This window comes from Mytilus edulis, chromosome 11 (genome assembly GCF_963676685.1).
Source record: "Mytilus edulis chromosome 11, xbMytEdul2.2, whole genome shotgun sequence".
NCBI lineage: Eukaryota > Metazoa > Mollusca > Bivalvia > Mytilida > Mytilidae > Mytilus > Mytilus edulis.
In genome coordinates, this window is record NC_092354.1 from 31,094,056 (window position 1) to 31,166,144 (window position 72,089).

Consider the following 72,089-nt stretch of genomic DNA (forward strand, 5'->3'; position numbering starts at 1 on the left):
GTGAGACAGTTAGTGATCTCATTCTCATACCTGAGACGTTCTCTAAAGTGGTTCATAATTACACAGTTCCGTTCTTCTAGAGCTCTTAATATTTGGCCATCATCGGCAGACAGTGGAACATCTTTCACTCTAAATCGGACAGTGTCTATGTTCTCATGTGTGGTTACCCTAGGGTTTCTTGAGTAAATATTGATTTGTTTACCCCGAATTTCAACTCCCTTACAGATAAGGTGGTCTCTAGCGGACTCACAATCGAGGTATATACGCCAGAGTCCTCTTATTCGTTGAAGTCCTATGATGGAACGTGCCTCAACTGAATAACCTAGGGTTTGGTACATTTCAACATTTGTAAGGTACAATGTTTTTGTTGTGACTCGATCTGTGAGTGAACCAAATACATCTATTTCTTGAACGAAGACTGGTTTGACTCCAGTCATTGTCGAAGAGCTTGTTGTCTTTGGATCAGTTTTGGTTGCGTCGGCATACGACGCCATTTTTTCTTCACCTTGGCTCTCCTCGTTAGATTTTGCCATTTTCCAAGAGTTTAAGAATATCTGGTATATTAAGATCGTGCAAATTGTCAAAAGAAATGATTTTGATACACCTTACACATCAATATGTTGCAGTTAATCTGTAGTCTGCTTCGAATTTTACAATTTTTCTCTTGTCTGATTACAACCCGCTACCTTAGTCAAGGGCCGTAACTCAATCAGCATTTAGATTTTTGATAATTGGGCCCGGTTATCAAATTGGTACACATTAAGGTCTCAAGGGTCCAAAATTGAACTTTACTTGATTTCATCAAAAATTAAATTCTTGTTTTTTTTTTTGATAGGTTGAATCTAACCATTATTTAGATTTTGGATATTGGACCATAATAGGTAAATGTCCAATTTTATTTTAAGTTTAAGTTCTTAGACCACATTCATTCTGTGTCAGAAACCTATGCTGTGTCAACTATTTAATGTAGTTTGATACGCTTTTTCACAACTTTATCATTTCCCATACATTTCATTTTATTTGAACAATAGTGTTAAAACTATTGCTTGCTTCACATGTCTACTTACATTTGCAACATGTTCTGCAACATCTGCCATTATATTTCCATCCTGACCCAAACGTCTTATCACATGTAAACCTTTTCTTCCGCATGTAACGTTTAAAGCCAGAATTTTTCCAGAAGGAACTGAAAAGTACAGTACTCCAATGCAATTTTTGTCGGGACTAAAGCAGCAGGGCAGTTATAACCCAATAGAAGTCAGATGTCACACAATGTAATGGCGGAATTTCATGAGCTGGAGGTAGGATGCAGGTTGTATCGCTTCTGAGTGTCTAGTAATGCATATGTAAGAATCTCTGTAGAAGACTTATCTTTGTGAGACATCCACACAGGAACGATCATGGATGTACTCTGGACGTTATTCTGACTAACCCTTAAAGAGCTTGCTGGTTTCAACTCTATATTGTTCACAGCATTTGAATCTGGCCACCCCAAGGGTGACTGGGGTATAGAAATATGGTCACTTGGTCTTCTCCCGACCGGCAGTAAAACGCTTGCCGAAGTGGGGCGTCCGTTTGGTTGTGCGGGAAGTATCAAGTTCGCAGTCACGTCCGGTCAGATTGGGGACGTTAAATCCGATGCCTCGTGTAAAGAGAGTGCCACGCTCTTTGAGGGGTCCGTAGGTGGCCTGTTGCAAGGCAAAATTTCTGTCCCTATCCAATATACCCTCATTTTCCAGTGGCAGTCCAAATTTCCCCGACCATCATCCGAGATGACCTCTCTTGTGACAAGACCTACCTATAGTATTTATTGTGAACTTGTTCTCGTCCTGAATATGCATGAAATATTTGCCACTGGACGTTAAGCAACCATCAATCAATCAGTCAATTGTCTAACAGGAGGGCGTTCTTCATGCAAGCATGATGGATGCTCTCCCTTACAAGTATTACAGGTACGTTTCAGTTGTTACGGTTTTGTATAGAACGTCAACGATTGAATACAATTTATACAAACTTAAACACGTCTTCGAACTTGAATTGATTGAAAGCATAAATAGCTACACTTTCTATTTTGAATTTTCCTCGAAGTTCAGTATTATTGTAATCACTCTTGCTTCTTTTGTACTACTTTACACGTCAACAGTGGTACCTCTGAAGTCGCTTCGAAATTCACATGACTATTCTCGTTGAACCTCTTTTAGGTTATTATATCTAAGCGAATTTGCTGTATCAATAACGGCGTCAACTGTACTTCTTTATCTGTCGTGTATGCCAATCTCTTTGGTTTCTTGTAATGGTCTTGTCAAAGTGCTTGATTAGGGAGCATCATTTGATTTTTAAGGGAGTGGGGGTCAACACTTTTTTGTTATAATCTCGGACTTGCATTTTTAACCGTATTTTTGTGACAAAAATGTAGGTTATTGATTTGTGGATGTACGGCTTGGAAATCAAATGTTGTCCGTGCATTAACTCATGAACCGTTCAACCAAAGCTTTTAAAATTTTAATATGTTGTTACTGACAACTAAATGAAGGTCAAGTTCAATAATGGCGATTTTGACTTTTACCGTTCAGGAGTTATGGTTCTTGAAAGATTGAAAAATGGTGTTAATTTGTAAAGAGTGAAACCCTGATATTATGGAAAATACTGTACATCATGATGTATAACCTTGGATTCACTAGAGCAGGTAAAAAATCAATGCTATATTCCCATGCATAAGGTCTAACACGATGATCAGTTGAAGAAAGTTCCTGTAAAAATAATACGGGATTGATCAGTTATTTTGGACAATCTATTTTAAAATGATTAATATCTCCACACTTGAAACATCCAGTGTAATTTGATGGGGTTTCCTCTGTCCTTTTTCCGGCATCCTACGAGGATTCTGGGCAAACCTTTGGGTCATAAATGGGGTACTCGGCCTAGGGTTTTAGGGTTTAATACAGACTGCATACATTGCATCATTGTTGCAAATTGTTGAAACTGATTCTCATTTCCAAAGTTTTTTGTTTCAACCTCGTCTTTTTGTTGTTTTGTGCTTAAAAGTTCATTTCCATGTATCTTTAAAAATGTCTGTTCTTTTTCAAATAATTAAGTCTCAGCAGGTGATGACAAAAGCGAAGTGACTAAAAATCCCACTCTTTCATTATTGTTATGGCACAGAAATCTCTGTAACACCATTGAATAAAGTTCTCTATCTTGATGACCAACCCTTCTAGCTACCTCGTCCAGGTGCATAAATTTTAATTGTAAAGTATCAACATTAATTTCTCTTGACCTAGCTGCATATTCTTTTACCTCCCTCAGAGCTTGTTCTATTACATCTACATTTATCCCTTTTTTCAGAAGTTCAATTTCTGCTTTTAACTGGGTTGTCTACAATGTGATCAAATAAACTAATTAATCAGTTACCTTTTTAAAATGTTCAAAATTATTGTAGCGTTGGTATTTCCCAGTTAAGTGAGAAATTTCAGAATCACTCAGTTTTGACAAAGACCTTGTAGACACTGATTTGTCATTGATTTCATTAGTTACTGTATAATGTTTTAGCATTTTGTCCGATTTCCAGCCTACATGTGATTTTATGCACTCAGAATTTAAACCTAGCCATGTTAATGTCAAGGCACACCCACTTCTTGTACTATGTGGCGTTTCGCCTTCCCATATATTCAAATCTGTTAGATGAGATTTTAAACGAGCATTAGCAGCAGCAGATGTGAAAGGTACATCAGAAAGTGCCATACAAGATGGTGCCAATGGTCGAAATAAAAAACCACCTACAATCTCCAATTTACTCACTTTGCAGGACAGAATTCTGTATTAACAGAATTATAAATGATAACTACCCTGGGGTCACTTATATCTATTGTTTTACCCTTCATCATGGAAATTATAACCCCTTCTTCTCCAGGTAACCAACGAACTTTATCAATCAACAATGAACCGAGATCTCCTGCTCTATCACCAGTAAAAGACAGTATGTTAAAAAAGGTCTTATCGCGAATAAGTATATACTTTTGAAATATTTCTAATTTTTTGTTTGACATCTTATATGAAATATATCTTGAAACAAGTATTAATTCATTTGAAAAAAGTGGCACTGCATGTTTTGGTGATGCGGCTGCCATTGATTGTTCTAACTTTATAGCTGATAAGTACTTTTTGTCGAGCCTGCAACTTTTGTTGCAGAAAGCTCGACATAGGTATAGTGATCCGGCGGCGGCGGCGTTAGCTAACTTCTTAAAAGCTTTATATTTTAGAAGGTGTAAGACCTGGATGCTTCATATTACGAAGTTTCCATCAGTCACATGTCCAATGTCCTTGACCTCATTTTCATGGTTCAATGACCACTTGAAAAAAAAGTTAAGATTTTTTATAATGTTGAATTCTCTCTTATTATAAGTAATAGGATAACTATATTTGATATGTGCGTACCTTGCAAGGTCCTCATGTCTGTCAGACAGTTTTCACTTGACCTCGACCTCATTTCATGGATCAGTGAACAAGGTTAAGTTTTGGTGGTCAAGTCCATATCTCAGATACTTTAAGCAGTAGGGCTAGTATATTCGGTGTATGGAAGGACTGTAAGGTGTACATGTCCAACTGGCAGTTGTCATTTGACCTTGACCTCATTTTCATGGTTCAGTGGTTATAGTTTTTTTTTGTGTTTTGGTCGGTTTTTCTCATACTATATGCAATAGGTCTATATTTGTTGTATGGAATGATTGTAAGGTGTACCTGTCTAGCGGGCAGATGTTATGTGACCTTGACCTCATTTTCAAGGTTCAGTGGTTATAGTTAAATTTTTGTGTTTTGGTCGGTTTTTCTCATACTATATGCAATAGGTCTATATTTGTTGTATGGAATGATTGTAAGGTGTACCTGTCTAGCGGGCAGATGTTATGTGACCTTGACCTCATTTTCAAGGTTCAGTGGTCAAAGTTAAGTTTTTGTGTTTTGGTCTTTTTATCTAATACTATATGCCATAGGTCATCTATATTTGGTGTATGGAAATATTTTATGATCTTTATGTCTGTCGCGCAGGTTTTATTTGACCATGACCTCATTTTCACGGTTCATTGCACAGTGTTAAGTTTTTGTGTTTTGGTCTATTTTTCTTAAACTATAAGTAATAGGTCAACTATATATGTTGTATAGAAGCATTGTTAGCTGTACATGTCTGCCTGGCATGGTTCATCTGACCTTGACCTCATTTTCAAGGTTCATTGGTCTTTGTTTAGTTATCTTGGTTAATGTTAAGTTTATGTGACAGTTGTATTAAAGCTTAGCTTTATACTTAGGACTATCAACATAATATCATTGATTAGTATAGAAGGCGAGACATTTCAGTGTGTGCACTCTTGTTTATAACCGAAGATGCTGCTGGATTATCTAATCCTCATATGTCATTCCAATCTGTGCCACGACCGTGATCACGAAAAATTGCCCTTAGTTGACCAATCAAACTATCAACCGATCCAGCTGAAAGTCGAAGGGGACATCCACATTGAAATTTTCCTTCGACTCCCCTATTTTTACATTGTGCTTTATGAATTAAATTTCCTAATGTCAGATAGTAGGGCGTCATTTAATGATTTTTGAGGATTTAAATCACTTAGAAATGATACAATACTTTTTTGTAATACTAGTTTCTGTTTGGAATATTTTGTACTCTGAAGTAAAGAGTCTAATTCAAGTATCCTGTCATTTAACTCTTCTTCTCTAAAAGACATCTCTCCTGACGCACAATTTTTACTATTGAACTAAAATTAACATGAAAGAAATATGTGTACACAGTATTTAATTAAAGACTTATACCTGTTCACTTTGATGACTTTTATGTGGCACTGTTACTTTAATAAAGTACCAGATACAATTTACAGTAAAATAAAATATCTATCATGTCTATTTGTCGTAAAAATCTTAACTTAGACCGTCTCAATAAGTTACTTAAGCTATTTCACTGAAATACACATGCCTTCATCTTCATACCGATGTAAAATTCATAAAAACTGTTATTTCCTTAAAATGACTCCTGAATTTTTACAATTTTATTTTAATTGTACCTTAAACTTTAATATGTATATAATTTTTTAACATCTCACTGACATGAGATCTAAACTACCACAGTTCTTATTCCTTATTTATATGCCCACTGTGAACTGAAGTTTTTCTTCGCACACCATTTTTTTTTTTTTTTTTTTTTTTTTTTTAATTCTCTATACTATACAAGTATGCCTGCTCCCAGAATTTTTTTAAAATTTTTTGACCATTTCATTGAAATGAGGTCTAAACTACCACAGTTCCCGTTCTAATATGCATGCCCACTGTGGATTTGATCTAAAACCTGCATTACAACTCATTTACTTTTCGAAGGTATTCTGCATTTTCGAATTAACAGATTCACAGACACACCTGCTCAGTAGTAACCTCTACTTTTACATATACAATGTAACTTCATATGGCAACTTGTAATGCATTTAACCACGGAGCATGAAAATAAAATTACTTCACCAATAATTGCATAATTTTAACTTACTGTAGGTTCTCCAGATATCTTTTTACTTGGTGAGCTATCATCACTTCCCGATTTCTCTTTTCCTCTTGTCTCCTACTATCACTAGATTTGGCATTTGCCAATTCTATGCCAATATGGCAAAGTCTTATTAAGTCACTACATTCTAGTTCCTTCTTCAACATCTTTTCCACTTTGGCAATGGACACGGACAAACTTTTTTCTAACCGGTTTTTTAATTTTAAAACACTTAAAGTCCTTAAATCCTCCTCCTCTTTAAAACTATTTAGTTCATCATAATGAATTTCATTATTATACATCATAATAAGTTCTAAATACATTTCAGCACTAAACTCTGATATTTCTTTGTCCAGCAGCATGATTAGAAATATATATATATAGCAAGTAATTAATCTAAAGATAAACGATGCTGACTGACCAAAGCCTGTGATCAAACTGACACCAGTCCTGGGAAGTTCTTATCTACATAGGAACATGTGTTAATCATTTAGAATAGTGTTCAAAGTATGATTAAATGGATTTTTTCCAAATATTAGCCCGATCTGTTTTAAAAGACACATTGTTCGTCTTCCCATCGCATTGATCATGGATAAGGGGAGTCTCATCACGAAACTCGTGTTGTTTTTCATCATCAGTAAAGCAATCGCTTAGTTTAGAGGGTGGTTTAACTTGTCTAGACATTTTGTTATCACATTGTGATAATCATTTTTATGATTTAATGCTTCCCAACATCTGTGTATGGTTATTTTATAGGAACACTTAAAAATGTATTGGCGCCGCCATGTTACCGGAAGTTTGATCATCAAATATATGTCAATATATATATGCTAATACCAAATAAACACTAAAGTTACAGAATGTATTAAAGGTTCTTTTAATGAATTCAGTATTAACTGTATTAACCGAATTCCGATATTTCCAGAATGATGGACAGACAAAAGGAAGAGAGTATTTAAAGGCATTGGAGAAAATTCTGATTGAAAAGGATATTGCAAAAAAAAATTAAAAAAATAAAATAATATGGAACATGGACGCAACGGGTAATTCATTTGATCATGATCCAGTTAAATTGATTGATTGTTGTTTGCTTTATGCAGCAGGATATTTATCGGCGAGAGCCAATTCAAATATTTTACAATTGAGAGCATTTCTTAAAATTAAACAAAATGTTATTTTCAAGTTCTATACATTTTCTGATAGATTGTATTATATTACATTCATATATATGAACTAACTGTTTGATAACTGTACTGTTGTATATTATTTATGTTGGATAAAAAAAATGCATATTTCTGGCTCTTTGCAGTTGGTTTAGGTGTCAAGTACATTCTAAGGCTCTTTGCAAAGAGAACTGTCCTTCCGTTTACCTTTTAGACACCTTTCTCTATATAGTATGATTAATTGTCCTGTCCATCTGTGCACTATCTTGTCCCCACATCTATTGATTCGATCACCAGGTAGAAATGGTTTCTAGTGGTTCTGTCATGCTACTCTTTCTGCTTAGTCTTGAGTTTTTTTATTCTTCTTTGGTGTCTTTCTGGGTCTTAATCAGATGGACAAATGACGTAATTCTATCGTTCAGTTCTACTTCATTTGATTTGTCTTAAGGCATGGCTGTAGGGTATGTCTAGCTCTATTGGTAAGGTAGGTTTTCTGCCATATACTAGGAAAAAATGAGTTTGCTTTGTTGACTTCTGGACACATGTTCTCTCAGCAAAGGCAACTTGTTAGATATTGGTCCCAGTCATTTTCATACTTCCCGAGTGAGTTGCACAGGGTCTGGTTAAACCTTTCTGTGAGCCCATTGGTTTGAGGATTGATTGATTGATTGTTTGTTGCTTAACGTCCAGTGGCAAATATTTCATGCATATTCAGGACGAGAACAAGTTAACAGTAAATACAATAGGTAGGTTGTTATAATAGAGGATGATGGTCGGGGAAATTTGGACTGCCACTGGAAAATGAGGGTATATTGGATAGACAGATATTTTGCCTTGCAAAAGGCCACCCACGGACCCCTCAAAGAGTTGTTGCAAGGGTTCTTAACGTGCAAAGAGCGTGGCACTCTCTTTACACGAGGCATCGGATTTAACGTCCCCCTTCTGACCGGACGTGACTGCGAACTTGATACATCCCGCACAGCCAAACGGACGCCCCACTTCGACAAGCGTTTTACTGCCGGTCGGGAGAAGACCAAATAACCATATTTCTATACCCCAGTCACCCTTGGTGTTTTGGTTTGAGGATGGTAAGGAGATGACCCTTTGTGGTCTATATTCAGCTTTGTACATAAGATTGAGTTGACCTTGTTACAAAATTATCTGCCTCTATCAGTAATGACTTCAGATGGTGTACCGTGTCGGCAAATCATTTCAATGATAAACTCAGCAATATGGTGTGAATGCTTGGATGGAATTGCCTTAACCTCTGGCTATTTCGTGAAATAGTCTGTAAGGACTGCAATGAATCTGTTGTTGTTATCTTTGGTGTGAAGTGGACCCACAAGATCATGTGTTTATAAATGACTTTCTGGGGAAATCTTTTCTAATTCAGTAATTCAGAATTAGTAAGCTGTGCAGAATATAAATGTAAAGTTATAACGATTGGCTGATCCAGAAATGTTTATACGAGGGCAGAGGGTTGCCCATCCCAGTGATTTTCTATATAGCCAAACAAAATTTCCCCACATAAGCTCCCCCATTCTGCCTAAGATTATTATAAGAGTATTCATTGCTATAAATAAAAAATAAAACATAATTTCAAATGTTCGAGTTGTTTTTCAACTTAGAGGCAGTAGCTACGGTTTTCCAAAAAATTTCAAGAATATGATGTATTTGTATATAAAATACGATCGGACGATATTTTTTATGCCAAATATAATGTTACCGTTGTGAAAAATCATTTGTTATATGCAGTATCCATTTTTTATAATCAACATTTTTTTCTTGGAGTTACGCTCATTAGAACTTATTTGCTCCAATGTATTTCTGCAACAGTTTGTAATTGCAACTCATCGGAAACCACACAACAGAATTTCATGAAACTTTGTAGATATAAGGACATACTATGTATATGTGGATATTGATAGGAAATTATGATTCAATTTTTTTTTCTTACACTTATTTAATTCCTCCAATGACAATGTGGGGACGTGGGATATGTGAGCGCGCTCACTAAGGTTCTTTAATTTACTAACATATTCCTTCTAAACAATGTCATACAAAAGTATCCCCTCTTCAAATCTATTATTTTTGGGGTTTTTTCTCACAATTAGATTTCATATTGATAATAATGTATTACAGTCATTTTGAATTTTAACGTAATATCTTTGTTTTCCAACAATGATATTGCATACTGATATTTTGTTACAATTTTTAAAAAACACATAAAAAATGTCATTTAAAAGTTTAACGAAAAACAGTTGTCGATTACAAAATCGCTCAATATTTTATCAAATACAACCGCTATGTTCCGATAACCAGACATGACTCTAGAAATGACACACAAACTAAATGACCCAGGGTGCCAAAACAAGGTTCCTCATGCAGATAATGATTCTACTATGATTGACTAATGTGATTTATATTTCTAATTATCATCAGTCAGTATGAGCTTCAGTCATGTGTTTACATCCTTCATCTTGCAGTTCTTTTAATGTTTGCAAACAAAAGTACTACTCTGAAACCCTTCACCAGAATATTTTGAATATTTTCATTTATGATCTTCTGCATATTCTTCAAAACTAAAACACATTTTGTAACATTTGAATGAACAAAATGATTTTAAAATATAAATTATAAGGGTAAAACGATGGACAAAACCTGACCAAGGGACACTTTCTAGATTATATACAAAGAAAATTTATGTAAATGTAATTGATTTTGGAGCTATTGCTCTTTAGCATTTTTTTTTTATAATTTATCTGTTATTTTTTTTTTTAATTCAAATGCTACTTTTTTAAACGACTAGATCAAAATGTTATTTCCCCCCGAATGATATATGCTTTTCAGGTTTCCAATATTATTTATTATTTTACCAACAATGAACCTTCTTCATATCTTTACGAAACAGACATGCATGTCTCTTGGTGTATTATAGGTAAAGAAGCCTGTCGGGTGAAAATTGCTTGTCAAATGATGCCTGAATTGAGGGAATTGGTCCAACAATACAACCGAAAAGCAGACAGTGTACAAAATATAGGATCTACACAAGCCAATGAAAATTTCAACCAAATTGTTGGAAGCAAATGCATAAAAGCAAGGTAAGAAATTGATTCCCCTCCCCCTAAAAAAAATCAACATACAACCATATTTTGTTTGATCTTTGGTTGGTTAATTGGTGGCTTCCAAATGTTTCTGTTATCTCCTTGCAAATTTCTTTTCGTCTGCTGTGGTGCTTTTTGTATGGTTGTTGTCTGTGACGTCATAACTCATAAATCTAAATTAATTTTTTTTTAGCTCAACTGGCCCTTCGGTTCAAGTGAACTTTTATCATCGCTTGTCGTCCGTCGTTCACTTTTTACATTTTGAACTTCTTCTAGAGAACCACTGAATGGAATGAATGACCTTTATGAGGTGTTGACCAAGTGTTTTTACTTTGTAGTCGATTCATCATCCAAGATAGCAGCCAGCGGGGGACTAAGTTTAACATAGGACCTTATGGGAAATGCATAGAATGGAATGAAACTAAATATAGCAGGAATGTTCCTTATGAGGTGCTGACCAAGTGTTGTTACTTTGTAGCCAAATTTCGCGTTTTTGGGAATTCACCTTCCCTAGCTGTAGCTAATTATGGTTTACGCAAAGCTGTTTGCGATCACACAGATTTAGACACATGTGATGATATATGTCATTATGTAAACAAGAATTTTTATGTAGATATTGGTTTGGTGTCGGGCGATAGTCCTGAAGAAATTGCAAGTCTCATCAAAAGGACTCAAGACAGATTAATAACAAGAGGTAAAATTAGACTGCATATGATAGTTTGAAATAATAGTGAGGTAGTAAAGAGTTTTGAAACAAAGGATTTAGCTGAAAGCATTACCGATATTGACTTTAATTCAGAGTCTACATGTCTACAGAGAAGTTAGGGTTTGTGTTGGAATGTCGTAAAAGACAGTTTCGCCTATCAGTTAACTAAAGAGGAGAAACCCTTTACAAAAAGCGGGCTGCTTTCAGTAGTTAACGGAATATTTGATCCGCCGTTAGGGTTCATAGCTCCTGTAATCATAGGCGTAGGGTTAATTATGAGAGCAGTACAAACAATTCATTAGATTGGGATGATCCGTTGCCCGATAATTTACACTCGAACTGGCAGGGATCTTGAAACATAAGAGATAGGGAGGCCTTTCACTAGTCAACCATTGAACGACAGTACTGAATGTGAATTACACATCTTCTCGGACGCATCAAAGAAGGCGATTTCGCCTGTTGCGTTATCCGTACATTTGACAGAGATGGAGATTCACAACTAGGTTTCTTAGTAGGAAAGTTCAAATTGGCTCCGTGTCATGGACATACCATACCGAGGCTGGAATTATGTGGAGCTGTTCTGTCAATTTTATACATAGTATGCAATTAGAATACATACTTTTGATTGTATTATAACAATGAATACCTATTCCAATTTGACTAAGTTTATAAAACAGTCCTGTATGATTAACCGCATTGAGAGCTCTTCTTAAGTCAACAAAACATGTGTATAATGGTTTCGAGCCTCTTTGTGTGCGTTTATCTATTAGAGTTTTTAAGAAAAAAAGATGATGATACCTTTAGAGAAACCAATTTGTTCTAGGGATATAATGCCTTGCTTTATAAATATTTTGTTAGTCTTATTTTATTTTTTAGTAAACAACTTTCCAATATAACTAATAATTGCAATTCATCTGTATTACTAGGTTCTGGAGTGTCACCTGACTTATGTATGCGAGTAAGAAAACTTTCACACTAAATTTTAGGAAAAATTCCACAGGTTAGGACATTATTAAATATTTTCAAAAGGGGTTGAGAAAAATGTAAAAACCCATATTTTAACATTCCGTTTGATATTTGGCTTTTTATTTTTTAAAGATTTAAGTGCATCAAGAACTTCTTTTTCAGAAATTTCAAAATCTAGCTCATTAAATTGCTAACATTTCTCTGCTTCAGCTATAAATTTATTTAGATCCTGGTTTTTATATTTTTCCAACCATATTTCTCGCAGAATCTTGTACAAACTAGTGCTAATTCTACAGATTCCCTTCTTTATGATGCCATGACGGACATTACTAGATGTATGCACAGAAACGACTTTCTTCTTTCGAGATTTATAAACTCTGACGATAAACCAGAATCGTTTGAATCATGGAGAGCATCGTTCCAAAGCGTTACCCGTGAGCTTAGCGTAACACCCTACGAGGAAATGGATTTATTGTTCGTTTTTGTTGCGTTTCCCTCAGTTTTAGTTTGTAACCCGGATTTGTTTTTTTCTATTTATTTATGAATTTCGAACAGCAGTATATACACTGTTGCCTCTATTTATAAATTTTTGGTTTTAGTGTGTCGCTCACCTGTTTTTCAGAGAAGTATTTCTCATATGAGAGGTTTAATCATACATTGACAGAATCCATATCCAACAACCGAAAAGCTTCGATCTTGATGTCGTTGTTGTATTTAATTTATTGTTTCAATAACACATGGTTTAAATTGTATTAGTTTAGTTACTTAACCAATCAAGCGTTGTATGCCTCCCCCCCTTATTTTAAGTCAATTTCAACAAAAGATTGTAGAAAAATTATTTTCAAAGGATCAAATGACTTCAGCTGCAGAACAGTGCCTCTGATCGAGATGTTTAATAGTATAAATGTAGCAAACCATCTTAAAGTTTCTTACTTATATTAAAAACTCTTAAATGCTTATCTAGTTTAACTGCAAGGAGGTCCACAAAAAATCAAAACAAGCTTATGTAGACAATTTGAATTATCAGTGCTTTAAACATAAAGAGTTTTAGAGGTTGAGATCAGTGAGGTCAAAGGATTTCCTCACATGCTGCTGAAAGTTCCAATTTGCTTTGTCGATTGCTCTCACAACTGACCAGTTCTTCTCGGCAAGTGATGGTAACGATGGATAATGAGTCTGACAGACTAAGCGAATAGCATTGATCTTCTAAGTTGATATCTGTCCTTTTATAGAAGCTTTCCCTTGAAACACTTTCCTTTTTACATTTGTGTTCATTACATCTTCTATGGAGCAAATATTCCTGAAGAGGTTGACGGCAAATCGTCTACTAGAATCACCTGCAGATATTTTGGTTGTCAGGGATCTGGTTGTATGGTGATATCGTAGGTGCTGGTTGAAACAAGTGCAAATTGGTTTTAACAGAAGAAGTTTTGTTTTGTAAAATTGTTGTCAAACTCAAAGATAAAAACTGTGGGTAAATCACTGGTGTTCTGATGTTGAGAGAAATTGGCGCAATAGGTTCTTTATCTGGAATGTTGCTCTGGCAGTTCATCTAAGATGTCTCTGGCTGATGATGTTAACAATATGTTGCTACTGTTAAATGTTGTTAGTTTATTTTGAAGATTAAGAAGAGTCATGCTGTTGTATTCTTCATCAGATGTTATATAAAGTACCCCAGCATTGTTTTTATTTTCAGCCTGAATTATGTCCTGGAGAGGTATTTTTCTGCCATATATGTGTTTGTTTATTTCTGTTAATTGGCCTTCCTTGTTAATGGTGCTGAATTTGAACATTTTAGGTGCGACATGTATTCCAATATTTGTAATGCCTTTGCCTTTTTGGCTCCTAAAAATACCTTTTAATTGTTTTGATGGTCTTGGGGTTGCTAAAGAAATTCTGGACTTCAACAATCTTATTTAGCTCTCCGAACTCTTCTCAGGTAGTCTCTACCACTGATTCTACTTTGTTTGTTGAAATTGTGAACATTGATCCCATTGTCTTTTGAAAAAGTCATCGCAATTTGACATTGCTCCCGTCGTTTATTGATTTCATTTAGACAAGTTTGTCAGGTCCCCTGAAGAAACAACGCATTGAATGTATGGAAAAATATTCTTCAGTATTTTATATATATATAATTGAGTTAATAAATCTTGAATAGTGTTACATTTATAATTTCAGTGTCTTTAATAACAGACTTTGCAGTATAGGCTTTGCTCATTGTTTCAGGCCGTAGGGTGACCTATGGTTGATACTTCCTGTGTAATTTTGTATTCTGTGGAGAGATGTCTCATTGGCAATCATACCACTTTTTCTATTTTGATAGATATATGTATTTTAAAGTCAGCTTTAAAAGAGGTCCAGAAGTAGATTCAAATATAAAGTCAAATTTATTATAATATATAGTATTACCTCATCTGCAGAAATTTCCTTTTCCAGTTGTTGAGCATTCTTACGTGATTCCTCAGCAGCAGACACACAGATTTTTTCCAATTTTCTTCTCATGTATTTGGAAGCAAGATTTACTCATGACTGGCAAGTTACATTCTGTCAGAAAGTTTCCTATTTGGGCATATCCTACGCCAGCATGTATCATTCCTACATAAAAGAAAACATTTTATGAAACAAAAATTACATTTAGGTTGGTTTTAGCTTCCTGACATGAGTAATTTCATAACATAAATAGAAGGAAATTCATTTTGATTTAATAGTACCTGATTACATATAACTCTTTGTTTTGTACAAAATGTAAAATTGAGAAAGGAAGTTGGGAATGTGTTAAAGCTACAACCCCACCATAGAGCAGACAAAAGCCGAAGGCCACTAATGATTCTTCAATGTAGTGAGAAACTCCTGTACCCGAAGGCGTCCTTCAGCTGGCCCCTAAGCAAATATGTACATGTATACTAGTTCAGTAATTGACTTAAGTTTGAATTCATATATTTTACAATTGTTATTTCTTGACATTTTAGAACAATAAAACTGTTAACGACAAATTTATTTTCCATTATACCCCCTTCACATACACGAATGTTTCTTACGAATGCTAACGAATCACCAAAATTTACAAGATTCGTTAAACTTTAACTTTAACGAATCTTTTGCGAATAAACCACTTTTACGAGTGATTTGCGAGTGCTTTACGATTGGTTACGATTTACTAAGAATGAATGCGATGCTTTTACGATAACAGTAGACGATTCATTGCGAATAGATACGAGCAATTAACGAATGCATACGAGTGTTTTGCGAGCACAATACGAATGGTAACGATCTGATCCAAGTTTTTACGATTGGTTAACGAATAGTTTACGATAGCCCACGAACATTTGCGATTGAGTTACGAGTGTTTTACGAATGTTTATTGTTTTTTTGCAATGGGAAATGCATGCACTCATATAGATAGTAGGCCATACAGTCTCATTTATTATCCATGTAAACATTCGGAGTAACAAGACATGTCTTACGAGAGAAATAAATTATTACTCTTCCATAACTTCCTTCGACTTCTTCTTCCACTGGCACAGAGGGCAGAGGAAGAAAATCAACAACTGTTTCCTCTTTGTTTTAGGAGGAGGAGGAGGCGGACTCAACGTAGATTTTGGTGCAGGCCATGGCTCATCAGAAGAACTTTGTTTGGACAATATGACCAACTCCTGCATGAGCTTAACCGGGAAGATGCGTCTGGTTACAGAAACTTTTTAAGAGTTGATGCCGACTTGTTTGGGGAGATACTTGACAGAATTACCCCTGCAATCAGAAAAAGCTCTACCTCTTTCAGGTAAGTACTTCAATTTTCAAGCAAAATAAAACAGAAATGTACATTAAGAATAATAGTTAGTTTTATTTTGTATGCTGACTATATCATATGAATATCCGACGGTGCCGAAGGACGAGGCTTGGATTTTCCGTATGATATAGTCAGTTTAGAAAACCATACTAACTGTTTTTTCAGAAATTCATATCTAAGTAAAAAGGTCAGCAAAACAATCTTTTAAAAAATTTTCCTTAAGCACTTTGCTTCTAAATAATTCAATTTAATACAAAGTGAACAAAGTACGTGTTAGTAACGCCCCAAATAACGTTCGTATTCATATGGAAGTGGGTATATTAAACTGTCTTGTCTTTTGTTATTCTAATGTATGACACATTTCCAGTTTACCTTTTATGCGACAAAAAATATTCTTTTAATTGCATTGTAAGTTTAGATAAATATTTCTCGTTACAGGGAACCACTTGAACCAGGACTGAAGTTAGCCGTTACACTCAGACATTTGGCTACCGGTTCCACGTATGCTGATCTTATGTATGCCTTTCGTGTTGCCCGGAACTCCATATCACTCTTTGTGCCTAAAGTCTGCGAAGCAATTTACTTAGCATACAAAGATGAAGTCATGCCGGATGAGATTACGACGGAAGATTGGATGCGTATAGCATCTGACTTTGAAAGAATATGGAACCTCCCACACGCTTGTGGTGCTTTGGATGGGAAGCACATTAGAATAAGAAAACCGCCTAACTCGGGGTCGTTATTTTTTAACTACAAACATTTCTTCTCTACAGTGATGATGGCTCTAGTTGATGCAGATTATAAGTTTATTTGGCTGAGTGTGGGCTCATACGGAAGTGCATCTGATAGCCAGATATTTAGGGACTCGGAACTACGACCAATGTTAGAAGATGGAACTTTGGATCTTCCGCCTCCCTCCCCTCTTCCAAATGGTGAAACAGATATTCCTTATTTTCTTATTGGCGATGACGCATTTCCTCTCCGATCATGGATGATGAAACCCTATTCAAGAAAACGTTTAGACCACGATGAGCGCATCTTTAACTATAGGTTGTCCCGTGCACGTAGAATTGTGGAGAATGCTTTTGGCATTCTTGCCATGAGATTTCAGATTTTGATTGGAACTATGCAACAACTGCCAGAAACAGTAGATTTAATCGTACTGTCTTGTACTACTCTTCATAACTTACTTCGGATAAGGAAACGTGCTGATCTACAACTGTTTGCTGACGAAGAAGACAACAATCATAATTTAATAGAGGGACAATGGCGACAAGGTGCGCAACTTACCGACGGAGACCCAGGGTATCAGAGAAATTTTGGTAACGCTGCTGGAATTGATCAAAGGAACTATCTTAAAAATTACTTCAACTCGGAAGCAGGCGCCGTAGATTGGCAAGAGAACATGATTTGACTGGTTCAGAAACATTGATTGTTTTGAATGCATCAGTATTGTGTTAATTGATGTAATGTTTAAAAATAAAAATTTAGATATAGATAGGACTATAAAAAATCTCAGAATGAGGTTCTATCATAATGAATAATTCACTCCAACTTTGTTTGACATACACTTTATAATACAAATTTGTTGCAATACTAGTACTTGGAATGGTATTTAAGGGATAGAATATGAGTGAAGACGGGGAATGTGTCAAAGAGGCAACGACCCAACACGCGCAAAAAAGAATAGGTTGAGTTTAAACACAAACTTTGATAAGCATCAATAAATGATGTCACACTTGAAGCAGGAGCTGCTAACCCTTCCAGGGTACTTGAGTTCACCACATTTTGTTTTTGTTTGGGGTCCATGTTGCTTTGTTTTTAGTTTTTGTTATGTTGTTATTTGTGTTGCCTGTTGTGTATTTGCCATGGCATTGTCTTCTTTGTGGTTTATGATTATTGATTGCTCCTTAGTGTGTTCGAATTTGATTTACAACTAAATGTACATTGAAAAGGGCACAGGCGCCAAGTAATGGCAAAAGATTCCGTTTGCATATTACACTTTTCAGCGATGTCATTTTTTATTGGTTTTGTTTAAAAATTTTGGTTCCTAATATAAACAACATAAACAAATGTGGATTAACCTATTTCTTTTCATTCTCAAAAAAAGCTACAAATTTTCTACAATCTACAAATAGTTATACATTTAAAGGTTCTCTATTCAAGATTTTCCTAAATCTTTTCTAAATGAAAATAAACAGTCATTCACGTCGAAGATCTATATGAAAGGTGTTTCTGGGTTTATTGTCTCATAAGCATCCGTCAGTACTGATGTTGTATCTGTCGCAGTTGATATAATAGCACTTGGTGTCTAACTTGTAGTGTGAGTTGAGTATACTGTCTGTTGCTGTTGACCCATTAAGATAGGTTGCAAGTTAGTCGGTTGCAGTTCTGCCCATTGGTATCGACCATATTGTTGAAGGACGTCAGCTGGCGGATTCGAAGCTGCTAAGTTGCGTGCAATGATATAGTCGCGATCAGTAGACATTTGTTGCGGCTGACGATGCTGAACGACATGGATGATGTTGTCGATCTAATTGAAGGCCTGTTATTTCCTACTGCAGTTTGCTGTTGAGGTTGTAATTGGGTAAATTGAGGTAATGTTTGGCGATTTACTTGCTGGGAAGGGTCTGTGAATGTAGATGAAAGCTGGGATGGCTGTATACAATCATCCCTTGGCGGTTGTTGTGTTTGACGCTGTTCCTGTTTAGACTGTTTAACATACTCCATTGCCTTGAAGATAGTTTCATTCGTAAAATCCTCCAGACAGGAAGGGATCATCTTTGCCATTAGCGTACTAAGGAAATCGCAGGTCTTCTCTATGTCACTCTTTGGGACTGCTAACTGCTGAGAAACTTTTTCTAGGCAGTCAGATATCTTTGTTGTAGTTGACGATGTTGTCACTGACTGTGGTGTACTTTCCATGGTCGTTATTGATGGAACTGATGACTCACTGCAGTCTGAGTACCGGTCAGGTTTCTTGATCTGTGACCCCTTGGTTCCTCTTGCCTGACAGACAAAGGGTTTTACAAACTCGAATTTCTCCAACAACCAGCTAGTTCTAGATGTTAGCAAACCATCTCCGACACCGGCTCCGGATCGTGTGGTGTTTTCTCTTTTCTTTACTTCTTTCACATACGTGGTTCTTTAGGACGTATACCATCTTTGAAGATCACCGGGATTCAACTTCATCCTCTGTTCCATTTCATGCCATGTTCGCTCTTTTTTATCGCGATTTTTGAAATCAATACTTGTCTTGTCGTATAGAAAACGATTTGACTTTAACCACTCAATTACTTCGTCTTCCTCTTCGATCGTCAGTATTCTCGCACTTTTAGTTTTGGGTTTATTCTTCTTGCGAGTCTGAAAATACACAATGTCCATTTTCGTGATAACTATCAACGACTTTACTATAAAATACACTCATAAATATTTTTATAATGACCGGTCTTTCAAGAAGTTCATATGCTGATTGCAATTGTTTGAAAAGTATCATAAACATTGTTATCTTTTTTAATTACATTTTTGCCAATACGTTCAACAACAGTTATACACTGGCCTCTGGATATAGATTACGTGTTATAATTATTTTAACTTTAATCTTATTATATTGCTATTCTGTCCAACTAATCTGATTTAAATAATGCAGATTTTCTTTGCATGTATCGTATTTTGATGATTTATTTGAATAAAATGCAGTTCCTCAATTGCCAATTTCACTAAATATCTGTCTATGAAACTCATACATTTTGTATGTGCTTTATAAAGGTGATTTTCAAAGACATTGAATAAGCAAATCTCACTTACTGCTGCACTGGTTGTGGCAGTGGCTATCAAATCGTCCTCATCTGAGGCAAAGTTTGAGCCGGCTGTATCAACATTGTCAGTATCTGAAAGTTGCTGCTCAGGATATTCGATACCAACGGTTGGTGGGTTTGCCTCTGGTGGTGGTAATTCGGCGGGGTTTGGTGTTTCGGGCGATGGTGGTGGTGGTGTAGGGGATCTAGGTGAAGCAGGCTTTGTCTTCCTTTTCCTTGCAGCAGGTCTTCTCTTTGGAGCCATGATTCAATAGTAAAATGCGACTTCCTTCTTCCACGATTTTATAACAACTGAAACGAACTATTAGAATAATATTTATTACAATATTGTAGATTTGACAGTATGTAAGCAAATAACTTTGTAATTTGTAAGAACAGTATCAAGTTTTAAGACGATCAGTGTTGATTTGAAATAGTTATGGAAATTTTTAAAGGTGACCATCTGTATTTAATCCGAACTGAAAATTATAGCTTTTTTTTACCTATTTCTTAAAACATTATAGGTTTGACAGCAATAAACCAAATTCCAAATAACTTTGTAATTTGTAAGAACAGTATATAATATAGAAAAAAGGCAAGTTTTATGACAATTAAAGTTGATTTGACAAAGTTGTGGATATTTTTAAAGGTGACCATCTGTATTTAATCCGAACTGAAAATTGAAGTTTTTTTTACTATTTCTTAAAACATGATAATAGATTTGACAGCAATAAACCAAATACCAAATTACTTTGACAGTATATAATTGGGATTATAGCTGTCAAGTTAAATGGAATTCCAAACTGATTTGAAAAAGTTATAAAATTAAAAAAAAATTACTATCTGAATTTTGTGCAAACTGAAAATTCAACCAGACAGGAATTTTATTGGGAGAGTTTTCATGATTATCATTTCCTTGCAAAGAAATATGTGGAACTATCCTTAACCTTGTGGCTGTGCAGTCGATTATACATAGTTTAGTCAGAACTTTTTTTAATTTGATTTAATAAAAGAAAAGTCAATGTCCCATGCAGATCTTAGATGAAAAAAATCTTGGTCCCATTGAAATTTTGCTTTTAAAAAGTCCATGTCCCATGCTAATTTGCACCGGTCCCATGCCTTGAGAAATTTGACCGGTCTCTTTAAACTACATATTATTATTTCTCAAAAACATTGTTTTGTGTCCAATATCTAGAATTTAACAATAAAATATTGAGCGGACATTTTCAATGTTGCCTCTGCATATTGGGCATTTCCTGCCATGTTCTTGTATCTGTAGTCCACATACCAGACACAGGCTGTGGAAACATGGCTGTATGACGGCATCAATTTCCCGATCAGCACATATGATACATTTTCTCGCCGTATTAGGTAGTTGCATGGTTACCTGTTAAAATAAGATTAAAAATGATGTTAAGTGCCAGTCTATGAAGAATCAGGCAAATAATTCAAAAATTGAAACATGATGAAAAAAAAGTATACTATTTTATAGTAAATAACCTCCTGAGTTAGAAATGTTAAGTCTTTTGTTTGGAAGTGTCTGGTAATAATAATTAAATAAGTTATAAAATTGGTTAGAAGGACAGCAAATAAGTTGAAATTACAGAGTTATTTCCCCTTATCTGTTCATTTCTAATGCATTCAACCAAAATGTATCTTCTATTACCAAAACAGAATACAGAAACACATGTTATTTTTGTGTATAACTACATATGATAAGGTAAATAAAATAAACAGCTGTGCCTACAGTGCATGATACACCTGTATTGCGCATATAGAAATTGGAAAAGACAGCATTAATAATTTCCTTTAATTCACATTGTTTAAGTCCTGTAACTCCAGAACAACAAATAAATAATAAAAAATCAAAAGGGAGCTTCATTTTATCAATCCCAACAGTAATGTAAAGTTTCAAGGAAATCAGGAAATTTAGAAACACTACAGAAAGTGTGAAAAATGGGGAAAATTGCCTGAATTCAAATTGTTAAAAATTCTAATTACTCTGAAACAACACGGCAATTGCTTTTTCTAAATCAAAAGGGAGCTTTCTTCTGTAATTCCTAATGTTGTGTTATTATAATGTGAGGAAATATAAGGTTAAAAGGAATTTGAGCTATAGTCCGATAAAGTCCCATTAATCCAAAACACATAATATGAAATTAAATGATGAACAACGGTATACCATAATATGTTCCGTCTAAGACAGGCCTATAAAAACACCAAGCAACATGCAATGATGCAGAACATACAAACATTGAATTTATTCTTGTGATTGTAACAAATACTTACTGTTGGTGTACCTGCATGAACAAGAATATTAGAGCTTGTCTGAGAAATAGGTGTGGATGTTGCAGGTGAGGTTACATGTGCTGTGAACTGTGGTGCAGAATTCGAAGGAGTGGAACATGTTACTGTAGGCAGGGTAGATGAAAGTAGGTTTTCTGTAAACTGGGAACCAAGATCTGGCAATGATTCCTCAGAATCAGAAGTAATAGAAAAATCTAGACTTGTTATGTGCTGAGCCTATGGGAAAAGTGAAAGATACACAAATAAGTCGCTCCTTTATAAACATTTAAAAAAAAAAAATGTTTGAAAACAAATATTCTTGATTTTTCTCTCAACAAATTATTTGTTTACCAAAAAATTTAATTTCCTGTAACTTATAAAAAAAAATGTAATTCAGTGGTTACTTGTTTTATGAAAGAAACATAGCCTTTTCACTCTTATTGTCATGATCATGATTCATTTGTTATATCTGTATACTTATAGCTTAGTTTACAGTCATAAAAATTGAGAGTTTTACACATATTTAGGATAATCATGCAGCACATCTTCTCTCAGATAGGAAAATCCAGTATAGCAGGAGTGATTGTGGATTAATTTGGTTTCATATTGTTTTCCATGGTTTCAGGGAAGATACTTGATAAAAAGTAGATAACAATATGCATTAACTTTCTTCTATATGTTTGTTATAAATTTCTTGAAATGAATTGAATGTGTTTATTGCTGTGCAGAAATTACTTTGAAACAGATTTTTTAAAAAACATGGTTTTATATATGAAAAAGATAGTGAAAATTGAAAATGATGACTACTTTTGGCCACACTAGTTATTTTTTGACAAATAGGAAGTTATATTCATCTTATTTACAGCAAACATTGCTTGCATAAAGTATACAAATGCCTATTGATTAAATGATTTTTTTTTCAATACCACTAGTTCAATTATTTAGATTGAGAAAAATGCAGCTGATTCATCAATATTTAAGCATAACTGCACAAGTTATGTAATTTTCTTGACAAGTTTAACATCATTTTGTAACTGGAATATCTGAGCATACATTTCATTGATAAATTTATGGATATGTTCATGGATAGGATGTTTAGAATGTTATGATCAATGCAATATATTTTGTGTATCTCAAAAGTAGTGACAAGCCTTGAAATATTTAGATATCAAGTCAGTCCCTAATAAGATTTCTTAAATAAAAAGAAATCTGACATTTAAATCACTTTGTAAATCATGATTAGCTTAACAATTTGCAATGAAAATTATGGCTCTTACTCTACCAGATGTCATGATATTCCCAAAATCATTTCGAAAATTTGGGAAATTGTTATAAGAGTGCACACGCTGAAATGTCTTGCCTTCTTTACTACTAATTGATATTATGTTGATAGTCCTAAATATATACTATCACATTAACTAAATATGATCCACGAAATTGAGGTCAAGGTCAGATAAACCAAATTTGAAATACATATACACCCTACAATCATAGTCCATACACCAAATATGCTTGAAATATAGTTGAACTTTTTCACATCCAAGAAACAATTTTAACTTTACCAGGAAAACTTATCTTTGATCAATAAACCATGAAAATGAGGCCAAGGTCAGATGAACCCTGCAAGGCAGACATGTGCACCTTACAACACTTTACATGCTATAAATATAATTAACCTTTTGCATTTAGTATCTTAGAAACTAACATAACCAGAAAAATTTAAGATTGACCAAGGAACCATGAAATGAAGTCATGGTGAGATGATAATTGCCAGACACACATATAAACCTTACAATCATTCCATACACCAAATATAGTTGACCTATTGCCTATAGTATTAAAAAAACAGACACAAAAAAAAACAACTTAACATTGAGCAATGAACAATAAAATGAGGTCAAGGTCACATAAAATATGCCAGACTGACATGTACATTGTAAAATATTATTACACTACAAATAGTTGACATATTGCATACAGTATTTGAAAAAAATAACCAAAACACAAAAAATTAACTTTAACCACTGAACCATGAAATCAGGTCAAGGTCAGATGACAGTTGGTGGTAATCAATTTACCAAAATTAGTATACACCAACCTAAAGATGATGTGTATTGAGTTTGAAAGCAATCTCTTAAGTGGTTTCAGAAAAGACCTTTAAAGTAAAGTTTACAACGGACAGAATCTGAAAGCAAATGATCATGCAACAGCTCACCCTGATCTTTATTCAGGTGAGCTACAAATAGATGTTTTTGGAATCAAGAAGTGAGCTCATAATAATTAAATTTTGTATTTACAATAACTAGTGTAGTAATCACATTGTCATAAATTTTCTGAAATGTGTCTATGACAATATTCTGCAGCAAATTAAAATTACAAATACTGCTATAAAACTGAACACTCGTTGATTATGGTTAAGTGATAATTCAATGTTGTATTCCTGTTAAAAAGATGGACAATTATATATTTTTTACCTTGATTTTTGTCAATAAGTAGATTCGTTTCTTTTGTGTCTGACAACTTTCAAAATATTGTTTTGCAGTGAACCCATCCCTACTGATTTCTCTCCCTGCACTATTACCAATCCTCAACTCCATTTCACTAATTCTGCCTTTAAAGTTTCTGCCATTTTTGAAAAAAATGTCTTGTAAACATTGAAGAGTTTCTTCGTAGTCTTTATTATATGCCAGGTTGATATCATGTGATGGAATCTGCTTATTTCGGGAGCTTCTTACTTGGTGATAAGATGAAGTGTTATAGGAATAATGCTGCCAACCGATACCTAGTTTAACTATATCTGGTTTTGGCAGTTTCTTTGCAGATGTTCCTGGTAAATTGGTCTGAAACAATATAGATAATACAACAGTTTGAAAAGTTAAATTATGAACATTGCACAGTTCGTACTGGTACCTACCGTCAACTTTTCCACCCAGAGCAACTGGTTACAGGAAAAGAAGATGCCGCCAATAATTACGCTACAGGACATTACACCATCAGGAAACAAAATTGTAGATTTAGTACAAGCAATCTGGCATACCATGAATTTAGCTTTATCAAATTTTAATCTCATACCAAAACAAACAGAGTAAAACTAGTCCATCTTATTCATACTGACAAAAGGTGCAGATGCTTAGTTCAGATAAATACTAACTGACACTATTAAGAGATTTTTTACCTGCTTATGATGTGACATTACTACATATGGGATATAGGTTTTACATCTACTGGGGGGTAATCCGAAGTAAATTTGCTCTTATGTCACCTTTTAAGATAAACTGAACATTATTTTCAGGGCTGTTCAGGGCCATTCACTGTTAAATTCCAATTTGGCAGGTAGAAAAATTTTGTCCAACTTATCATTTTTGTTTTAATATCCAATCTTTCATCTGCTATGGATTTGGCGATAAAAGCCAAAAACCTAAACGAAAATGTCATTTCAAGAGGCACAACTCCTGAAGGGGTTGACAGATTGTTCTATTATAAAGCAGGGAAATAAATTTTTCCTTCAGATAATTTTGTGTTGATCATACATTTCATGTATCTTCCATAGATTTGGACATAAAAGCCAAAAGCCTCAAATAATGTGATTTCAAGAGCAATAACTCTTAAATGGGTTGTCTGATTTGTAGGAAAGATAGTGGGTTGATAGATTGTATCCTTCTGGTCATTTTTGCATTTCATAGCTTTCATCTATCTTCTATGGTTTTCCAGATAATAGAAAAACACTTCAAACATTTGTCAAAATTTAAATTTTTAAAAGGGACAATAACTCAAACATTTAGTATACGATTTTTCTGAAAATTTCAAAGTAGACCGATCTTCAATTTCCAATCATTTTTACCTATGCCAGATTTACTATATCTGATTCAGTTTTATTGAGCTATAAGCAAAAAACTTAATTTTACCTCAATGTTCTACTTTTAGCCCTTGTGACCAATTGTTTTTTTTTTTACAGAATTGAAATTAGGAAATTTTGCAAAGGATATGAAAAAGATCATCACTTTAAAGTTTCAAAACATTTGGCTCAGTGGTTATAGAGAATACTATTTTTTTTCTAATCTAAATGATGGCAAAAGCTCACACTGGCTTTTAGTCAAGTGAGCTAAAAAGCAGAAGAGTTAACAATATACTGTCCATTCTTACCTTACTCAGTATAAATGGAAAATATATCAGTCTAACAGAATTTTAGTACTTAAGCTTTGTTTTGTGTAAAGTAATGGTAAATGTTTATCTGGCAAATTTATACTTAACAAGAGCTATCAGAATGACAGCTAAACCAGATTTTTTACATGTATTTGTGTCCGGGCAATTATCAATATCACAAGGACCAAAACTCCTAAATGGTAAAAGTTACAATCACCAATATCAAACTTGACCTCAATTTAGTCATCAGTAACAACATATTAAAATTAGATAAACATTGGTTGAACAGTTCAAGAGTTAATGCACACACACACAACAGGAAACGCCATATTTTCAATATTTCAAGAACTGTAACTCGATCCTTAACGGTAAAAGCAAAATCGTCATAATTGAACTTTACCTCCATTATGTCAGTAACAACATATTAAAATTCAAAAGACTTGGTTGAACAGTTTATGAGTAAATGCACGGACAACATTTCACTGCAACCAGCCTTACCACATGCCTTACATCCCAAAATCAATAACGTTATTTTCCTCAAAAATCCGGATAAAAATGTGTATTAACATTTATGAAACATTCAATCAACAATCATGTAAAAAGAAGAAAGATTTTTTACAAAGGCATTATATTATTTATAATTTAAAGCAAGCCTACATTGTAACTGGAAAAACAAAATCTCACAAGAATCCTAAGTACTAAGCCTCACAACTCTACAAAAGTCAACTGATAAAATTTTTCTGGATACGCACATTAACATATCATGTCCGCATTAACTTCAAAGTTTCATGAAATTCTGTTATGTGGTTTCAGAGGAGTTGCACTTACAAATTGTTGCAGTTGTATATTTAGGCCAAAACTCTAAGTTCAAAGGGTCATAACTCATAGAAAAACAAGAGTGGACACAGATGAGTGTGGAAAGTATTATGCATTATGAGAGTACCCGGGTATTGCATAAAACTGTTAGTCAACTCACTAAGGATACTCCCCATGCCATTATTGCATATTTACTACACTATATTCAAGCTTGATACAGCTCTGAATTTGGATTGAGATTAAATAATTAATACATCATTGATTTCTGACACACAATGAATGTGTCACTACTATTAATGACTTTAAATAAAGGGAATATGCATACATTTACATATAGCTATATTAAACTGACAGAACATTTAAAATTAATAATGATTAGAGTAATCTATCTTTGCATATTTTAAGTAGTGTGTGGAAATAAATATAACTACATCTATATAAAGTAAGTTCAATTATCTCCCTTTAAATACTTCAGACAAAGAAAATCTTCCTTTATGCATATTCTCTGGTCATGTATTCAACTGTGTAAAGTGTCATTAATATTGCTACAGCTATTTAGGAGGAGTTGTGCTTACAAGACCTATTGCCAAATACTGTGAAATTTAAACTAAGAAATCGCAATTATCTCCCTTGTAAACATCTGACAAGAAATATCTTCTTTCATGCACATCTTCAGGTTGTATACAACAACAGTGTAAAGTTATTTCAATATTGATAGATCTGTTAAGGAGTAGTTGCGCTTAAAAGACCTGTTGCCATTTATGGCTATATAAAAACAAAGTTAATTTAATTATCACCCTTAAAACAATTTCGACCAGAAATTTTTTACTTTAAGCACATTGTTACATTGTGTACTACAACTGTGTAAAGTTTCATCAATATTGGTCCATCCGTTTAGGAAATATAGACAGACAGACAGACAGACAGACAGATAGACAGGCAGATAGACAGACGGACAGGCAGAAGGGAGGACGGTTGTACAGAATTATTTCTATATACTCCACAAAACTTTGTTTTTTCTGTCGATATGTACACCTACATAGTATGTCCTTATTATATACAAAATTTCATAAAATTCGGTTGTGTGGTTTCATGAAAAGTTGCCATGACAAACTGTTGCTAGTATATTGAAGCCAATAAGTTCAAAGGGGCATAATCATAAAAAAAATGAATCATAATTTCCTGTCGATATGCACATCTACATAGTAAGTCCTTATTATTATCTACAAAGGTTCATGAAATTCTGTATTGTAGTTTCAGAAGAGTTACGATGACAATTACAGGACTGACAGACTGTAGTATATTGAGGTAAAAGGTTCAATGGGGCATAACTCAATGATCATAATTTGCTGTCAATATGCACATCTACATAGTATGTCCTTATTACAAGAACAGGACTGACAGACGGAAGTATATAGTAGAACTTACACATTTTCTTTTTGAAGCTCTTTGCACGTTAAGAACCCTTGCAACAACTCTTTGAGGGGTCCGTAGGTGGCCTGTTGCAAGGCAAAATGTCTGTCCCTATCCAATATACCCTCATTTTCCAGTAGCAGTCCAAATTTCCCCGACCAACATCCCAGATGGCCTCTATTGTATCAACCTACCTATTGTATTTATTGTGAACTTGTTCTCGTCCTGAATATGCATGAAATATTTGCCACTGGACGTTAAGCAACCAACAATCAATCAATCGTGTAAAGAGAGTGCCACGCTCTTTGCACGTTAAGAACCCTTGCAACAACTCTTTGAGGGGTCCGTAGGTGGCCTGTTGCAAGGCAAAATTTCTGTCCCTATCCAATATACCCTCATTTTCCAGTGGCAGTCCAAATTTCCCCGACCATCATCCAAGATGGCCTCCATTACAACAACCTACCTATTGTATTTATTGTGAACTTGTTCTCGTCCTGAATATGCATGAAATATTTCCCACTGGACGTTAAGCAACAAACAATCAATCGATCAATCTTTGCACGTTAAGAACCCTTGCAGCAACTCCTTGAGGGGTCCGTAGGTGGCCTGTTGCAAGGCAAAAATTTTGTTCCTATCCCACACCCGCATTTTCCAGTGGCAGTCCAAAATTCCCCGACCATTGGCCTCTTTTATGACAAAACCTACCTATTGTATTTATTGTGAACTTGTTCTCGTCCTGAATATGCATGAAATATTTGCCACTGGACGTTCAGCAACCAACAATCAGTCAATCCAAATCCCCGACCATCATCCTAGATGGCCTCTATTACAACAACCTACCTATTGTATTTATTGTTAACTATTCTCGTCCTGAATATGCATGAAATATTTGCCACTGGACGTTAAGCAACCAACAATCAATCAATCAATCACAATCCTCAACTTGTCCTTCTCCGTTTCATTTGGCAAAGGGAAGCGAAAAATAAATGGAGTAAAAAGATGATAATAAATTGCATGAAATTAAACCTAATTTAGGCAAACCTTTTAATAATATTATGTGCAGAAAAGATCAGTGTGTTATTACTAGATGTCGTATTGGTCATACTAGAATAACACACGAGTTTCTTTTAAAAAAAGATGAACCACAATGTTTTCCTTGCAACTGCAAGTATACTATTATACATGTTTTAATTAATTGTATTGACTTGGCTGATATTCGTAAGAAGCATTTCAATGTCAATAATATGTATGATTTATTCAACAATGTTCCATTTACCAATATTGTTGCATTTTTAAAAAAAAATTGGAATTTATTATAGAATATAAATCTGTTATTATATTTAAATCGTTTTAAATTTTTATCACGTTATTTTACTGTTGATTTTTATTTGTATATAATCAATTTGCTTTAGTCAAGAATTTTAGCATATTGAAGGATGTTTTGTCTTATTTTTAAAATATGCTTTAAATTGTTAAACTATTCGAATTAGCTCTCGCCGCGATATAGCCTTTTTGTGCTAATGCGGCGTAAAGCAACCAACAATCAATCAATCAATATAAAAAATGCCTTTGCCGTATCTTGCATAATCCTGTATATGGATCATTTATGTTTGATGTCCGAAAGCTTTGACCAAACTTGGATGATTCCGGACAAAGCTACTTAATGAAAAGTTCGCTTTCCTTTATTCCAGTCAGTTCAAATTCCTTTGTAATAGCTTTAACTCCTGATTTCCAAAGTGAATACGATTCTGGACGGTCATTGAAACGGTTTAATCTTGACATCAAAAGATCTTTCTTAAATAGAAAACGTGAAAATTCGCTCACACTTGGGTTGAGAAAGAGACATAGGGATGTTGTCCAGTGCATAATTTCTTTTCGGCCGCATAAGAGAAAAGTCATTCGTATCGTGAGGTTCAACAGGCTCATTTACAGGTATTTGATCCTAGTAAAATAAAAGAATTCAAAACATTTTGTGACACATAATTGTTTTAAATGATTAATTTGTTTAAGAATGTCCTGTTTGTTAATGTATTTTATTAGTATATAACTTTTAACAAGAGGCTCTCAAGAGCCTGAATCGCTCACCTTAATTCTTTTGGTTAAATCTCTCATCAATGATTATTTTGGCTTTTCAATTTATTTAAATGTTTTTTGGATCATCCTATTTTCTTCAAAAGCCAAAAAAAATAATCATTTTCTCCTATGTTCTATTTTAGCCATAGGAGCTATGTTTCTTGACATACAAGGAAATAAAATATAAAATTTATACTAGATACTCTGAAACTCTAAATGCTTTGGTTTTTGTGTTATAAGCCAAAAACTGCATTTGACCCCTATGTTCTATTTTTAGCAATGGCGACCATGTTTGTTGATAGATCATAACTTCGGATACAATTTACAAACTAGATACCCTAAGGAACATTCAATTAAAGTTTGGAAGTATTTGGCCCAGTAGTTTCAGAGGAGAAAATTTTTGTAAAAGATTACTAAGATTTACGAAAAATGGTTAAAAATTGACTATAAAGGGCAATAACTCCTAAAGGGGTCAACTGACCATTTCCGTCATGTTGACTTATTTGTAAATCTTACTTTGCTGAACATTATTCCTGTTTACAGTTTATCTCTATCTATAATAATATTCAAGATAATAACCAAAAACAGCAAAATTTCCTTAAAATTACAATTCAGGGGTAGCAACCCAACAACGGGTTGTCTGATTCATCTGAAAATTTCAGGGCAGATAGATCTTGACCTGATAAACAATATTACCCCATGTCAGATTTGCTCTAAATGCTTTGGTTTTTGAGTTATAAGCCAAAAACTGCATTTGACCCCTATGTTCTATTTTTAGCAATGGCGACCATGTTTGTTGATAGATCAAAACTTCGGATACAATTTATAAATAAGATACCCTAAGGAACATTCAGTTAAAGTTTGAAAGTATTTGGCCCAGTAGTTTCAGAGAAGATTCTTGAAATAGTTTACGACGACAGACGACGACGGACGCCAAGTGATGGCATAAGCTCACTTGTCCCTTCTTGACAGGTGAGCTAAAAAGGTAATATATTATGAGTCCAGCAAATATGCCACCCATTACAGTTTCCATGTAATTGTTACGAGTTTTGGACAAAATTACTAGGTAACAATTAACAGGATTAAGAGTCCATTTTATATGGTTTACGGTTGCCATTGTTTATTCTAACGTTGATCTTTATTTTCATATTTGAATTAACAATACTGCAGTAACAGGTTTTTAATCAATATTTCAAATCAAACGAGAAGAATCAGCGGCGAAAACCGAAATTAATAATCAGCATGCACAGCTAATTAACATAATAAAATTGAGAATGGAAATGGGGAATGTGTCAAAGAGACAACAACCCGACCAAATAAAAAACAACAGCAGAGGGTCACCAACAGGTCTTCAATGTAGCGAGAAATTCCCGCACCCGGAGGCGTCCCTCAGCTGGCCCATAAACAAATATATACTAGTCCAGTGATAATGAACGCCATACTAATTTCCAAATTGTACACAAGAAACTAAAATTAAAATAATACAAGACTAACAAAGGCCAGAGGCTCCTGACTTGGGACAGGCGCATAAATGCGGCGGGGTTAAACATGTTTGTGAGATCTCAACCCTCCCCCTATACCTCTAACCAATGTAGTAAAGTAAACGCATAACAAAACGCACATTAAAATTCAGTTCAAGAGAAATCCGAGTCTGATGTCAGAAGATTTAACCTAAGAAAATAAACAAAATGACAATAATACATAAATAACAACAGACTACTAGCAGTTAACTGACATGCCAGCTCCAGACTTCAATTAAACTGACTGAAAGATTATGATTTCATCATATGAACATCAGGCACAATCCTTCCCGTTAGGGGTTTAGTATCATACCATCATAACATATATGAAAAGAACATAACCCGTGTCATGCCAACAACTGTTTTTAGGATTAATAGTTCCGATGCAAAGACCTTATCAGTGACTCAATATTAACGCCAAAATATGCAATCTTACCCCATGTCAGACGTCTGTCGTCGTAAACTATTTCAAGAATCTTCTCCTCTGAAACTACTGGGCCAAATACTTTGAAACTTTAACTGAATGTAAATATAACATAACTTGGCAACATGTATTTTGAATCTGTAGATGTGTTGACCTTAAAATATCTAAATACCATTATATAACAACAAAAGTGTATACTTCCACCATTTTTTCACCACGGGGCATGTGCCAAGTCTGGGTCAAATATGTTCTGAAAATATCACATGGAATGGTTTTTATGTTGCAATAGGTACCAGGATTATAATTTAATACGCCAGACGCACGTTTCGTCATATAAGGCTCATCAGTGACGCTCATATACAAAGGGACAGTCAAACTCATAAATCTAAAACAAACTGACAACGCCATGGCTAAAAATGAAAAAAGACAAACAGAAAAACAATGGTACACATGACACAACATAGAAAACTAAAGAATAAACAACACGAACCCCACCAAAAACTAAGGGTGATCTCAGGTGCTCCGGAAGGGTAAGCAGATCCTGCTCCACACGTGACACCCGTCGTGTTGCTTATGTGATTACAAATCCGGTAAATAGTCTTAATTCGGTAGGTCACATTCGTGAAAGGGAAGGGGATTGTAGTTACGACGTAAGGAACATATCCGATATCATTTGTGAAACGGTTATTCCATAACGGTCAACCAACTCGTGATGGCGTCCGTAAAATTTACGAAGGTATGATTTCAACTTCACCATTTGGAGCTCTTGATTTAAGGGAGCTACCATTTGATTTTTATGGGGGGGCTAGGATGAAATTTGAAAAAAATAGGCAGGACAGGAATTTTGAGTAAAAAAAAATGCAGGAAGAGACACTTGCAAAAAAAAAAGTCAGGATGACAATTTAGGTAAAAAAAGTCAGGATAAACTAAAAAAAAAAAATGCAGGACCGAATAGAGTGAAAAATAAAAAGGCAGGACAGAGATTACAACTAAAAAAAAATGCAGGACAAAATTTTTCATCCTAGCCCCCCCCCATAAAAATCAAATGGTAGCTCCCTAATAGCTTCCTTGTGAGCAGTAACCCTCTATCAAGAAAATCATGATAGGAAATGCATGCACGGGAATATCGTATCAATTGAGAGATATATACCCCGTATGCAGGTGCTGCTAGAATGTTGTGCCAGATACGGCTAAGGTAATCTATTCCTGGGATAAGAAAATCCTTCGTTTTTCGAAAAATGCAATGTTTTGTAACTGGAAATTTATATAAATGACCCTATAATTGATATTCATGTCAATACTGAAGAGTTGACTACTGGGCTGGTGGTACCCTCGGGGACGAAACGTCCACCAGCAGTGGCATCGACTTCGTGGTCACGATTTCATGTGAGCCAGGCTTTAAGGCAGGTCAGTGACATGTCAACAAGTCCCAAATTTTCTTTATCACAAGAACATGTATTGCTTTCAAGGATAGGCCCTTCTACAATAACAACCTGTTAAAAAGTATTCAGGTGTCAGCGTGTTACTTGAATTAGGTAAATCTCTTTATCCAATTTGATTTTTTTCACTTTTCAGGTAAAAATGAGAATGATTATAAATTGGTGTTTGCTTTTCTCTGCCTCACCACTAAAGGGCTATATGATAGCAACATTTCACTGTTCAGGATTTATAGTTGATGACAAATAAATATTCCAAAACAACTAACAACTTGATACTAATTTTAGCATTCCTGCAGATATGTTCACATTTATGTTAACAATTTAGATGAATCTTATAAATATTTTACTACACAGGCAGTTTTTGTATCCACAATTGTCCTTGGTCCATGAAATGAATAAAGGCGAAAATACGTTTGCAAGGTTTACAACTGGACGTAACAGCACTTGGACTCCCAATCTTGTATAAATTCAATCAATTTCAGCCAAGCCAGCTCATTGTTGTGCAAACAAAAAACAGAACTCATTGTCGCCAACACAATTGTCGAAAAGCACCATTGAATACTTCTCCCTGTGGTCATCTTTTTAGTAAATATTACCATAAAGGGAGGATTTTATATTTTGAGAATGACTGATTTTCTCAATAAAGTTTTTTTTAAAGAATTTTGCAAAAAACAAAAATTTTAGCCCAAAACGAAAATTTAAAAACTTACCAAGTTTTTCTTTATTCTTTATTTCTTCTTTCTGATCATTGATGCTATAGAACAAAAGCTCAGGCAAAAATATCTCTGCACTTGTTTAAATATATATACCAAGGACAAGAGATAATCCCAAATAAGCAATCATTTTTATTCTGCTGTACAATCTTTATCAGTCCTGAAGTTATAGATACAATTTTAGCTTGAATCAATAAGTAACTTAAAGGAGAGCTAAAATTTTAGCTTCCAAAAAGATAAAATTTTTGCTTTGCAGAAAATTGATAAAATTTTAGCAAACATAAAAAGATGAAATTTTAGCATTATTGACAAAACATAATATTTCAAAGAAAGATAAAATTTTAGCATACAGTTACACGTATTATAACATTGAGGACGATATTAAGGCTCTTAATCTTCATCTTAATTGATTGTTGGTAGCTTAATGTTCAGTGGCAAATAGTTCATGCATTTTCAGGACATGAACAAATTAACAGACAAAAAGTAGGTCCTGTAATTATGGTAAAAGGACTTGACAGGGATGAAATTTGGACTACCACTGGCGGATAAATTAGTATCTGATAGGGTCAGAAATTTGACCTTTCCAAAAGCCACTTATGAACCATTCAAGAAGTTGTGGGTTCTTCAGGTACAGATAGCATGGCACTCTCTCTACATGAGGCTTCAAATGAAATGTCATAATTCCAACCAGATGCCACAACAAATTTATAGTATATCACCATGATCACGCACAACCAACAATTCCTCATGATTATTGGTATAAACAACCAAGTGGCTAGACGAGCAAATGAACATAAGGTCATATACTGACTCAAAGACATTTACAGTAATAAATGCTGACTAATTCCTCATAGTTATTGGTAGGAACAAACATGTGGCTATATGAGAAACTAGGCACATGGTCATATACTGACTCAAAGACATTAACAGCAAGAGGGGCAAAAGATACCAGAGGGACATTCAAACTCATAAATCGAAAAATAAACTGACAACGCCATGGCTTAAAAAGAAAAAGACAAACAGACAAACAATAGTACACAAAACACAACATAGAAAACTAAAGACTAAGCAACATGAACCCCACCAAAGAACAATTTATCATGTTTATTTGTATGGACACACAAGTGACTATAACAGAAACTGGACATATGGTTAAATAACAACTCAAAGACATTAACGGTAATAAATGCTGAACAATTCCTCATGATCATTGGTATGAACAAACAAGTGGCTATATGAGAAGTTGGGCATCAGGTCATATACTGACTCACAGAAATTAAAAGTAATAAATGCTGAACAATTTCGCATGGTTATTGGTATGAAAAAACAAGTGGCTATATGAGAAACTGGACATACGGTCATATACTGACTCACAGACATTAACAGTAAATGCTGAACAATTCCTCATGATCATTGGTATGAACAAACAAGTGGCTATATGAGAAGTTGGGCATCAGGTCATATACTGACTCACAGAAATTAAAAGTAATAAATGCTGAACAATTCCACATGGTTATTGTTATAAACAAACAAGTGACTATATGAGAAGCTTTGCATAAGGTCATATACTGACTCACAGACATTAACAGTAATAAATGATGAACAATTTCTCATGTTTAAAGGTTTGGACAAACAAGTCGCGATATCAGTAAATAAAACATATGGTTAAACACTGACTCAACGACATTAACAGTTATGAATGCTGAACAATTTCTCATGGTTATTGGTATGAACAAACAAGTGGCTATATGAAAAACTGAACATAGGGTCATATATTGACTCAGAGACATTTACAGTTATAAATGCTGACCAATTCCTCATACTGTAGTTATTGGTCATGTTGGTATGAACAAACAAGTGGCTATATGATAAACAGGACATAAGGTCATCTACCAACTCACAGACATTAACAGTAATAAATGCTGAACAATGCATCATGTTTTATTTGTATGGACAAAGAAGTGGCTATATGAGAAAATGGACATACAATGTATTGTTGAATTCTCACTCAAATACATTAACAGTAATGAATGCTGAACAATTACTCATGATTTTTGGTAAGAACAAACAAGTGGCTATATGAGAAACTGGGCATATGGTCATATACTGACTCACAGACATTAACAATAATAAATGCTGAACAATTTTTCATGGTTATTGGTATGAACAAACAGTGGCTACATGAGAAACTTGATATATAGTAAAATAATGGCTCGCAGACATTAACAGTAATAAATGCTGAACAATTCCTAATAGGTTATTGGTATGAACAAACAAGTGGCTATATGAGAAGTTGGGAATTAGGTCATATACTGACTCACAGACATTAATAGTAATACATGCCGAACATTTCTCATAGTTTTTGGCATGGACAAACAAGAGGATGTATCAAAAACTGGACATATGGTCATATACTCACTCAGAGACATTAACAGTAATAAATGTTGAACAATTCCTTATGGTTATTGGCATGACCAAAAAAGTGGCAATATTAGAAACTGGACATAGGGTCATATACTGACTCACAGACATTAACAGTAATAAAAGCTGAATAATTTCTCATGGTTATTAGTATGAACAAACAAGTGGCTATATGAGAAGTTAGGCATCAGGTCATTTACTGACTCACAGACATTCATAGTAATAAATGCTGAACAATTTCTCATGGTTATTAGTATGAACAAACAAGTGGCTATATGAGAAACTGGGCATATGGTCATATACTGACTCACAGACATTAACAATAATAAATGCTGAACAATTTCTCATGGTTATTGGTATGAACAAACAGTGGCTGTATGAGAAACTTGATATATAGTAAAATAATGACAAGTGGCTATATTTTTCTGTTGTCAGATCAACAATTGGAGTCTACTTTGATCGCAACGAGAATGTCCTTTGCATTCTAGAATGGTTATTAGCATTGACTAACATATCTCTGTGGCATCGTATACTTAACGTTCAGCATTATCTTATTGAACATCTATATGGTCTGGTGATCATTTAAAGTTGCTAAATGAACTTTGGTAAAACAGTTCACTGAATGCTTTAAATGGTTTACAGAATGATGTATTGTGCACATGACATATCCCCATCAACATATGAAAGGCCTTAATTTCCTTATTCTGGTTACAAGTCCTAAGTTGGACCCATGCATCATATTACAGGAGTCCATCAATACAGAACATGACTAAACTGAATCCGGTCGTATAATCATCACCTGCAATTTCATCTATGTTGATCCCTTTGTTCTTCACATCCATTACCATCTGCATTGCATATCTTGCTCCATAGCCTTTGCTGAGCTGGTCCAATTTTTCTTACAGTTATGCTCTTTGGGCTAAATCCAATTTTTGTTACACTGTCACAGATTCTACATTGATGACATCTTATTGCATGACGGACAGCTCCTCTTGTTTTTTGACCGATCAACGATCAATGTTGATACACCTAAAAAATTTGCTTCAATCTAAAGTGGCCTAAATAACTTTGAGTTTAAAAGTACATGAATGCCCCATATTGACAATGAAAATATGGTGAACAGTTGAGTGTTTGATGAACTATCATTTCACATTGTGTTGGTCCTGTTCAACTTTGCTTGATACTGAGCCTTCGTCTAAAGAACATGTGCCAACCTCACAGTCAAGTGTAAGATGCACTAACAGAAGAACTCTTGATACAGTTGTTACATCAATAACAGCTTCAGTGGTCAGATGTTGAAATGTTGATTTGGATGGCACCAGTTTTGCTTTCGTTAACAAAACCATCTGGTGGTTATTACTTTTTCGCATGATGTGCGCTAGGTGTTAATTCCACAGGGAAGTGATATGCGTCAAGTGTGGTTAAAATTCATCAATTTGTCAACTACCGCTGGCTTGCATACTTGATGTGTGAAAAGAAAGCCGAGTGTGTAAGTCTTCCCTGCCAGTACATAGCCTCTACACTATCATGACTCCTGCAGTGCCTCCCCGCGACAGTGCACGTAAACTGGGGTCTGTGTACCTAAGGCTAAACTGCAGGAGATCTCGGAGCAGCAAGGGCCCTAAAGATGTAGTGTGTAGACCAACCGGTGTGTGGACATACCCTAGCACTCATCAACCTTGTCCAAGCTATAGGTAAATATGCGGTTAGATGAGAGTCGTAGCCCAGTAAGGCAACTCATCTAGGAGATGGTAAACTTCGAAAACAAACCTGGATAGAATGGATTCAAAAGCTCAGGACAGCAGCTCTTCTAGAGGATGGAAACCTGGACTACAAATGCCCTAGCCCTCCAGGTAAGAGTGTTGGACATTGGGTTATAGCCGGTTGCATTTGCAGGATTATTTATATGTTAACATTAGCAATGTACCCACCAACTGTAACACTTTCTACTACACTCGGAGAGTGCAAAATTCTATTAAATGTTGCCAGTCCAGTAAAACAAATCCTGGCAAATAGATATAGCTTATAAACCAAAAAAGCATAATAATGTATATGCATGTCATCCTCGGTTTTACATCAGCAAAACAAATATATACCCTTGATTTACCACCATGCCAGGTTTGAATGATGATGGTCCTCAAATAAACCCCAGTAATGTATAAGTTTCTGCTGCCCTTTACCAAGCTGGTTTTGCGCGATTAACATGCATCAGCTCTTGCCTTTCCCTCTCTCTTAATTCTAGTATCAATTGTTCACTCTGGCCTAAAATTAACCCTGGCATAGGGTTTGGATCTGGATGATATTTTAGATGGTCCTGTTGCCATGTCTGAAATTAATCTTAATTTATATCATGGTTCCTTTACATAGTAATAGCTCCACTGGACAGAGGAAATTAGAGAAATAAGAATGGCTTGGAATCCCGTGTGTATTTAAATAAAGTGTTTATTAATATTATTATTTATATTGTATGTGAAATTCAATTGTCATTGCGTTTTGTTTATGCCTGTTGTATAGCACCTGTCTGGTGTACAGCACCTGCCTGTGGTACAGTACCTGTCAGTGGTACAGCAACTGCCAGTTGTACGGCACCTGCCTGTGGTACAGCGCCAACTTGCGATACAGCACCTGACTGTTGTTCAGCACCTGTCAGTGGTATATCACCCGTCAGTAGTACACATATATTCCTATACCGTGAACTATCAATCCCACTAAGTGGACCTTCAATTTTCACATTGCACCAGTAAATTTGCTGGCATGTAGGAAATGTGGCAGTTTGGTTTTGGATTGGTCCATAGCATCTATGATAATTAATAGATATGCATCTGGATTTTGCTTTGCATTCTTTGCATGCTTGTATTATTTTCTACGTTCTGCATAAAAAAAAGAAAGAAATACATCTAGTATTATACATTTTATCCAGATGAGTATGAACATTTAGGAATTATGGGTATGCAATTTAATAAAAATCTAAATTTAAATTTATGTAAACAGCAGAAGAAGAAATACAATAAAAGAGAGTAATGACTGATGATGAATTTGAAACAGTAAATAACACAGTCTTGTTTTGTTTATATCGTTGTAAAGAGGGGTACAAGTTACAAAGACCTGCTATTGACCGAATAATATCATATAAATGCTGCAAAATTGTTAAAGGAAACTCAAATTTAAGAATTCTGAATCATTTCATTCTCCTTATTGCTTGGTCTACATGAATGCGCCTGTTTGCAATATCTTTCGTAAATTGTACCTCAGTCTTGCCATGGACATTTGAGAAACACCATTTCTCACAGGGGGCACTAACAATTCAGTCTAAAGTAGTGCAAGTTCTTCTCGAATCTGAAAAATCCTATCGGCCATAACCTTATAAGGCTCTATGATTTAAAGAAACCCACTATTGTTGCTTGAATTTGTCGCTTGCCCTTCCGCCATAATCACTCCAAGTGCCTGACATTGCTAAATAATTTGACCTTTCAATAAAAACCTGTACAATCTATAATATGGCGAACATCCTGGTACCTTTTGTTTTTAAATGATGGTGGTAAAACTGCCCTTACAACCTCCTTTGAAGGGTTAGAAACAAATTGTCCAAGTATACTGGAAAGCACTCTTATCCATGTCGTAAAGACACTAGAAACTGTTGCTGTGGAGACACCAAATCGATCAGCTGGATCTTCCGACAACAAGCTTAATCTTAATTGCATTAGGGTTAAGAAAACATCTTGACGCAACGATAATGTTCGCTTAAAAGTTTTAAAATTTGCTTAATATTTCAAAGGATTTGCAACACGCCTAAGTCCACGCCAACACGTCATTTCTTTAACACTGGCTCAATGAAAGAAAATAGCGTTACAAAAACTGCTACAAGTGTAAAATTCAGCACGGTTTCAGTTGTAAAGGTGTTTTTTTTTTTTATCTATAAATCTCTTGTTTTAGTTCTGCAATTTTTACGTCTCTACTCTACCACCTTCACAATTTATGAAATAGTCATTGTCACAGTTACAAATGTTTAGATCTTCAGTAGTAGAAATGTAAGATTCATTCTGAAGCTCATGCAGATGTGTAGACTACGAAACAAAGATATTAAAAACATTTAAAAAAAAATCGATATAAAGCGGTCCTGGTTACACGTTAACTTAGTGTTGAGCAGACCAGTCAAAAGTTAATCTTGAAATAAGTCTGGTTTCGATCGGATTTGTCAAAGTAAAAGTTAACTAATGTTAATTTTGTGACAGGACTGGTTTCGAAGTTAACTTATGTTAACTTTACGGCAGGACTGGTTTCGAAGTTAACTTCTGTAAACTTGTGTCAGGACTGGTTCGAAGTTTACTTATATCAATAGCGGACCTGTTTCCAAGTTAACGTTTTGGCAGACATAAAAACAGTTCTAGGACAAAGTCCGCTTTTTAAGTTAACCCGATTTTGGTCCTAGGACTGGTCGGAGCAGTCCTTAATCCGGTCACAGGTTAACTTTGGCCATTCCAAAGACCGCTATTTTGCCATTTTTGTAAGTCCGATTCTGTGTGTGTTAAATTTTAATGTTGTGTCGTTGTTCTTATATTTAATGCGTTTCCCTCAGTTCAAGTTTGTTACCCCGATTTTTTTTTGTCCATCGATTTACAGGTTTTGAACAGCGGTATACTACTGTTGTCTTAATCTATCTACCAAACAAAATAGTGTATACAATAGCTTTACGTTGTCCGAATAAACGAATTGTTGAATTCCGTAACGCGCAAAGTGTTGTTTAAACTTGGCCACAATCATCATTGGGGTATCTAGTTTAAAAATTGTGTCCGGTGATCCGGTCAACCAACCAAGATGGCCGCCATGGCTAAAAATGAACATAGGGGTAAAATGCAGTTTTTGGCTTATAACTCAAAAACCAAAGCATTTAGAGCAAATCCGACATGAGGTAATACTGTTTAGCAGGAGATCTATCTGCCCTGAAATTTTCAGATGAATCGGACAACCCGTTGCTGGGTTGCTGCCCATGAATTGGTAATTTTAAGGAAATTTTGCTGTTTTTGGTTATTATCTTGAATATTATCATAGATAGAGATAAACTGTAAACAGCAATAATGTTCAACAAAGTAAGACTTAAAAATAAGTCAACATGACCGAAATGGTCAGTTAACCCCTTTATGAGTTGTTGCCCTTTATAGTCAATTTTTAACAATTTTTCGTAAATCTTAGTAATCTTTTACAAAAATCTTCTCCTCTGAAACTACATGGTTGAATTAAACCAAACTTGGCCACAATCTTCATTTGGGTATCTATTTTAAAAAATGTGTGGCGTGACCCGGTCAACCAACCAATATGGCCGCCATGGCTAAAAATAGAACAGAGGGGTAACATTCAGTTTTTGGCTTATAACTCAAAAACCAAAGCATTTAAAGCAAATCTGACATGAAGTAAAATTGTTTATCAGGTCAAATCTACCTGCCCTGAAATTTTCAGATGAATCAGACAACCCGTTGTTGGGTTGCTGCCCCTGAATTGGTAATTTTACGGCAATTTTGCTGTTTTTGGTTATTATCTTGAATATTATTATAGACAGAGATAAATGTAAAATCAATAAATGTCGTCAAAGTAAGATCTACAAGTAAGTAAACATGACCGAAATTGTCAGTTGACCCCCTTAGGAGTTATTTCCCTTTATAGTCAATTTTTAACCATTTTTTCGTAAATCTTAGTAATCTTTTACAAAAATCTTCTCCTCTGAAACTACTGGGCCAAGTTAATTATAGATAGAGATAATTGTAAGCAGCAAGAATGTTCAGTAAATTAAGATGTACAAACTTATCACCATCACCGAAACACAATTTTGTCATGAAACAAAAACAACATTCGTTACAGAATTATTGGTGACAACATCAATTGGACTGTTGGTGTTAATGACCAAAGAATATAAAACAAACAGGAAAGATGCCTTTGGTTCAGCAGTTATAGTTCAAAACCTGACCATCACCAATCTTGACGACGGAGTTTTACACAGGCTATGAAGGGTTTTGTGATACAGGATGAGGTGCTACTGTAAATAAAACCTTGACATTGGAACACAATAATGCGTACATCTTCGTATATTTACATATACAAATTGCGGCATCACATTTACCTGCTGAATGAAAAATGAGTTCTTTGACGGCAAATTGGTTAGTGTCAAAAATCATTGTCTAAACAAATGTATAGTGAACAAATGTGCAGGTGAAGCGCGTGAGAAGCGAAATAAAAAAAATCTGGAAATGAATAAACACTCCTAGAGTTCAAAACTAACATTAGATCTCGGAATAGTACAGTCTAAATGGAAAAAGGGTGCCAGCAGGAAGAATTTTAGGAGAGGCAGGCCTAATTAGAAAGAAAAAAAATTTAAGCATACCGAATGACAAGATAAAAACTGGATCAATGTTTTATTGAACGATAAACATTTTATTGTTTTCAATTATTCAATACTTTTAATAACATTGGATTTTCCGATTTCTTTTGAAATGACCATTAGTCACTATTTATTGGGATTATTAGGGCAAGTAATTTGTACTAGTACTACAATTGTTCCCAGAACCTTACATTTTATCACATTCAGTTTCTGGAAAGGCTGCCAACACCAAAATTGTGGCAAAGCCACAGTTTGATTCCAGACTATATGGAGTTTTACTTAAGGAAAAATTTAGGTCTTCAACTAAAGAAATCACAGAAAAGGTTCACTGTCCAGAAATATTTGCAGAAAAAAACATAATTTCATAAATTTGTAGAAATACAATGTAAATGTGAACACATACAATAATTTTTTACAATTTAATTTATTTGAATGTATAGCGAATTTCTGAACAGAAAATACTATTTGTGTTTATCTTGTGAAAAAAAAATGAAAATGATCCACAAAACAATAAAACCAAATAAACCTGTGTCAATTCTGCTTCTATTGGTACCAGAACATTGGGTGTGCTGGAGAATCTTGGGAGTCTCAGGAAGTTGTTTCTATACGATAACAAAATATTAACTAGAGGCCCTAAAGAGCCTGTGTCGCTCACCTTGGTCTTGTGCATATTAAACAATGGACACGGATAAATTCATGACATAATTGTGTTTTGGTGATAGTGATGTGTTTGTAGATCTTACTTTACTGAGCATTCTTGTTGCTACAATTATCTCTATCAATAATGAACTTGGCTCAGTAATAACAGTGGAAAATATTTTCTAAAAATTTACAAAAATTTATGAAAAATATTAAAAATTAACTATAAAGGGCAATAACTCCTTAAGGGGTCAATTGACTATTTTGGTCATGTAAACTTATTTGTAGATCTTATTTTGCTGAACGTTATTGCTGTATACAGTTTATCTCTATCTATAATAATATTCAAGATAATAACAAACTAGAGGCTCTAAAGAGCCTGTGTCGCTCACCTTGGTCTATGTGAATATTAAACAAAGGAAGCAGATGGATTCATGACCTAATTGTGTTTTGGTGATGGTGATGTGTTTGTACATCTTACTTTACTGAACATTCTTGCTACTTACAATTATCTCTATCTATAATGAACTTGGCCCAGTAGTTTCAGAGGAGAAGATTTTTGTAAAAGATAACCAAGATTTACGAAAAGTGGTTAAAAATTGACTATAAAAGGGCAATAATTCCTAACTGACCATTTCGGTCATGTTGACTTATTTGTAGATCTTACTTTGCTTTTTACAGTTTATCTCTATCTATAAAAATATTCAAGATAATAACCAAAAACAGCAAAATTTCCTTAAAATTACCAATTCAGGGGCAGCAACCCAACAACGGGTTGTCGGATTCATCTGAAAATTTCAGGGCAGATAGATCTTGACCTGATAAACAATTTTACTTCATGTAAGATTTACTTTAAATGCTTTGGTTTTTGAGTTATATGCCAAAAACTGAATTTTACCCCTATTTTCTATTTTTAGCCGTGGTGGACATCTTGGTTGGTTGGCCGGGTCACGCCACACATTTTTTAAACTATCTATCCCAATGATGATTGTGGCGAAGTTTGGTTTAATTTGGCCCAGTAGTTTCAGAGAAGATTTTTGTAAAAGATTACTAAGATTTATGAAAAATGGTTAAAAATTGACTATAACGGGCAATAACTCCTAAAGGGGTCAACTGACCATTTCGGTCATGTTGACTTATTTGTTAATCTTACTTTGCTGAACATTATTGCTGTTTACAGTTTATCTCTATCTATAATAATATTCAAGATAATAACCAAAAACGGCAAAAATTCCCTAAAATTACCAATTCAGGGGCAGCAACCCAACAACGGGTTGTTGGATTCATCTGAAAATTTGTGGGCAGATAGATCTTGACCTGATAAACAATTTTACCCCATGTCAGATTTGCTCTAAATGCTTTGGTTTTTGAGTTATAAGCCAAAAACTGCATTTTACCCCTTTGTTCTATATTTAGCCAGGGCGGCCATCTTGGTTGGTTGGCGGGGTCACGCCACACATTTTTTAAACTAGATACCCCAATGATGATTGTGGCCAAGTTTGCTTTAATTTTGCCCAGTAGTTTCAGAGGAGAAGATTTTTGTAAAAGTTAACGACGACGGACGCCAAGTGATGGGAAAAGCTCACTTGGCCCTTCGGGCCAGGTGAGCTAAAAAGGGACACCTTTGAGAGTTTGTTCAGTTATTGTATATCCGAGGGAGGGAGCAACGACCACCAAACTGAGACTGCAATGGTGTCTTTGTGGCGTGACTTTTTGGACGACATTGAAGGCAAGTTTGTAGAGATTTCAAATAAGTGCATTCAATCCGGAACTATTTAGACTTTGATTCTATAGAGCATAAGTGACAGTTGAAGGAGACGTGCTTGCTTGAGTCTCTAGTTTGTGTTACAAATCGTAGTAGTTTTTTTCGAATTTTTTTTTCCTTCAACGGCATATTTTCCATACTAATTGAAGACAAGTGAAAAGTTCAAATCCATCAAAACAATTGAGCATTACTAACAAGTAATTGCGTCACATTGGTAAAAGCTACTTTCAGACAGACTCGATCAAAATAGAAAACAGTAGCTGACATGAACGGGGCTTATTTTTTTCTGAAAGTATAAAGTATTAGTCTTCAGGACTGTATATCTTCATCGATACAATTAAAGGTGTTAATAAATGAAATACAAAATCAATAACGAATGAAAATTTCTCGTGTGTCTTTTAAAATAAGCAAAAAACAAATTTGATAAAATGTGCAGGGTATATTATAATTGTATGTTAGTACATTTATACGTCATTCTGGGAGTAATGAATTGAAAATAGTTGTAATTTCTTGTGAGTTTTTTTTCTTCAGATGAAGTAACTGATGTAACTTTTGAAACTATTCTAATGTTCACTACACCTTTGGGGTTTGATCCTAGCCCATCAGTCACCTTCTGAAAGGAACGATTTCCGAAAGCAACATGTTATAACACTCTTGTTCTGCCAACACTATGTACGACTCATTTGTGAAAAACATAAAGTTCGGTATTTTAAATACACAAGGCTTCATTTTGAAGTGAATTTAAAAGTTATAATTGTATGTGTGCATGACTTGATATGTATGGGTTTTTGGTTCTGTTCTGTTTCTTACGGTTTTAACAGTTCTTCAGAGAGTAATTAAACCAAGGGAATTGTGGGTAGTTATAAAAAAATTGGCAGTCAACTAAATACATATAAAACATGAATCATTATGCTTAATCTAATTTATTGATATAAAGTATCATTTACAATTATTTAATGTTTGAAATGCGCATCCGGTGCCAAAAAATTGGTACCTTTCAAGTTTTAATGTCACCACTTGGTCAATGCCTCTGCTAGTAGACAAGTAAGTTCTTAAGTGATGCCATGTTGTGCGGACAATTTGTAATTTCAAGTATTTGTTTTTCATTTACTTTTCGTACACTAATTATTAGGCTGTTGTTTGTTATCGTTTGAATTGTTTTATATTTGGTTTCTTGTGTACAGTTGTCTCACTGGCAATCATAACTATGAACTAAGGTGAGGGTTTGATGAATTAAAAAAAAAATCAAGAATTTAGAATTGATACTATAAGTCAGAAGAGCATAAGTAAGTGAATACAAATTTAAATTAGCAAAAAATATTGATAGGTCATGGAACTCCTTTCCGAGTTTTATGATTTATAGTGGAGTGACAAATCGGGAAAAGTCGCTTAGTTAAAGAGTTTAATGGACCGAAATACCTCACGGCTGAAAATTCACATGAACAGAGTAAACATTATACTTTCATTTTAGCCCTGTCGTAGAGTTTTCCCACGGTGCAGTTTTTTGTAAAATCGTGTAAAAGTGAGATATTCTGATTTTTTTCTTTTTCATTTTCAAACACGAGAACGCTTATAATAAATTCCCGAATGAAGATATCATAAACAAATTTGGTATCATATGAAAGAGTGATGTATCAGCTTTTATTTGACATCAAGCTTTAATATATTTTTAGATGAACATATAAATTGAGTGAATTGGATTGATTGATTGATTGTTGGTTGCTTAACGTCCAGTGGCAAATATTTCATGCATATTCAGGACGAGAACAAGTTCACAATAAATACAATAGGTAGGTTGTTGTAATAGAGGCCATCTAGGATGATGGTCGGGGAAATTTGGACTGCCACTGGAAAATGAGGGTATATTGGATAGGGACAGAAATTTTGCCTTACAACAGGCCACCTACGGACCCCTCAAAAAGTTGTTGCAAGGGTTCTTAACGTGCAAAGAGCGTGGCACTCTCTTTACACGAGGCATCGGATTTAACGTCCCCTTCTGACGGACGTGACTGCGAAGTTAATACATCCCGCACAGCCAAACAGACGCCCCACTTCAGCAAGCGTTTTACTGCCGGTCGGGAGAAGACCAAGTGACCATATTTCTATACCCCAGTTACCCTTGGGGTGGAGTGAATTGGACGATTTTCAAATGTATGTAACATTTTTGTCAATCTTACCGTCTACCAAAGTCTATTACATTTCTTATATATATCACCAATAGTATATTTTCACAAAATATAGTGGAACAACCAATACTTAAGAAGTTTTGATATATAAAAGTTTGATAGAACATAAAAATCAACTTTTACGAGCATTTTTATAAAACTCATCACATAGCAGTATTACTACTCAATTTTCACCACAATGATTCATGTAACGTTTCCCTTTCCTATTTACCCCTATCATATGAAATGCAATGAATTTATGCATTTTCTTAAGTTTTATAAAAAATAAGAATGTATATTCAGGGGTTACAAAATCCACTAGCCCGACGCCCGGGACTACAGCATTTAGGCCTAGGGCAACCAAATTTTTAACCCAATATGCCCGACGGACTAGTGACAAAAAATTCTTGGCGTTTCTAAAATAGAAAGGGGAAACTCCCCTCATCACTTTTCTATCTTAGTCAATCAGATTCGACTACGTCATGAGAATGTTAACTTATTCTGTACAAGTTTTAAAATAGAACAAATAACTATGAATGGATCCCGAACTTTCAATTTCGATGTATCCGTACATCAGTACAGGCTTTATATGAATAATATGCAACCTGATTGCACCTCCTTCTGAATAATTTATTGCAATATAAATGTGAATCCTTTTTGACAGCAGAAACCTGACTTTTGTCAGATATAACTTTTGAAACATGTGCACATGTTATGGACGCCATTTTGTTATTGTTTACATACTGTAAAGAAGCCTCCAGAACCATGATCTAAACATTAACAGTCTCGGAAAACTTAGATAAAGGCAACAGTAGTATACCGCTGTTCAAAACTTATAAATCCATGGACAAAAAACAAAATCGGGGTAACAAACTAAAACCGAGGGAAACGCATTAAATATAAGAGTACAACTACACAACACTGAAATGTAACACAAACAGAAACGTACCAAGCATCAGACAAAATCCCACGAGAATAACAAAAATAAAATCAAATACACGAATTTGGGATAGACAAGTACCGTGACACGTCTTATCGCAATGTGAATTTACACTAAAAAATAAAAGAAAACAAACGACGCAACGTTAAAATGTAACACACACAGAAACGAACAATAATATAACAATGGCCATCTTCCTGACTTGGAACAGGACATTTTTAAAGGAAAAAATGGTGGGTTGAACCTGGTTTTGTGGCATGCCAAACCTCGCACTTAAATATAACATTGATATGACAACATGATATAACAGGACTACACTACAAATAAAGAGGAGATTATTAGACAAAGAAACACATGACTAATAGATAACAAAACGCATCAGGTTAAACTTGATGCAATAAATTTTCATCAATCATGATAATCTTCATTGATATTCAAATGAATTCGATTTTTAAAGAAATAACAATTTTTAACAAATACAATTTCAGTTCAGTTAAAAGACCGTGCTCAGATTGTAATCTATTTATAGCCCACAATTGGCTAACCTGTGATAAATGTAAATATGGATATTACTGTACTTTGTTTATAAAACAATTATAAAAGACCAAAGCTATTGATGGTGATATTTATTCACATAAATGTTTGTGGTTAGAATTTTATAAACTGATAACAAATATGAGCATTACATAATTAAGCAGCTGATTATTCTTTTAAGCAAACGTGCTAATTTATCTGGTAAAAAAACCCTCCCATCCTTTATATATCCATGTATAGCAGTGGTGAAGACTTGTATCATGTCGGGATTTGGGCAACTCAGTATTATAGAATATTCAGTGAATATTCAATTATCAATTAATTGAATATATCTGCTAATGCCAGTAATTCGATAGTTTTTGCCAAGTTTTGGGTATCCAATTTGCACAAATCTACTGTACAATGGATAAAAATTGTTAACTTTATATAATTCATTGTTATTGCAGCAAACGCTGAATTTGTGAGGCATACTAGGGCTAGCAGGTCAGTTTTGCTGGGCTAGTAGTTCTTCCAACAGGGCTAGTAAAATTATGCTACCAATTAGCCGTGGGCTAGTGAGCTAATACAAAATTTCTTAACCCCTGATATTTGTGTCAATAGTTGTGTCGATGTGCTTGAATAAGTACAGATGCTAAGGTTCAATAACTTTTGAGGTGCTTTTATTCTTGTTTTTCGAAAATACTAATTTTAAACCACATTGGAACACATCCAAAAAATTCCGGAAATTATTGTCGGTGCTAATTCCATTCAATAGTGGGTCTCATTGGGGTCTAAGCGTGACGCGGGATTGCCGATTTTAAGTAAGCGTGAAACGTGAAAGTCAAATTATTGTGCCGTGAAAACGGGAAAGTCTAGCGGGACATGGGAATTTACAAAAAAAAAAAAAAATGCTTAGAATACGTATATATAGTGTAATTAAAGAGGGATACAGGAATCTGACAAAACAGTAAGCGGGATCCGGGATTAGAACCCCCCAATGACACCCCCTTAATAAGAACTAGTAGAGTAGCTTAGATCACGTTATTAAGCCTTTACATTCATAGAGGCGGATTTAGGGGGGGGGGGGGGGGGGGCAGGGGGCCCGGGCCCCCCTTTTTGGGAAAAAAATTGGTTGCCTATATAGGGAATCACTGAAGCGTGACTGGAGCGGGCCCCCTCTTAGGTCTGTCAGTTGGCCCCCAATTATGAAAATTTCTGAATCCGCCACTGTGTCCAAGAAGAAAACATGATCATGCATTTGAATTAGTGAGAGAGAGAAAACATGCGTGTAACGATGAATCAACTTTCGTTAAAACACGCTTCATGGCATTACAATGACTGGTATACAATGTCTATTCTGGACACAAAAGTCATACAACAAGCTAAGCAATTAAAGTATGTTGAGTCATTTGAGCGTGCCAATATTGTTTTAAATCAGTGACGCAAATTATCAGGCAGGCCATCTAGTGGTGAGTTTACTCGTAATAAATAACTTCAAGTACAAGCCGCTTCAACATTCAGCATGCATTGTTAACTATTTGATGAAATTAAAAATCATTTGCTTCTGATGTTTTAAATTGATCGGGACATGATGTTGCTTTTCAAATACTACAGTGCAGCATGTCTTCATTCATTAAGTCTACAGGATGATTTGTTAGCGAAAGAAAGAAAAAAAACATGTTCGTTGTCGTATAGTTTGTGCCATTTACATTTGTTTACAGATATTGCATTCTGTGAACAAAAAAATCTAAAAAGCTGTTTATGATCGTTCGAGATTTCAAATCATTTCTATCTTTTCAATGAATTCCAACCTCTCTCAGACTGGTAAATATTTTGCCTGGTTAGTAGATGACATTTTTTTTCAAATGGATAATGTGATTACAATGCACTCTCATTTGATACTGAACGGAAACGTATACTTAGGCTGAGTGTGTGATATTCCTTTATGAAGAACCAGTACACCCCTGATTAAAATATGGTATTGGTATTGTCCAAAGTCTTTATGTAAAATGGTACAACAGTTATTGAGATTTGGCCAATGACTGCTTTAAAACCATAAAAAAAATTGTGGTATGACTGCCAATTCGAAAAATCGCCACAAAAGACAAAAAATACACATACATTTACAACTATTGGTCACCGTACATCCGTCAACAATAAGCAAAGCCCTTACCGCATAGTCGGCAATAAAGGGTCCGAATTGACAAATATAAAACAGTTCAAACGAGAATGTGGCGAGGTTCAACATGTCAGCGGGAGCCCACCCCTCCCCTTACATCGGACATTGTTGTATATAAAAAGAAGATGTGGTATGATTGCCAATGGAATAACTCTTCACAAGAGACCAAAATGACACAGATATTTACAACTATAGGTTACCGCACGACCTTCAACAATGAGCAAATCCCATACCACATAGTCAAAGAGACAATAAGGTTTATTTCAAATGGTGGTAGATCCAAATTGTTTTTCGAGTCATTGAATGCAGATCAATAAGGGATTGTATGAAATTTCTTTGTGCACCTGAAAATAAACATGGGTTGATAAGATTTGAAGGTACACTGTAACTATGCACTATCGCACTACAATGATTTTGATTTGGAAGAACATGACAAAATATATATCGGGATATTTTCAAAATCTAAAATCTATAGACTCTGTAGCAATTTTGTGTAGGATTTGTAAGTGACTGAAGCGGCAGATATAAGAATTATTCTGCCGCCTCTTTTTGCCAATGAACAGATATTGGAAAGTTATTCCAGGGGTTGCATCATGTTAAAATCAGGATGCGATACGTCTTCTATAATCGAAATTGGCAAAAGAAGACAATAACAAGGGGTCGGGAAAAACATGCATGTATCAAAATTTCTCATTCTAGCTGGTTCTTATATTGACACATATTTTGCAGTGAAAATCACTTCACCGCGGATCAAATGATCCCAGAAGCAATGGTCATTCAGTACATGGTGATCTGATTGTCGGCGCCATACAATGACATCAACTTTTTTTCTCTAGTATTCCGTTACCTTTTCAAATTGATGTGCATATTGATGTCTAGTGATACTGTATTATAATTAAACATTGACAGCACCTTTTGAAGCGTAATATCCATGTGAATATTTATTTACATATATATCGGGCTTTCAAGTCTGCGATATATTCCATTGTTTATAGATATAAGAAGATATGGTATGAGTCGAATAAGACATCAAGGTCATTTAACCATTAAAGGTCAAAGTTCGGTCTTCAAAACGTAGCCTTGGCTCGCACCGAACAGTAAGGGCTTCAAAAATTGACTAGTGTTAAACCAATGCAATGGTATAATCTATATAAAAACGAGAAACGAGAAACATTTATGAAGCACATCAACAAACGACAACTATAAAATTTAAAAAAAAACGGGGGACACATCTTCTCAATGTGCAATTCGTCTAGTACCGATTTATTTATTAAAATAAAAACAAACTTCATGTACTATAGTTTCATGAACATGAGGACTCATTTTTATAGTTCCTTTTAAGTTTAAATAATCAGAAACGAATTTCATCATTTTTTTCCATAACACAATGGACAGAGTGTAAACTTTACAGTTCTTATTTCTCTTCTGTTCTTTATGGCATTTTAACAAAACTTTCCCAAAAATATCTTTATATGTGGCCATATATTATTGCATAGCTAAATCTTAATTATGAATATTTTTTGTCGATAATTTCCGTAAATGAAGATATGTGTTTCATTTTCGTACATGTTGCAAGCGAGGGTACGTATCACTAATATCTGGTAATCAGACATAAATATGACTAGCTGTAATTGTGGAGCATTCGTAGCGCATGCTTCCATCGAAAAAAAATCTCAGTTAACACGAGAGACTACCGAGAAATTGTCCAAAATGTCTCAAATTTGCAATTTTTTTAAATCCCCCCTTTTGACCTTTGAACGCAGTTTTCAAAAATCTGCACCACTTTGGCACCATACGACATGCCTTAATCAAAGGATATTATATTTATCTACAAAATAAGACCAAAATTAGCCATGAGGTATTTCGGTCCATTAAATTTTCAAATTTACCTTATTTGTCACCGTACTATTACAAAGTATGGCTGGAAAAGTTAACTCATACTTTCACATTAAATTTGCATTCAAGCGGAAACCAGGTTAAAATAGAACAAAAGAATCGAAGCTCTGTGTTAGAGTAGGCGATCAATGCTTACTGTAATGTTTACTTCAGTGACCAAAATTTTAAAAGCTAATAGAAACAAATAAAATGACAAATTTCTTCTCAATTATGAAGTCTTTTATTTTAAAAACACCATTTGCATAAGTTTTCAATTTATCTAGTACATAGTTTAGCAGAAGAATTAGACTTCAAGTCGACAACATGGGTATCTTTCAAGTTGGATGTAGAAAATGCATAACCTCCGATTTTTTTTTTACCACGGATGCAAAACATATTAATCTATTAGTTCAGCAATTTTCGTGTCTGCCCTTTCAGTATGTGACTCAAGAAAAAAATCCATAAAAATGGGTAACAAGAAGAACGATCATTTGAAGCTTAAGGAGAATCGCAAAAACTACAACTAGGAAACCAGGTTGGATAATAGACAGCACAATCATACGATACAATGCTCAAAAGAAAAGTGATGATAGATGTTACTCAAGACTCAACCATCAGTCGTCCAGCTAAGCGTCTACCACACAGGAAAAATACAATCTTCACAAATAAACTGTTATCAGGAAAATCATCAGTTGTTCAATCTCATTTGGCAAGAATAGCAGATTTCATTATCCCTGGTGATCGGATCTGGTGGCATTATGATGGTGAAAATGTTGTATTCAATGACAGCATTGATGAACCAAACTTCAGACTGGAACGTCCTCCACTGTCAAATTACCGTTCAACGTCACTGAAAAAAAATCATTAATGTAAATAGAATCTGGATAAGCTGTATTTCTTCAGTCAAATTACAGAAACTCGTTGTACCAACACTTAGACTCAAAACTAGGGAGAATGGAAAGCTTGTTTTCCTTGACATTCAGATCAGATCAGGTGTGTTTAATTCTTTTATAAAATATAAAGTGCTTTAGCATCAATTATTTATAAAGTAAATAAAAAATGGTAACATAAATAGTAAAACTTGCTACATAATTGTCAAAAGTTAAAAATAACTAGAAAGTGTGTCCACAGTTGACCGATGATCACATCATCATTTCTGATGTCCAGAAAACCATGAGATATGAGTATTGTAATCTGACATATAATTAAGAAAGATCACATCCTACTGAACATATGTACTAAAAAGCTTCAAGCTGATCATATTGCTTAAACTCAACTATTTACCATAACCAAATAATTCAAACTAATACAGGATTGTAAGGCAAATAGAGAAGAGACCGGAAAACATAAAAGTTTTAACATATACTCGAAGAAAATTATCACTTTCAAAGTTAAATAAATCTTTGAAAATCATGCTAAATAATTGGGTGGTTACTAGTGATATTTTGGAAAAACAGAACATCTTTCTATTGAAAGAAGATTTTTAAAATCATGAATTCTCATTTTTTTTCAGCAACAGTAAAATCCGTTGAAAACATTAGCACAGAAAAAGTAATAATACCACCGAAGAAACATAATGGTAAGCAAGTTATACAAGTGTAATGATCAAAATGCTTTAAACTTTACAAAAATGTGACTACAATTTTCTCAATATAAAAACCGTACATAAAATACTTATTTTTACAGATGTAAAGGTTGAAAAATTGACTGATGAAAAAACAACCCTATGTAAAATGTTTTATTCATACCAATAATTGTTCTATTATTCCCTTACTAAAAGTTCTGCATTCTTGATGTCACACCATAATATTCACTACACATGTCCGCTGAAACATAAGGGTAGTCTAGAATTTTAGTATATTGAAGGACTTTTTGTCTTATTTTAAAAATATGCTTTAAATTGTAAAAATATTCGAATTAGTTCTCGCCGCTATATAGCCTTTTTGTGCTAATGCGGCGTTAAGCAACCAACAATCAATCAATCAATATAATATGCTTTTGAGGCTTTATTATGAATATCAAGCTTGAATATCTTTGTTTAACAGGACATTGTTCAATAATTGAACCAAAGTCCCGCAAAAACAATTAGTTAGAAATGGAGGTCAAAAACCTGCAGGATTAATGAGGCAGCCAAAAGAAGGGGAAAACACCAAAAGATACATCAGTGCAGGAAAAATGTTGGTTAAAGTGCAAAAGTCATGGAACCAGATATGGTAATAGACCTAGTCAGAGAAGCAAAATTAAAAGGTACTAATATCTGTACTTTTGTTGGTGAGGAGAACTCAACTACAATTGCTAGAATATGATCTAACGTTGATAAAGACATAATAAAGCTGTCCGACAGTAATCACATGAAAAACATCATCCCAAAGACAATTTGTTCATAAAGTTTGCTAACATTTAAAAATCTGTTCTGAAAGACAGGTGAGCGATTCAGGCTCTTGAGAGCCTCTTGTTTGAAGTAGCTTCGGTGATTATGAATTTACATTTAACCATTTAATTTTAATAAGAGACATAATGACGAATTGTTAGGCTATGATATATTTACCGCGTATTGATTCTGTTTGTCTTTGCAACTCTGTTCTTCTATAAACTCCTACCTCTTAAGACAACATACAACTAATGAACTCAGCAACAGTATCCATGACTTCCAACAGGCCATATCTACAGTTATTTTTAAAGACATTAGTAAAATTCCAGACAATAAACCTCATAGCATCATGATTGATGAATCAACTGATATAAGTGTTGATCAAAACTTGTTAATTTATATACGATTCCTAAATCTATTTCTAGATTAATTAAAACCAAGGTCGTGCTTACTTGGTGTTAGAAAATTACTAGATGGAGCCACTGATGATAACATAAGTGATATTCGATTCCTTAAATGATATAAATACAAAATTGTCAAATATGAGTGGAATAGCAACAGATGGAGCTGCAGTAATAGCAGAAAAAAGGTTTTTCATTTTTTTTTTCCAATCTAAACTCAATTTTACATTCCAAAGTTAAGTTAGAAAAGATGGTCAACTTTAACAATAAATACCAAATTCTGTTATCTGTTTTAAATTTAACAAATATCCCATCTACAAAATGAATATATTTATATTAAAGTACATAATTTTGTAAAAGTTAACGACGACGGACGCAAAGTGATGGGAAAAGCTCACAAAGAACCTACAATTGAAACAGTCAGCAAAGTCCTTGAAAAAAAAAAAGATAAAAGTGTAAAACCTACTATTGAAACAGACAGCAAAGTCCTTGAAATAGAAGAAAATGAGAATAAAGAACCTACAATTGAAACAGACAGCAAAGTCCTTGAAATAGAAAAAGATAAAAAAAAAATGTAGAACCTACTATTGAAACAGACAGCAATGTCCTTGAAATAGAAAAATATGAGAATGAATATGAGGTCAACCTCAGCGGTCCTATAAGGCTGTGTCCTGGGGAGCACCGGTTTTTAGATTTTTTGAAAAAATTTGTTGGTCTTTTAATAATTGTTTTTTTCTTCAATTCTCTTCTTTGTCCTAGGAATAAAAATTGTGTGTTTAGCTGTTTATTTTTTAATTATATAAAACACTTACCAAAATATTTCTTATACATCTTTCCATCATAAATGTCTGATATGGTTTCATTTTTCTGATTCCTGTTTTTTCAATCGGTGATCAAGGTGTTTCCAGTTGTCAGATAAAATAAAAAAAAACAAATTCAAAAAACGAAAGTATGGTTCAACATGTTCAATGTTCATTTTAATAATTTACATAAAACTTAAAGGAACTGGATTTCTATTGTATCTAAGTTTTATAAATTTTTAAGCATGTACATAATTTGACCTATGTTTTTAAAATAGTTCTTCATACATGTGTGTCTCAGTACAAAGTTAAGCGTCTGTTTTTCAATTTTCAATACTCAGTGATTGCTACTTGTCCTGTTTGTTTTCAGAATTTTTTTATGGTTTTCTAGTGCGTTTTTTTATCATTGTTTAATCCTATTTTTCATGCATGGCCTCATCCAACTGCAAGTCAAGTAAGCAACCGTCAAACGACCAAAAAAATCTAACAAGAAACCGAGAGCAACTGTATATAAAACGAAAGTGGATTCAGTTTTAATATTTTAGATTCGAAAATTTTAAAAATAGATTAATAACCAACAATATTTCAATGATAAGTGATTGTAAAATAAGAAGTTAATAGCACTTGTTATTTGGTAAGTTTTATTTGTATTGATTTTGCTTCAATTCAGGAGCAATACACGTTTAAAAAAAATCCCCGTTTATTATTACTTTCTCAAATACTACTGCGCATGTCTAACCTAGTCTCGGGTTAATTTAACAACTTTTATACCAAATCGTAAAATTGAGGGGTTGTACCCACCGGGGGAAAGGGGTGGGGATGGGGGGTAACTTCAATATTTTTTTGGTAGGGGTGTGCCATTTTTGCCAAAGAACGAGAGAAAACAAGATGCTGAGAAGAAAAAAAAGTCAAGATTCTAAAAGGGAGCCAAAACACCTTAAGATATTAAAGGAAATAAGAAAAAAAAATGAAAATGAAAAAAGACTACATCAGAGAAAGTGAAAAGTATGCTGGAAATGGCAAAGATAATGCCTTTCGCAAAAGTCGGTTAAAATATATTTTACAATGTTAAACATAGTTATGATGGATCCAGAATTTTTCATATACATCAGAGAAAGTGAAAAGTATGCTGGAAATGGCAAAGATAATGCCTTTCGCAAAAGTCGGTTAAAATATATTTTACAATGTTAAACATAGTTATGATGGATCCAGAATTTTTCATAAGTTGGGGCCCACTGACTGCCTAAGAGGGCCCCACTCTGATCACGCTTCAGTAAATCAGCCCCTGAGCTTTGTCAAAATATGACTTTCGTGGGTTTTTTCTTAAATAATTCATAACCAAAAAAATATCTTAATTCTTAGTTAAAGACTGGTAGAATGTGGAATTTACCCCTTCAAAATATTTGTCAATGTCCGATGAAAATTGCAGACGATTTGCATACTAGAATGTTTTTTTTATTATATTATTAAAATAAGATGATGTGTGTGATATGAAAACTAATGAGACAACTCTCCGCCAGATCCAGGATATATTTATAAAATGTTATAGGAATCACACCAGTCTTCTCTGATTAAACTATAACACCAGATGAAAGCCAGCCATCCTCTCCAATGCAGTCCTCCGTCACAGAAGTGGTGGAGAAACTAGTGGTTATGGTAACAGAGGAGGAGCTGAGACAGCTGGACCCTGAGGTACAGGGGAGCCCTGGGGATTCGTTAGAGGTAGGTGAGGGTCAGAAGGGGGGTCTGAGGGCGCCACTGAGGTTGAGGTGAAGTGGGGAATAACAAGAAAAGAAAGAACAGAAGCAGGCCAGACAAAAAAAGGAGAGCTGCCAGACGAAAGGCCATGGCAGGGGCCTCACCTCGGGGGGTCCAGGTGGAGGCTCAGGGTGTGTGTCGGGACCAGTCTGGCTCCCCAGCTCACAATGAGGTGGTAACATCTCACTTTGGAGGGCAGGGTGGATCCAGTTGTCACTGGATTGTCTTGTCCAGTGTCTGGCTATGAAGCTCGTGGACCAGACCTGGAAGGGCACATCCTAGCGGAGCATGTGGCCGAGGTGTTCCGGGACCTAAGTGTTTCAGACCCAGGGTTAGCCCGAGTGCGCCTCACTTCGTTGAGCACACTCTTCCGGGCCCTAGGGGGTGCCGCTGTGGGGAATCCCATCCACTGGGTTATAAGCCAACTGGAGACTGTGGGGCTGACCCCAGAAGACCTCAGTGCTGAGTGGGGAGCCATGGCAGCAGGTGGCAAAGGTGGTGGGAACAGTGAGGGCAACCTCTCAAAGGGAGATTTTACGGGTGGCCCACCTCAATGGTAGCCGTCTGTACGGAGTTAACCCGTAGGCGGGCAGCTCTAGTTGTAAATAGTGACATCAGGGCCCGTTGGCCATTTATAATTGAATTTACAGCCCGTTGGCCAAGATGAAATAATGTATATATGTATAATCCTGGGGAGTGTGTCTTAGAGATCCCAGGGGTGTCGGAGATAGGGGGTACCACCTGTTGTTCAATTTCCAAGGGGCGGGTTCATTGTATTTCATTTAAGGGTCCCATACTTATATTCCACCAGAATAGAGTCTTTTGTTTTTCTCCGGGGATTACTCCTTTTATATAAAGTCGGGGGGAGTGTAGTACCTCGGGGTCGTCGGTGGTGCTCCACTGACGGAGGAGACAGATCCGGAAGACGTAAGAGCCTCGTTTCGAACCTAGAGCCAGAAACCAGTACAAGCAACGCTGATTCTGGACGACTAAACATTCGACTAATCAGACGAATACTTGCAAGAGATCGCCACGGTAAGTTTTGAGAAAGCTTACAAACCTTTAACAACCAGAGTGCCAGAGCAAGAAAAGGGGAGAGTACCTGACGAGGAAAGGTGGATGATTTATTCTGTCCGTATATTTGCATCTACAGGTAAAGAAATGTTATCGTATTAAGAAGTTAAAAACACAACAATGGTTAGTCTATAAGAGTTGAACCCTTTACTTTGAGCTTACAAGCTAAATCTGACTTGGTTGATTGCAGGCATTTTCCATGCCTCTACTGTACCATGGATCTGGACAGTAGAAAGCAGATGGCGTTAATATCCAGCCTAACTGACAACACCAATTTCAGAAAAAAATGGTGGTTGGACTCGCACCATTTTACATGGCAGCATTAGTAAATCAGAGGACCTCCTATACTATGGAGATAATACAGCATTAATGGGGCTGAAAGTTTTGGCAGACAGGGTGCGAAATACTTGCATCCTTCAGATGTGCAACAAAATTTTGAAAAAGAGGCAAGTTATTTTTTTTTTACATATTATGATAATAAACCGGCTTATTCTTCAATCTATTTGAACGCCTCAGTTGTGCTTAAGGGCGTGGTGCATTGATAACAGGTGGTCATTTAAAACAGGTGGGAGTGCTGCTGGTGGTCCATTTAAAACAGGTGGAAGTGGTCCATTTAAAATAGGTGGGAGTGGTGCCTGTGGTCCATTTATTACGGGTGGGAGTGGTACAAATATTGCATGCATCCAATCTAATTAATTAACTTATATTAAAGAGGTAATAATTTAAATTTAATAACCCTAGGTGATGTTTCTAATTATGATTGCTTTAATGAAAATAGAACACATTTAATTAGCTCACTATGATGAAGTTAGCTCAATCTCTTCAATCCCCCCACTTTCCCTCATTCTTTCCGAAAAGGCACTCTGCCTTACATTTCTCATGTAATGTCTCCTGCGCCTCTGCGGAACTTATAAATGCCACTGTTCCTAAATAATAAAATAAGTATTTCAAAAATCTACCTTAAAAATACACTATAATCAATCATTTAAGGTTTACATGTACACGTGTACATGTACATGTGATATGTCCATAATTAATTAAGTAGTAAATATTTGTATTGACTGGTGAGCACATTTCTTTTTAAACATGTTGATCGAACTTGCATATATTACCATGATTACAATGACATGAATGATAATAGAAGAAATAACAGCAAATTAACAACTTACCAATGCAAGAAACCACAAACCCAACCACCCATCCAATACTGCTCGATTCTGCTTCCTAGAATAAAAATATATATTATTATTTTTTTAATTTACAGAACTGAAATGGCAGACAACTTCTTGAACCAGCCCCCGTGGAATCAAGAAGTGGGGGTGGAGGAGGATGAGATGTTGGAAAGTGAACAATCTGTTGAAGAGGTGCAATAACCATGTACCTCAATTAAAGATGAACAATTTTAATAATGTATCATGTAAACAATGTATGCGAGACATTTGTTTTTGTTATATAAATTAAATATATATATATATATATATCTAGTCAACAGCTTTTTTTTAAATTTCTTAAAGAACACTTAAGGTTTGTTTAAAAACAAAATAATTGAATGGTGTATGATTACAAATAAGACAACTCTTTGTCAGACAATGTAGAGTGTATGTTGAGCTATCTATAGGTCAAAGTATGATCTTCAACAAAACTCATTAGTTGCAAAGCAAAGCATTGGAGGTTTCAAAATATTGTATTACTTTTAACATACATACCACAGTAGTGGACTCCATAGGTGGTGTGGTGGGGCACATGTTCAAATCTGTTCCTGTTGTCGTCCTACTCTTTACATTTGGGGTTAAAGGTCTAGTTGTCGTCGTCCTACTCTTGACATTTGGGGTTGAAGGTCTAGAAGTTGTTGTAGTTACAGATGAAGTTGAAGTAGGTGAAACAGTGGGTTGTTTACCAGTTGAGATGGTTTGAGATTCCTCAGAATTCTGTTAAAAACAAAATGCTATGATAAGCCATTGGTGTGATATGGAACATGAATAAAACATGGTTGTCTTTGTAATCATATATATTGAAAAGTCTCGATCTTGCCAATAAAGGAGGCTTTTTTTTTATTGGTAACACAATGCTATATTGAATATTTCAAAACTATATAGATATCAATATGTGATATGAGTGCCGCTGCTGCTTTGCCAATGAGACAACTTGTAACTCTGTATCTAAATCCCATTCGTTTGAAAAATTAAACTTTTGTATGCTGAATGTGTGTGCTGGAATATATATGACTATTATTCAAGTCAAAACATATATTTTAAAGTAAACAATTATAGGTCAAAGTATGGTCTTCATCAGAGAGTCTAAGAGATAGTTTCAATATACAAATGTACATTTTGTAGTACATGTTGACGCCTGTCGGGTGAGAATCTTTCATAGCATGAAAGGATCTGTCTTTGCAAAAAAAGTTACAAGAACTTTATACTTTTGCATTGATGGTAATTTTGTAATCCAAAAAGTGAAGTCATTGAAGATTTTTTTTTTGAGGGGTGGTCGGACATATACTCGTAACACTGAAACAAATGAGTGCAAATTTATGTGAAAATCTTACACATTTCAGTGTGTTGATCCAAATGTCTGTGTCCTTATATGTGCATCTCACTGACTGACAATTGATCACTCCTCCAAAAATTTGAACAACATCAACAACTCCGTCAATGAAGAGAAAAGATTTCTCTGTCAATCTGTCAAATGTTATTTTCTTGATCTTCCGCTCTTTTACACCCTCATATGTATAAAACCCATCGCCGCGAAACTTGCAATTATTCTCTTCTAACACAAAATCAATCACATTATAATTCTTGTCACAATCCTGTACTGCAAAACGACACGTAACACCACCAAGCACAAACATAAACAAAAAGCAAATTTGGAACACAACAAAAGCAGCCATATTTCTTGCAGTAATAGGTGAAATGCATTGTGGGATTGTTTTACATAAGTCCATTCAATCGGCAATCCTACGTAATCCCGAATGGTTGTGTAGTTTATGTCGTAAGGATGATAGAGTTAGCTCCCATACCCTATACGGTTAATGTGACCACTGTTCAAAGGGGAACAATTGTTGTATTATGTACAGTGTAGTCGCTAACTTTTAAAAACTTTACGTAGAAAATACGGTACAGTCATCGTGAAAAGTGTTTTTGAACAGATTTTGGAAAAAAAATATATGACGAAATTATGATCAGTATATTCAAACAGTTTGTAACCGCATTATTTAGTTAATGAAAATATAGTGTTGAAACTGTAGATAATTACTTCAGTTGGTGTTTTGTATGTTGAGGGGGATATATTTATTCAATTAAACCCGATATAGTCTAAATACCATCCATTCATGTAACAACGATGAAATACATATGTGTACTTCTAAATTTAAGTGAATCATTGGGTTGCTGGACACACTGAGAACTCATTAACCCTTTGACTTCTGTCTTTGACCAGTTTGCACTGAGCGGTTAACAAAACACCATAAACAATGGAACACAATGCACTATGAATTGTGAAGGTCTAAATAGTCAGAACACTAGATATTGAGAAAACATTTCTCCAATTTTTGATTGAAGCATGTCTATCATTATAGGTATTCATTGAGCATACTGATAAAATCTTGAAAAAAGCACCACAAACCTCGATCATATTTTCTCAAATTTCAAAGCGCGATCAACTGATAATCAGAAGCATCTAACGTACACTCGGTTGATAAAACTGATCTATCTTTTGGTTTTCATTGAGCACTTTGTCTGTCTCGTAGGAGGTGACAAAATCAGAGAAAATGATTCATCATGCATTTATACCATTTACTCAAATTTCAAAGCAGAGTGATTAAATGATAATCATAAGCATCTACCATTTACCCGGTTGATAAAACGAACTTATCTTTGGTTTTCATCAAACATTTTGTCTCTCATGTATTGATAAAATCAAAGAAAGCAAACTCGCCACACACCTCGACTATATTTCTTAAAATCTCAAAATCAATTGAACTCAAATTGATCGATAAACCTAAATTATCTTTTGGTTTTCATCAAGCACTTTGTTCTGCAAGTGGTGGTACAAACGGGAAAATCAAACCCATCACGCAAATTGATTGCATTTTCTAAAAATTAAAACCAGATCAAGTGATAATCAAAAGCAGCTAAGCTCATATTGATTAACAAAACGGACTAATCTTATTTTTTCCATCGAGCACTTTGTCCAGAACCACTAGAAGGTGGTCTTCTTTTCTATGACTTTAATCAGCTAGCGAATCAAAGAAAGAATATAAATATGACAGTGTTTGAGATACACTTTACCAAAACAATTTGAACCAACAGAACAAATTATGGACCAATACGCATTCTCCAAAAAGAACAGAATGAAGGGGAATTTGGAGATGAGAACCATCTTTGGTAGAAACATGGCTCTTGTTTTGACAAAAGTCAACGGGTATTATTATGTCAATTTATACAACAATAACCCCCGCAACCCAGGCAGGTGTTCCCTAGGGTGGGATGAATTTATCGAGATGATCACAATGCGTAATGTGTTGGAGCAGCTACATTCTCAATTTGAGGTAAGTTGTGTATTTTGTTAAGGTGTATCATGGTACTGCTCAAAGTTCCTTCTTTTTTCATCTCCTCAACATTTGAGTTAATTTTTTTCTAACAACTGGTATGATGTTTTTTTTTTGTTTAATTTTTAAGGACCCACAACAACAACCAAAGGAACAGATGTTCACCCCACCAACACCCTACATTGCCACACCAATAGTAACACCAGGGGGGATAAAACAGCATGACACGGTCGGGGACGAACCTCATCCGAAGAGACAGATTGTTTCAACAGCGGGAAATTTTGACACCCTAAAATCTTTTCAACATCTTAGCAGTTTGAGGGAAAATAGTTGTTTTTATGTGCAGTATATAGACAATACAAAGACGAATAGACAATATACTTCTTTATTTATAAATGTTTTGACAATAGATCGAACAACATTTTTTTACATTTGATATTCTAATGTCCATAAAAATAACTGTTAATTGAGTTTTTCCAAAACCTTTTATCGTCAAATTTACATAAACCAACATTTCGAACATTATTAATGTATAAAGTATGATTTTCACTTCGTATTAAATCCATATCATGTATTGTCATCTTGTTATCAACTGTTTATAATGAATATGTCGTATTTGTTTATCAATAGCGCATTTGGCAACCCCCTTTGCAGTCCGCTTTTCCTTCTCTAATAACTCTTCACCATTCTTTATGTCATATATTAGACTATACATCTTTGGACGCAAACCTATAAATTCTTTGATTGGAACTCCTAAAAATACCAAAACGTTCATATAAATAACAGAGTAACAAGTAATACACTGTTCTCAGAATTTTTTATATGAAATCAAAGGAGTTGCAAATGTTTAAGGACATGATTAATATGGATTTATTGTACAATAGCAATATTCTAGAAATTAAAATTTGATACTTAAAAATAAATATTTACCAGCCCTTTCATCTTTCATTTTTCCGGGTACTTTTTGTATTTAGTGGAATACAATTGGTCACTTGGTTGATAATTTGATGTATCAAAGTAGTTCAAGAAATTATTCATATCATCATACACGTCATCTGTATATATTTCATAGCACAGACTTTCCATCCGTATCAGTGAAAAGAAAATTTAGGTTCCCACCATATTTCTTTTGCATATCATTGTAATGAAAATCATACATGATGATTTTTGAAAGTTCTAAAATGACACTTCCTACATAAACAGGTTTGTTAAGTAGTAGATTAATATGTTTGTTCTCAACACCCACCAAATCTTTATTGAAGATTTGAAATCTCCCAAAGGAAGGCCGGGAAACATACTTTTTAAGGCTGGATTCGTTGTTTACAATTTTGTTGTTTACTCTATTTCGCAAGTTCTCCATTGTTTTTCCAAAGACGGAATTGCACATTAATTTGAAGAAACCAAGGAGACTGGTGAAATTCCAATATTCTATGGACTTAAGTAATTTTCATTCCCAAGTTTGTATACAGTTGTAAATTACGGTAATGTGTGATATAATTTTTCTTATTTTCTAATGTTGGTATCAATTTGGTGGTGTTTGGTCGTTTTCTGTGTTCACCATATAGATCTCGATACAGATTTTTGCTATAGCTTGAAGGCAATAGTGGATAGGAGTTATGTGAGTCGTGTAAGTCATGAGGATATTCCAGGTCTACCTCCAACATGTACCCTTTATCTGCATCTGACTTGCAAATACGTCATTTCAGAAACCATCAGGTAATACTATGTACCCAACATCACTCGATGACATAGTTTAATATAGTAGCCAACAAAAACCCGTTACTTTAGGTAACACAGAATATGGCACTACTTTTAAACATTTCAAAATCGTATGTACAGGTGTGTTGTTGAACATTTGTTTTTGCAAGATTCTATTAGAAATATTAATTGATTACCAATACAAGAAATTTTAAGATAATAACTTATATTTTATTTGCATATTAATACAGGCTGGCTGGACCACCTTCACCAACTCCAGGTGCAGTTCAAGTATTAGATTTTCAAGACCTGATAGTCATTGACAACGATCTAGACTTGATTCAAATGGAGCCAATCCGATTTAAGGTAAGATTTTTGCACGATTTATAATAGTACAATATACATATTACTTGCACGGAACTTAGCGCACACTGATAAAAAAGTATTTTTGTTATTCCTTCTTTTTTGAAGTCCCAATGATCAAGATGTAAAACAAGATCACACTATGCATTCTTTTTTATTTTGTGTCAATGAACACATCCCATCTCCCCTTGTACAAGGAAGAAAACCAAATATACGGATATAATAGTAGTAACAGGAGAGAAGGTAGTAATTATTAGGTATTCCGGTTCTTTCTTTTACAGGTTTCATTAAACCAGAGGAAATAGATAGAGGTAGATGTGGTTACATTATTGAACAGATATGTGATAGGACTGGTTTTTTTCTGGGTTTATTTGTTTAGTTTATTAAAGAAAGCTCATCCGCTGAAGAATGCGTAATTAGCTAAGACAGCACTTTACTATTACAATATTTAAGCATGCATATTACTATTTTTACATTAAAAAAAAGCTTCTGCTTTAAAATTATGGTATGTTAAATGATTGAGTGTTGGTTGCTTAACGTCCAGTGGCAAATATTTCATGCATATTCAGGACGAGAACAAGTTCACAAAAAATACAATAGGTAGGTTTTGTCACAATAGAGGCTATCTGGGATGATGGTCAGGGAAATTTTGACTGCCACTGGAAAATGAGGGTATATTGGATAGGGACAGAAACTTTGCCTTGCAACAGGCCACCTACGGACCTTGGTATGTTAAAAGTGTGCTTTTAAACGAAAGAGTGAAATAAAAATATGCTCGATATTTTCAAGTATGTACATGATAAAACTATTTTACCATATACAGTATTATTTCTATCAGCGAGGCCAACTGTTATACTTAAATCTGTAGGCATGCATGTTTGATAATACCTTCTGCTAACAAAAAAGTGCAAAATGACGCATCACTAATTATTTATATCTTTACGAGAAAATAAATATCGCTCTTTAATAAATGCATTTATTGCACTGCAACAATTGAACCGATTAAGAAATTATTGTGAAGACAAAGGATAATAATAGTACTTAATTGAGTTCATGTTTCAATTTAACTCTGAGCACTACGTGCGCTGCCTGCAACTAGTTAACCCTGAATATTCTGGTAATTAAAGCCCACGTGACACAGGTAGATTGAAAATAGCTTTGTCGTTGTTAGTATTGAACATAGGAATTAAAGGCCACATGTCACAGGTAGATTGAACATAGCTTTGTCGTTGTTATTATTTGAATTGAATTGAATTATTGAACATTGGAATTTAAGCCCATATGACACAGGTAGATTGATAAAAGCTTGTCGTTGTAAGTGTAACAGGAGGGTCGGGTGGCTTTACGTCACCAAACCCTGCTGTCTACTAAAATGTAGGATATTGCCACAAATCTAACGACAGACTGACAGACGAACGATGGATGCGACAAATTGTCACGTAGCTCTCCTTGGGCCCTGACTAATGTTCCTATATCATATTTATTATGTACAAGTTTATATATATATACATTAGCAGTAATTTCATACATTGTTCAATAAAGAGACACACCCATTCTAAATCACTAACCCTATTCAACTCTCCCGCACCTCAACATTCATAAACTTTTATCATCAAAAAGGCCTTTCCTACTTTCATTACTTTCTCTCCCTCTAAATCGTCATTCAATTCTAGATCACACAAGTATAAGGACAGAAGATAAACAAACAGACACATAAATTATACAGCTTCTAATTAGACATGATTACAGTTAAACATGTTTTAAACACAGCTGCATCATACATTAAATTTAACGGTCAATCAGAGAGTCTTCTAAAGTTCCTGAAAAAAATAAGTCTACAAATAATTAACACGCTTGACCATTAATTAGAGAATTAATGTGGGCAATTAAATACCGATCTGAGATGAGAAATAAATGTTCAACTTTCACCCAATGACAAAGTGATGCACTTTTGTGTTATGTTGCAATCAGACTGATTCTTCCTTGTTGTTCTGAGACGTATGATATTGGCTATGAAACTCTAATTTTAATCAGGTTTACATACTTTATTATCACAATGTTAAATATAAACTATATGTGTAATAAGTGTAAAACTTTATTATCACAAGGTTAAATATAAACTATATGTGTAATAAGTGTAAAACTTTATTATCACAATGTTAAATATAAACTATATGTGTAATAAGTGTAAAACTTTATTATCACAATGTTAAATATAAACTTTGTGTATAATAAGTGTAAAACTTTATCATCACAAGATTAAATATAAACTATATGTATAATAAATGTAAAACTTTATCATCACAATGTTAAATATAAACTATATGTATAATAAGTGTAAAACTTTATTATCACAAGGTTAAATATAAATTATATGTATAATAAGTGTAAAACTTTATTATCACAAGATTAAATCTAAACTATATGTATAATAAGTGTAAAACTTTATTATCACACCATTAAATATAAACTATATGTATTACAAGTGTAAAACTTTATCATCACAAGATTAAATATAAACTATATGTATAACAAGTGTAAAACTTTATTATCACAATGTTAAATATAAACTATATGTATAATAAGTGTAAAACGTTATTATCACAATGTTAAATATAAACTATATGTAAAATAAGTGTAAAACTTTATTATCACACGATTAAATATAAACTATATGTATAATAAGTAAAACTTTATCATCACAAGATTAAATATAAACTATATGTATTACAAGTGTAAAACTTTATTATCACAATGTTAAATATAAACTATATGTATTACAAGTGTAAAACTTTATCATCACAAGATTAGATATAAACTATATGTATAACAAGTGTAAAACTTTATTATCACACGATTAAATATAAACTATATGTATAATAAGTGTAAAACTTTAGTATCACAATGTTAAGAGGCTGTGCCAATAGGCATGGAGCTTCAGATGGAAAGTGAAAAAATTAAAAAGCATGAAACCTTGGTTAAAATGAAGATTATAGGCTTATAAGACTATATGAAAAACAATAAAGGCAAATTGATAGAAATAAAGCTTTATTGGCAGTCAATTAATAGTTACCATAGAAACTAGTCATTTTGAGACACTATTTTTGGTAAATAACAGGATATTTCCACATAAAATATAATGTTAAAATTAAGAATATTGGTCACTACAGGTAAATATTTTAACAATATGACCTTAAAATAATAAAATAAAAAAAAGTGTACCGGAAAAAAATGTTTCTTTATGGTTGCTATGGTAACAAAAAAATCTAATAGATCAAGTTTTGAACAAAAATTCGAATTTTTTGGGTTGAAATTGTAAAAAATCCGTACATCTGTATCATAAAATATGGTATTGAGAAAATCGAGGGACTATCATATAATTCAAAGAAAAAATAAAATTGGGTAGACTATTGTATATGTATTGGTGGAACGGAGCCAAAATTATGCTGTTTTGGAATGAATTTTGTACAAAAACACCAAATATAGTCAACTTAAAGAGTAATTTTTGAAAAAAAATATTTACAAACATGGTCTAATTTGTACAGCACAATAAATGTCACATAATAGCATGTTCCACTTAGTAGGAAAATGTGCATAAAATTTCCATGGCAACCATTTGCTATGCATAGCAACCAACTAAGGTTGAAAATTCACAATGTTAATTTTCAACAAAATGTGCAAAAATAGGCAAATGAAGCCTAATAGGGCAATAAAATGAATAGCAGTGCAATTATGCATACAAATATGCTAAAATGTCCTTAGCAACACTATATATTATCACATTAATGCCTAGCAACCAACATATATTTGAAAATATTCAAGCTCAATTTATGAATGACAAGCACAATTTGAAAAAATACAAAACAAAATTAGCAAACAATCAAGTATGCATAAATGGTATTTTAAAATCTCTATAGCAATGAACCTATGTGGTGTATATTATATGCAAAGCCTTTATGTGAAATAGTCTTTTAACAGCCTGAATCACTGGCTATTACATTTTTGTGTTAATCTTGCATCAATTACAATTTATTATATTTTGGTTCACTTATGTGAATTAAAGAATGTCAAGTATAAATTTTGAAAAGAAAAAAAAAACGATGATCTTTCAAGGGAACTAACCTGTATTAGCAGGTTGTTGAAAATTCCTGTAAATCTAATTTGATCAACAGTTTTGCTGGGTTTGTTTTGTTTTTATCTTCAATAATATGGACAATACATGCATTTACTAAATACAGGAAAATTTCATCAAATTCAATTATTCAGGGTCAATTATCATGATTATCTTCCAAAATGTTTTTCATTTGCCCTCAACACAATACCAGAAGCATAAAAGTAAACTTAATTATAACAAATAGAAATACAATTTCCAACTGCATTTTACAAACCGTATTACACTTTTTATCGCATGAAACAAAAATAATTGCAAGGAATATTATTCTAAATGATCTAAGTATACCCTAACTATTTCTCATTTTGAATAGCCATTATTTTTCATTAAGTTGCAATATTGCAGATCTAATATTGGTTAATGTCACAACTAACAATGTCCAAATATCATTCACAAAATACCAATTCCATCATTAAAAACCAAGAGAACTGTTATGAAGAATGCAGGTGTTTTATCTAGATAGTGATAGCAACATATCACATTTTGTCAGTTCGACAGTGCCATAGAAGCGTCCAAATAAGAAAGCTGGACGAAAGCAATATAGTCTACGTGATACGGACATTTCAATAATTCTAGCATCCGATTTCACCTTTCACGCTTCAATCGTATGATCAAGGCCACAACCGAAACCAAGAATGTCAATTATAGCACGAACACCAGATCCCTTAACAGCATCTGTTTAAAAGAAAAGAAGTATGACAGTCCAAACAAACATTGAGGATCCAAAAATTGAAATTTAATATTCTCCGCTTCCAAGGCCGTTCATCTCCCCCGCACAAAGTCATAAAGACAATTCCATAATCCTTTGAAAAAAAGAAAATGATATAAAAAAAACTTCCAACAATTTTGCCAGTTGAGATATTCAAATGTGTCCTCAATCTAAATTTTAAGCTTTTAAAATGCTGTCAAAAGTTGATTATTTTAAAATACAATGATGTAAAATCTTAAAATCTATCTACAAATGAACAAAACCATAAAGTACTATTCGCTCACTTCCCTCCAAGGTACTAAGACATACAAATCCACGCGACTACTTTCACTTTACCGCAAAACTGTACAATGTTATAAAACTGTTAACATGTATGTTTTATGGAAATAAAAACAAAAAAAAACTTAAGAAGATATGTTTTATATAGTTCTGAAGAATTTCCCCTGTAT

At 34.3% G+C, this 72,089-nt stretch overlaps 2 protein-coding genes across 2 annotated transcripts; one reads left to right on the plus strand and one right to left on the minus strand.

Moving 5' to 3' along the window:
* The first annotated feature begins 15,842 nt into the window (after positions 1 to 15,842).
* On the plus strand, positions 15,843 to 17,812 carry LOC139495478 (uncharacterized). Its single transcript, XM_071283755.1, has 2 exons — positions 15,843 to 16,249; positions 16,697 to 17,812. The coding sequence occupies exons 1-2, from the start codon at positions 15,927 to 15,929 to the stop codon at positions 17,670 to 17,672; spliced, it is 1,299 nt and encodes a 432-aa protein (XP_071139856.1). The 5' UTR covers positions 15,843 to 15,926; the 3' UTR covers positions 17,673 to 17,812.
* Positions 17,813 to 21,039: 3,227 nt separating this feature from the next.
* Positions 21,040 to 26,890, minus strand: LOC139494177 (uncharacterized). The gene is made up of 4 exons (XM_071282351.1): positions 26,885 to 26,890; positions 24,816 to 25,181; positions 22,345 to 22,578; positions 21,040 to 21,442 (listed from the first exon to the last, which is right to left on the minus strand). The coding sequence occupies exons 1-4, from the start codon at positions 26,888 to 26,890 to the stop codon at positions 21,254 to 21,256; spliced, it is 795 nt and encodes a 264-aa protein (XP_071138452.1). The 3' UTR covers positions 21,040 to 21,253.
* Between the last annotated feature and the right edge of the window lie 45,199 nt (positions 26,891 to 72,089).

Coding starts and splice junctions, on each gene's coding strand:
- LOC139495478 (XM_071283755.1), top strand. CDS start 15,927: ATGTCTTACGAGAGAAATAAATTATTACTCTTCCATAACTTCCTTCGA. Junction 16,250..16,696: donor AAAAGCTCTACCTCTTTCAG/GTAAGTACTTCA, acceptor TTCTCGTTACAG/GGAACCACTTGAACCAGGAC.
- LOC139494177 (XM_071282351.1), bottom strand. Junction 22,579..24,815: donor ACTTATTGACAAAAATCAAG/GTAAAAAATATA, acceptor CTTTTCCCATAG/GCTCAGCACATAACAAGTCT. Junction 21,443..22,344: donor TTCATGCAGGTACACCAACA/GTAAGTATTTGT, acceptor TTATTTTAACAG/GTAACCATGCAACTACCTAA.